Here is a 72,089-nt window from a genome sequence, read left to right on the forward strand (position 1 = left end):
GAGATGAGGTTAAAACCTGAGAAGAAAAATAAGGGTGTAGCCTTCAAGGTTGTAAAAGGAGTAGAAGAAGAAGAAGAAACACTAGATCTTGCTCTACTGACAAAGGAATTCAAAAGATTTCTCAAAAGCAAGAACTCCTCTAGAAATCCCAATGCTCCTAGGAAAAACACCTATAACGGAAGCAGTAGCAGCAGTGACTACAACAACAAGAGTGGAAAAGGAAGCTTCAAGGGGACTCACTCAAGAAAACCTAAATGTTATGAGTGTGGTGGCTATGGTCATATCTCTACTGACTGTGGAAATAGAAAGCATGGAAACAGCAACAACAAGTCTCTTCTTTCAAACTAGAGTGATGATGAGTCTCAAGAAGTTGAAAATCTGGCTCTTGTATCATCACTTCTACCTGATTCAGACAGTAACGAGGCCTTCTCTGATGATGAAACAAATGTCCGCTGCAGACAACTCTACAAAGCTTCAAAGGCAACTCTGCTTAGAAACTTGAATTTGGAAAAAGAAGTAGAATTTCTAAGAACTGAAAAAGAAAAAGTGGAGCATCTATTGGAATCCTCACAATCTGCATGGAAACCAGATTAAAGCAAACATGTGAGTGATCTACAAGATGACCAAGAGTTATTGACATGGAAGACTGAAAAAGATGAGTATCTCAACAGGATCAAATTGCTGGAACTGGATGTTAAGGGACAACAAGCATTGAACTTGGAATTGTTGGCTAAAAATGAGTCTCTGCAAGATGAGTTAAATTTAGGACTGTCACTCGGTCGGTTCGAATCGGTTATAGGTATTACCAACTTCAAAACCAAAGCTTTCGGTTTCAAAACTGAGCTACCAATTACCAACCAAAATTTTCGGTTTTTAATTATATCTACCAAATTCGGTATTTCGGTTTTCGGTATTACCAACTTTAGAACAACTAATTCTTTATAATATAAATTAGAATGAACAAAACTAGGTTTTTGAATTTTATAGTCATAAACTTTGTATTCATCTACTAATTATACATTTCTTTTGTATATATGACATCAAGTTTTAGCAATTTTCAATAAAACTAGGTTATTTAACCATCTTTGACTAGGTTACTTAAAATACATGTACTATTAATGTAGTATATGTAGTAATGTTCATACTATTATAAAAAATTTTATGTTTATTTCTTAATATACATGTATGTGTATTGAAAACTGTAGTATATAAATCTAATATTTAGATAATCGGTAGATTCGGTATTTACCAAAACTAAACCAACTTTTTCGGTAATTTTCGATTTCGGTTTTATTGGTATCGGTTACCAAAAAGTCGGTTTACCAAACCTAAAACATCGGTTGGTATTCGGTCGGTTTGGTAATTACCAAACCAAGTGGCAGCCCTAGTTAAATTTGACTCAAGAAAGATTCACCAAGTTTGATGTCAGCTCTAGCTCCATGTCAAAATTGCTCGGATCAGGAAAAGCTCCTCATGACACTTATGGGTGGGATACACTGGAGAGAATTCCAAAAGTACTAAATTCGTAAGAGCATCAAGACCATCTCTAGAAAAGGAAGAAGTCTCCACTGATGATCATGTTAAGATTGTGAAGGAAGGCAAACAAAACCCAAACTTTCAGGTAAAAATTGACCAAGAGTTCCCCACTAGTCAAAACTGGTACGCAAACTCTAGAACTTTTATTCCTACTTGTCATCACTGTGGTAAGATAGGCCATATCAGACCTAGGTGCAATGAAAGGTTTTCAAACTCACAGTTTTCTCAAGAAAAATATACGGTTGAATCCCTACAGTTTGAACTTAAAGAACAAAAAGAACTCATTAACAGACTAGCTGAAATTGTATCTAAGAAGAACTTTCAAACTGAAAGAAGAAAAGAGGTCTGGACCAAGAAAAATGAAAGTAAATGTCTTCGATCTTATAAAACTAATGATACCTGTTTTTTCGCGTGTGCAAGCAAAGCTCAACAAAGCTCTCACATTGAGGCTACTTGTTTGGTAGCCTTGACTGCATTAGCTAACAAGCGACGAGATTTCTGGTATGTTGACAGTGGTTGCTCTAGACACATGACTGGAGACAAAACCTGGTTTACATCCTTTGAGGATGAAAACACAACTGGATCGGTCACGTTTGGAGATGGAAGGAAAGCAAATATTATGGCTCGAGGCACAGTAAACACTCCAAGTATACCTAACCTTAAAAATGTTTTATTCGTTGAAGGCTTAACTGCAAATCTGATTAGCGTCAGTCATTTGGCTGATGACTATGAAGACATGTGGTTTAACAAACAGAGATGTTTGGTCTTAAATCAGAAAGGAGAAGGTATCATGGGAGGTAAGAGATCTGTTGATAACTGTTATCATATTCAAGCTAATGAATCTTCCAGCTTGCAGTCCTGTTTGTCTGTAAAATCCACAGAGGAGACCTTTGAACTTTGGCACAGGAAGATGGGACATGTAAGCTATCAGGACTTACTGAAATTATCTTCCAAGCAATGTGTCAGAGGCTTGCCCAATTTAAAGGGCAAAACTGATAAGATATGTGGGGACTGCAAAATTGGAAAGCAATCAAAGGCACCTCACAGGGTGATAAACTCTGCAACAACCACAAAGGTATTGGAGCTGCTACACATGGATCTCATGGGACCAACTCAATCTGAAAGTATTGGAGGTAAGAGCTATATGCTAGTAGTTGTAGATGATTTCTCAAGATACACTTGAGTAAATTTCTTAAAAGACAAGACTGAAACGTTTGAGTCTTTTAAAAACTTGAGTCAAAAATTGATCATTGAGAAGCAGTCATCTAATACCAGCATAGTGAGAGTAAGGTCAGATAATGGTACTGAATTTAAAAATGCCGCTTTTTCTAACTATTTTCATAAGCTTGGTGTGTCACATGAATTCTCAGTTCCAATCACTCCACAGCAAAATGGCGTTGTGGAAAGGAAAAATAGGGTATTGCTAGACATGGCTCGAGTGATGTTACATGCTACAGGTCTAAGCACAAACTTTTGGGCTGAGGCTATCAGCACTGCGTGCTATACGATAAATAGAGTCTTTTTAGACCAGGTACTGATCACACAGCTTATGAGCTGTGGAAAGGTAAGAAGCCTAATGTGGGATACTTTCATGTTTTTGGAAGTCCTTGCTACATTTTACGAGATAGAGAGCACCTTGGTAAATTTGATGCTAGAAGTGATGATGGTGTGTTCTTGGGATATTCTCTGAATAGTAGAGCTTATAGGGTTTACAATAAAAGAACTCGAATTGTTATGGAATCCATTAATGTCTCTATTGATGATCAATGTGTGAAACAGGAAGAATCATTTGCAGATCCATCTCCCTCCTCTGTCACACAAACACTGAACACAGAAGCTCCAACTGAGGAAAAGGAAGAGGAAAACCCTGACAGTATTTTTGAACAGGCTCCCAGTCAGAGGAGAGGGTTCAAGCAAGTTCAAAAAGACCACTCCAGTCAAGAAATCATCGGAAATCTAACAGATAGACCGACAACTAGGAGAAAAGCTGCAGCACAGGTAAGTCCTTCTGAGGTAAGTCAAGAGAATGTGTTACTGTATTTTGTTACCAAAAATCTGCTAAGCATGAATGTTATATCCCATTTTGGTTTTGTGTCCATCGTTGAACCAAAAAATATTAAGGAAGCCTTGTTGGATGATAACTGGATTAGTGCTATGCAGGATGAGCTGAATCAGTTTACTAGGAATGATGTGTGGTACTTGGTACCTCGACCTAGTAAGTGCAATGTTATAGGAACAAAGTGGATTTTCATAAACAAAAGTGATGAAAAAGGGAATGTAATTAGAAATAAAGCTAGACTAGTTGCTCAGGGATACTCTCAGGTTGAAGGTCTTGACTTTGACGAGACATTTGCTCCTGTAGCTAGATTAGAATCAGTTAGGTTACTCCTTTCCGTAGCATGTCATCTCAGGTTCAAATTATTTCAAATGGACGTCAAAACTGCTTTTCTGAATGGGATTCTTCAGGAAGAAGTTTATGTGGAACAGCCTCCTGGTTTCAAAGATCCACATAACTTAGATCATGTCTACCGGCTCAAGAAAGCCCCGTATGGACTGAAGCAGGCTCCTCGAGCCTGGTATGAGAGGCTTTCTACTCATCTTATGCAAAAAGGGTATACTAGAGGGTCCATTGATAAAACATTGTTTGTCAAACGAACTAAAAATGACATTATCATTGCACAAGTGTATGTTGACGATATCGTTTTTGGTTCCACATCCAGATACCTTGTCTAAGAGTTTCAATCCGTCATGGAAAGTGAATTTGAAATGAGCATGTGTGGTGAACTAACCTTTTTTCTTGGCTTGCAAGTAAGGCAGATGGATACAGGTCTGTTTCTCTCTCAAACCAAATACGCTGAGAATCTGATAAAGAAATTTGGTCTTGAATCCAAGAAGACAGTGAACAATCCCATAGGTACCACTACTAAGCTGAGCGAAGACCAGGATGGGAAATCAGTTGATCCCACACTCTTTCGCAGTATGATCGGCAGCTTACTCTATCTCACGGCTAGCAGACCTGATATTTCCTATAGTGTGGGAGTGTGTGCTCGATTTCAATCAAATCCCAAAGAATCACACTTGGAAGCTGTCAAAAGAATCATCCGATATATTTCAAGTACAGTTCACTGTGGTATTTTCTATACCTTTGACACTAATGTGGAAATTGCAGGATATTCTGATGCTGACTGGGGCGGAAACTTAAAGGACATAAAGAGTACCTCTGGGGCATGCTTTTTCATTGGCAACAATCTGGTTGCTTGGCACAGTAAGAAACAAAACTGCATCTCTCTATCTACTGCAGAAGCTGAATATGTTGTAGCTGGAAATTGCTGCACACAAATGCTTTGGATGAAGCAAATGCTTCATGATTATGGCATCTCTCAAGGTAAGTTGTCTATCTTCTGTGACAATACTAGTGCCATCAACATCACAAAAAATCCTGTTCAACATTCTCGAACAAAGCACATTGACATTCGATATCACTTTATTCGGGATTTGGTTGAGCAAAATATACTTGAGTTAAGCTTTGTACCCACTACAAGTCAACTTGCTGATTTGTTCACTAAACCACTTCACACTGCTAGGTTTGAGATGTTGAGAAATGCATTAGGCATTTGTTCTAAGCATTAAGGCACATGAATGACTGTCCACTGTTGATTGAGAAAAATTGTGATCCTAGTATCCCTTGACCACAATCACTAGTGAAATGGACATCTATTCAGCTATGTATCCTTTATTGCCATGTCTTATTCTGGACAAATAATTGTGTACTCATGTTTAGTCACTGAATTACGTAACTTTGCTATGCACTTCACTTATAGCATTATGTGGTGGCATGTTTCGTGTTCCTTGTCAAGGGAGAATAGGTGAAGTAGGCGGAATGCCTAATATGCTCAAATGATTCATTCCCTCTTCTCAAAGTAATCAGGTCCTTGTTGTGGTGAACTTTCAAGGATTTGTAAGAAATGAGAATGGATATATGTATCCCTTCACTCAAAGTAATCAAGCATTGGTTGTGGTGAACTTTCCAAGGTTTGCAAGAAACGAGTTGGTAGGTGATTTTTGTACGTAAATTGTGAAAAATTCAAACAACAACTCGATACTCTCTTCTTGGAGCATCCTTGTTATGCTTAGCACCCTAAGATCGTCTGGTCTTGTTACATGAGTTAGTGTTTACAAAATAAAGAAGTCTATGACTCAACTACACTCAGTATCTGGAACAATGTTTCCTACTTCTCCTAGCATATCTCCTGAGCTCAGTCTGTGTGCGAAGTTCTTCCACTTCACTTCTTCTCTCTTTCACTGAACATGTTTCTAAGCCCTATGTACTGCTCATACTCACTTTTTCACTGGTTTACTCTTTCTTGTCTAAATATGTTGATGGAATACATCGTGGTTGATACCTTGACATATGTTCCTTTCATTAATTGATTCATGTTCTTTAGGTTTCAACTATGCTATATTTTCTCTTTTCAATATGACAACTGCATTCATTACCTTGATTCTTAACAAAGGAAACGATTGTGTGATATAATTGCTTATTATGGACATTGGTTTGTCTCTTCGTTTCCTTCCTTTATTGCTATCTGGCTGCACTTAATTTCCTTACTGATTAAGCCTAAGTTGAGGGGGAGACGTTACTTGCATGCATGTATCTCGGTAACCTACATTGTCATAATTGCTCTTCTTGGAAACGATCTCTCCAACCGATATGTCTCTTGATTCTTTCTAACCCTACAGTTTGCTATATATTACCTATGATCTCTCTTTCAGATTTCACTCTGGTTTGTCTCAGTTTCTAGGGTTTTTCACATACTGTTTCTCTCACCATGGTTCGCACAAAGCACACTACTCGCCTTGGTGGACATCGCCGCCTTCCTCCTCCTGAGGAGGGCCTTCAGGCAGCTGCCAGAGCCAACATTCTCCATCCTGGCATGCCCCGTGAACGAAGTCAGAGTCCTCCTCTTCGCCTATCTTCTTTTGGTGTCCCTTCTGCTGTTCCTCATCCTCCTGTTTCTCTGGATAGTCTCCGTGACCAGATCCTGGTGACTGTCTGGCGGATTGCATGCCTCACTACCGACATGGACGACATGCACTCTATTCTTGTTCGTACTCATCATGCCCTGACCAACATCACCAAGGAGATCCGGAACTTGCAGCGCCACCCTCCCGGGTTTGACGCTCCCGGTCCATCCACAGCAGCACAGGAGGCAGGCGCACCGGAGGAGAGCTCGACTTCAATGGACAGCGAGGAGTTTCAGGACACTATCACCAAGCTTATGGAGGAGTTCGTCGGGCCTTCCCATTCAAAGGGGGAGAAGTAAAGTTTTTTTTTTTTATTTTGACATTTATGTTTCTGCATTTTAATTTATGTTGGAAAATATTCTATTTTTTGCTTTTGGGGTTGTAAGTGCATAAGCACAAACTATTTGGGATGCTTATTATTACTATATTATGTGAAATTTACTTTTGGCAACTTGGATATGGAAAAGGATGGAAACTGATTCCTGATCCAAGAAGCACCTTTTTGCTATCTGTTGTGATCCATACAATCTAACATGCAGGGGTTCAAATGTGAAAAAGTCAAGTGTTGAATGGACCCAAAGGGGGAGATTGTAAGTACATTGGACTATCCCTATTCAACACACGACTTTCCCAAAGCAACAAGGAAATCAGAAACTGCAAAGCCTAGGAGAGTATCTCTTCTATTTGTTCGGAGGCTTAAAGAAAATTAAAGAAGTCTGCAAGATCGGATCATCAAGAGAAAATCAAGGAGGATCACTCTCACTGATCTTGAGTATAAGTGGTATTCATTTCATAACATGCTAGATGATTTAAATTGATATGCATGTCGATTAAATTGATTTGGTATACACATCTGCATTAAAGATTTTTGACATGCATGGCTGATAAATAGGAAGTGTAGATTTCAGTTTTAAACATCTTTCCATATTTATCTTATTTGCTAATTAAGAAAAGATTTGATTGAGGGGGAGTTTTCCTCCCTTATAAAAGGTTTCGAAACTGAAATTAGACGTAGGGGGTTTTTGATGCATAAAATTGTCCTCTCTTGAACGACTAAGTTTTTTTGTTCAAATTAGTTTCAGAAAACTCTCTACTTGTTTCATGTATTCTATTGCATAATCTCTCATGTTCATAATTCACTCTTAAGATCAGTGAGACCTTGAGATTGAGGAAGATTGGTTGATTGGCTCTTGTTGATAGAATGATGATTAAGTAAAAAGTTAGATCAGTTGTAAATCAAGTTAGCATTTGTTGCTAAGTGAATGTGTTTGTTATGAACAACACTACTTGTATACTGTAAACTCATTTGATTCATATTGGATTGATTTCTCGTGTTGGCTACGTTAAACGCCACGCAATGAAGTTTCCTCAGTGGAAAGGTTTACACTGCTTCAGCAAAAACTTGTGTTCTTTTTACTTGAGTTGTTTGATTATCTAGTCTTGTTATTTATTCAAGTCTTTGCGTTATTGTTCTATCTGGTGATTTCAATTGGTATCGAAGGTGGAATAACAGCCAGAGGGAGTCCACTTCCCATAGCCATTGAACCAATAGGTTTAGTAGTGGGGGATTTCCAAGTCTCTAAGAACACAGACAGATTAAACCCTGCAAATAAAGTCGCAGGCTGCATGGAATCTTCCATCTCCAAGGTTTGGTTCCGTGGAACATGTAAGATATCTTTATTGGACATATCATGTATTGTAACGATATTAAGGAAACCAATTAGTCAATGATTAAATAGTTGAGAATATAATAATTATTATCCGGTTACGATATATTGTTTATTGTTATAATATATTGGTTGGAGACTTAATAAATAAAGGATTTATGTAATCCTAAAGATATGCTATTAAGGTTACTTGGTCATAAAGTTGTGTCTTATTGTATCCTCAATGGGTTAGGACTTTAAGACATATGACCATATAAATACAGGGTCCCTAGGCTCACAATCAATACGCTAAACATTCTGCCCCATTAAGATATAGCATAAGGAGACTGGAGAGACTAGAAGATCTTGTATTCTATGACGACATCAACCGAAGCAATGGCATCCCGACAAGGTTAGTATGCTATTTGGTTAATCAAAACTTATGGTATAATGTGTTTCTATGTATGCATATATATAAAGATAATTCAGAATAAAGTCTACATGTGGTATCAGAGCAAGTCATATGCATCTAGAAATTGCAAAGGTTGTTTTGATTAAAATCTTAGGTTTTCAAAATTGAACAATTTTTTTTTAATTTTGCTTGATCTTGTTTTAAATTGAAAAGAAGGAAAAAAAAAAAAAAAAAAAAAGGGAAAAGGTTAGAACCCAATAAACAAAACAACGTCGTTTTGTTTTTCTTTGTAAGAGAATTTCTCTCTCTTCCCTGCGCGGACGACAAGCAATGGGAGAAAAGCTTCTTTTTCCTCCATTTTTGCAATTTTCAAGCTTCTTTTCGTGTAATTAGAAACCAAATCGATATGAATCCTTTTGGGTTTTAACTACTCTTTGCATCACGATTCCATTGAGGTATGTTTAGAATCTTATGGTTTAATCTTTTGAGAATTCCCAAAATTTGGAGTTTCTAGAGTTGGTGAGTTTTTCAAATTCGGGTAACCTTGATTCATCTTTTGCTTATGGGTAGTTGTTTATATTGTTTCTTGATGCTTATTGCATGCTTGATTGCAAAGAATTGAGGATTTTGTGCAGATTAAAGAATATATATATATATATATATATATATTTTTTTTTTTTTCGTTTATTCTGGAAGTGATGAACTATTGCCTGCTGTGATTGTACAATTGGTGTGAAGACCTTTATGTCTATACGAACTAAAGAACACTAACCATGCAGGTACATAACAAAAACAGAACTCATAAACAGACCAGTTTAAATTTTCTTACATAATACTGGTTGAGTCTTGTTAGACCATGAGTCCATATCAAGAAAAGAAATTAAACAATTGACCTTGGTCAAAAGTTTAAGTATGCTTGGGACCATAAAGAATTTGGTCGATTTGTGGTTTTAATGATTATGATTGATAAATAGAGCCTTGGATTTTGTTTATTTGATTATACGTTAAAATCCGCATGCTGGGGTACTTTGAGGGTGCAATAAAGCGATGCCTCCTTACATCTTGGTTGTGGGAAAGACATCTTCACAGACATGCATTCTAATAATTCCTGCGGTATGAAAAGAAAATAAAGACATATTTTATGCCATCTTTGAGATCAAATATAATATGTAAACTAAAGAAAAATGGGGTTTTGAACAATTATACTTGTTTTATTGTTCTTGATTTAAGCATGTTTTATATATATTTTCTCTCATGTTGTTTTACATGTTTAAATTCAGTTCCTAGCAATGTTCTCTCTGTTGAACCATTAAGTGGTTCAAATTTTAAGAAGTGGAAGGAGGACATAATTATTTCACTAGGACTAGCCGATTTGGATATAGCACTTAGGACTCCCAAACCAGAGAGCGCACATGCCACCGGGACAAACCAACGACGAGCTGCATATGAAAAATGGGAGAGGTCTAACCGGTTATCTCTACTGGTTATGAAAAGATCCATGACAGAGGCCGTACGTGGTAGCATTGAGGATTGTGAGTATGCTGTTGACTATCTTGATGCTATTGGTAAGAAAGACAAGGAGTCTAAGAAGGCTGAAGGGGTTGCTTTGCTATCTAAGTTTAATTCATCACAGCATGATGGCAATGGAAATATCAGAGAGTACATCATGGGTGTTTTAGAGCTAGGTGCCAAGCTTAATTCTCTAGATTTTGGCATCTCTAAGAAGGTGATGGTGGCCCACATCCTAAATACACTACCACCCTCTTTTAGTCAAATGACTGTTTCCTACAACACCAAAAAAGAAAGCTGGACACCTGATGAGCTTATTTCAAATTGTGTTCAAGAGGAGGAACGTCTTCGTCGGGAGAAGGGAAAATCTGTTAATTTTATGCAAAAAGGGAAACAAGGGCAGCAACAAAAGGGAAAAAAGAAGCAGCCATATCTTGGGCCTCAAGGGGGTGTGCAAAAGAAAATGCCTACTACTTCTTCGAAGCCTAGTTCTTCCAATTCTAAAGGATCTTCCAACCCAAAATCTGAACCTTTTCTCTGATACTTCTGTAAGAAAGATGGACACATGAAGCGAGATTGCTCTAGCTACAAAAAATCGCTTGCAAAACAAGGGTTACAGAACAAAGAGGAAACCAAGAAGGGATGAGCTGCAAGTGTTCATGGGCAATGGAAACAAAGTTCAAGTGGATTTCGTAGGCACTATTAGGATAAAATTAGAGTCAAGATTTTCTTTTGATTTAAAGGATGTTGCTTTTATTCCCTCTTTGAGGAGAAATTTAATTTCAGTTGTCAAACTTCGTAGAGATTCTGGTTTTACTTTTGTCATTGATGATGAAATAAAATTTTATAAAGACAATCATTTATTGGGAACTGCGTATCTTTTATATGATCATTGGTGTTTAAATTGTACTTTTTCTATAGAAACCGTGCTTGTTGAAAATTCAGGTTTTAAATCTCCATCTATTTCAAAAAAAGGGCAGTTTCAACAACCAAAATCTTCATTTCTTTGGCACAAAAGACTTGTTCATATTTCAAAAGAAAGAATTCAGCAACTTCAAAGACAAGACCTTCTTACAGATTTAAATATTTGTCTTGGTTGCATCAAAGGAAAATTTACCAAGTTAAAAAAGAAAGGATCCACTCGGAGTTCTCATCTTTTAGAAATTATTCATACAGATATTTGTGGTCCTTTTTCTGTCAAAACAATTTGTGGAAACCGATATTTTATTACTTTTATTGATGATTTTTCAAGATTTTGTTACCTTTATTTAATTTTGGAAAAATCGCAAGCCCTTGATGTGTTCAAACAATACAAGTTTGAAGTAGAAAATAAGTTGCGCCAGAAAATTAAAGTGGTGAGATCCGATAGAGGAGGAGAATATTATGGCAAATATGATGAAGCAGCACAACATAAAGGGCCATTCGCCCTTTTCTTGTAGGAGCACGGTATTGTTCCTCAATATACTATGCCTGGGACACCGGAACAGAATGGAGTTGCTGAAAGGAGAAATAGAACTTTACTAAATATGGTGAGGAGCATGATGAATACTACGACTCTTCCTACCTTTTTGTGGGGAGAAGCCATGAAAACTGCCAACTTTATCTCTAACTATGTTCCCAACAAAGCAGTAGATTTGACTTCTTATGAGTTGGGAATCCAAGAAGCTTGCATTGCATTTTTTCCGCATTTGGGGATGTCAAGCTGAGGTTAACATCTATAATCCCGATATCAAGAAACTTGATTCCAAAACCGCCACTAGTGGGTTTTTTGTGGGATATCCTCCTCATAGCAAAGGGTTTAGATTTTATTGTCCTACTCATTCTACTCGGATTGTAGAATCTATGAGAGCTACTTTTATTGAAGATCCTCATCTTGCACCAGGAATACCGGCATTTGTGTTGGAGGAAGAGGGAGAAGATATACAAACAAGTGATGTTAATACACAGAATATTGTTACCATACCTTTTGCTACCACACCTACGCAAGAGGAACCCCAAAACATGCAAGAGATGGACATTGGTGATCATGGTCCTGGACCCCAAGCCATGCACGTTGGTGATGTTGTTCCTAATGAACCCTTGCACATTGATCCGCAAGTGGTAGCTACACCACTTGTTCAAGATCTTCCTCCACCACCTCAGTCACCTATTGTTAGACAATCACAAAGAGTCAGGAGGCCAGCTATCAACACCAATGACTATTATGTCTACATGCAAGAAATTGATTTTGATTTCGGAGAAGAGACTGACCCTACTACCTTCAAACAAGCGATTTGTAGTGCCAATTCAAATAAATGGAAAGAAGCTATGGAAGCGGAATTAGAATCGATGAGAAATAATGAAGTGTGGGAGTTAGTAGAGTTGCCTGAAGGAAAAAGAGCTATTGGTTGTAAGTGGGTTTATAAGACCAAGAAAAATTCTGATGGTTCAATTGAACGACATAAGGCGAGACTAGTAGCTAAGGGTTTTACTCAAAAAGAAGGTGTTGACTACAATGATACCTTTTCACCGGTGTCAACGAAGGATGCTTTTAGATATATTATGGCTTTGGTTGCTCATTATGATTTGAAATTACACCAAATGGATGTAAAGACAGCTTTTCTTAATGGGGATTTACAAGAAGACATCTATATGAAGCAGCCGGAAGGTTTTGAAATCGAAGGTGCTGAAAACATGGTATGTAGACTCAAGAAATCAATTTATGGATTAAAGCAAGCTTCTAGGCAATGGTATTAAAATTCGATTCGGTTGTTGTGAAAGATGGTTTTGTGGAGAATGAAGTAGATGAGTGCATATATCTCAAGGTCAATGGGAGGAATTTCTTCTTCTTAGTTCTCTACGTGGATGACATTCTTCTAGCAAGTAATAATCTGGATCTGATTCTTGAAACAAAGAATTTCCTGGAAAGCAGTTTTGAGATGAAAGATTTGGGAGAAGCTTCTTTTGTATTGGGCATAGAAATTAAGAGAGATAGAGCATGGAAGCTTTTGGGACTCTCTCAGTCAAATTACATTGATAGAGTCTTAAAGAGGTTCAATATGGAAGGTTGCGCAAGCATTGATGTTCCTATGGCGAAAGGAGACAGATTAAATAAAGGTCAATGTCCACAGAATAACCTAGAGAAAGAATCAATGGAGGGAAAGCCTTATGCATCGTTGATAGGGAGTGTCATGTATGCACAAGTTTGCACACGTCCAGATTTAGCTTTTGCAATTGGAATGCTCAGTAGATATCAGTCCAATCCTGGAATCATTCATTGGAATGCAGGTAAGCGACTTTTGCGATACTTGAAGAAAACTAGAGATTACATGCTCACTTATAGAATGGTAGACAATCTAGAACTCGTTGGTTATTCGGATTCAGATTTAAGACGTGACAAGGATGAAGGAAAGTCTACATCAGGTTTTATTTTCATGTTAGCTGGAGGTGCTATTTCCTGGAGATCAATCAAGCAAAAGGCGATTTGCACTTCTACTATGCAAGCTGAATTCGCAGCTTTACATGAAGCTACAGTTCATGGCATATGGCTGAAGAACTTTATTTCTCAGACTCATCTAGTGGACTCTATAGAACGCCCTATCACCATTTATTGTGATAATACATCAGCTGTGTTCTTTGCCAAGAATAACAACTGTTCTTCTAGTTCTAAGCAAATACCTTTGAAGCAGCTATTTGTTAGACAGAAGACAAGGAGTGAAGAGATAGTAGTACCTTACATAGAGACTGCAAACATGCTTGCAGATCCTCTTACTAAAGCTTTAGCAAATAAAGATTTTATTAGGCACACTTTCAATATGGGATTAATTGCTAGTTTCGATCTAATTGAATAGTGGGAGCTTGTAAGCAAGCTCTGGGAGGACTGAGGCCATATTGAAAGATCTGGTCTTACTATTCTTTTATGCTTTTATGGATTTTATGACATGTCATTGAGATTTATTTGGATGTATTGAACCCATATTTAAAAGTTACTTGTGCACTTATTCAGACCATTTTTATTGGTTTATATTGTTGCTGCAGCTTATGTTTTAATTGATAGCTATTGAAGGATTAACTTTGCTTGAAGGTTTATTGCGAAGTGAAGTGTATGCTCTTTGTGGCATACATGCTTCTTGGAAGCATCAGGAGATTTGAGGATGCTCAAATCATAAAGTGGACCACCATGAAACGATAAGGTATCACATTAAAGAAAGTTTCATATAATTTTCATTTAAGCATTATCTTATGATAATGTTAATATTGTGCTAGTAATGTGGTTATGGGACTCTTACATTAACAGATTATGTAAGCTGTGGTGTAGCTCTTTACTTGTCACATGTTTGACCGATCATGAGTTGGGTTATTATCATATATGTATTCTCGTGCGAACTAAGGAATTATTTAATCAGTTGAAGATTGGTATTACTGTTATGATACATGAAAGTCCAAGTGGGAGAATGTAAGATATCTTTATTAGACATATCATGTATTGTAACGATATTAAGGAAACCAATTAGTCAATGATTAAATAGTTGAGAATATAATAATTATTATCCGGTTACGATATATTGTTTATGTGATATAATATATTGGTTGGAGACTTAACAAATAAAGGATTTATGTAATCCTAAAGATATGCTATTAAGGTTACTTGGTCGTAAAGTTGTGTCTTATTGTATCCTCGATGGGTTAGGACTTTAAGACATATGACCATATAAATACAGGGTCCCTAGGCTCACAGTCAATACGCTAAACATTCTGCCCCATTAAGATATAGCATAAGGAGACTAGAGAGACTAGAAGATCTTGTATTATACGACGACATCAACCGAAGCAATGGCATCCGGACAAGGTTAGTATGCTATTTGGTTAATCAAAACTTATGGTATAGTGTGTTTCTATGTATGCATATGTATAAAGATAATTTAGAATAAAGTCTACAGAACATCCATCCCCATCGGCCCCTGCCCTCTAGCAATACCCGTCGGATCTGAACCTACCACAGTCAACACTCGCTAGGTAGTTTACTGTTCTTTTCCGGTAGAACTAGGGCTTTGCTAGCTTCTTGTCCATCAAAGACAAACCCGCCATCACCACCGCTTGCAGTTGTGTAAGTATCTCCTCTTTCTCCCTCGTCAACAGAGCATCACACCCTTCTTCACCATGCTCAAAAAGACCACAACTGCGACAGAAACCCCTGATCTTTTCATAAATGAAAGACAGCTCCGGAGTCACAACTGATGAAAACTCAAAAAGCTTTCACACCCTAACCCATCGTAAATTAACAACATTTCCCCAGGGACCGGCTTGGAAAGTAGCGGTACCTCAGCAAGGTATGCTTTGATTCCCAAGAATGCTACCTCGTGCTCAGTTGATGAACTCCACATGCTATGTCTTTAGTAATTTAAATAATGGCACGCCTTGCAACAAATTGTGAAAGAGCCACGATTCTTCCCGTTAAGGATTGAACCTCATTACCAAGATCGGTGAAGTCATATCTAGGATGGCCTGTACCTTCTCTGGGTTGGCCTCGATGCCTCGCTGACTAATCACGTATCCAAGGAACTTCCCAACGCCTCGCTGACTAATCACGTATCCAAGGAACTTCCCAACTTCAACCCCAAAGATGCACTTCTACGGGTTGAGCCGCATCCCGTTCCACAGGATGATGGTGAATACAATAGCTAGGTTGGTTACGTGATCCTCTGCGGTGAGGCTTTTGACTAGCATGTCATCGACGTAAATCTCCATGATTGTACGAATGACGTCTGCAAACATTGAGTTCACCAATCTCTGATAAGTGGCACCATCATTCTTGAGGCCAAAAGGTACCTGGTAGCAATAGAATCCTTTGTTGGTGGTGAAAGCAATGTGCTCACTACTAGAAATTTCCCCATTCCACACCAATATGAATTAGTCTCCTTTGTCCCAATACACACTTAAGAGTGGTTAATCTCATTTCCCACTATACAGCCACTAATGAAGAATCAGTCCCCTCTATAACAGGTGCTGTTGGGGCATTACACACCAATATTTTAACAGTGTCGTACCTTTAACCAAAGCAAAATTGCATCTCAATCAGTGCCAAAGCAACTGATCCAAATATCAGTGGCTTCGGAATTCCACTAATATCAGTGGCAAATTCATTAAATTGGATTAAAAAAATAGGTGCCAAATACTAGCAAATACTAGTATTTGGCACCTCTACATTTCATGTACCATATACTATATTCAAAAATGCATCATACAACAAATTCACCAACTAAAAATTTCCAATACATCCAGAAATAGAAAAATTTCTTCACCACAACCGCAACCCTTCTTTGATATGGGCAAACTCTTTCAAAGCAAATGGCAACGTGCTCACAGTACCTGAAGTTCAAGAAAAGAAGACTTAAATTTTGCACTATGCATTAAATTCTATAAAAAATCCAAACATGACATTTACAAAATAATGTGTAGAAAAATACCTCATCCACAATACCATTTGGCAAATCTTCACGCATCATACGATGTAACCTGACCAAAGCTGCAGGCCTATGCAGATGCGGTTGCAGATACATCTCCTTGATTGTTTTCAAAACCCACAATGGCTGAGACACATCAGAAACAAATTAATTTCAGTGTCATAAAAGAAATATACTGACAATTATTTGAACACATTATCAAGCCAACAAAAAATCATAACAAGACATCCAAATACCATGTTAAAACATTTCAAGTCTCAGACATATATTCCCTAAAAACATTCCAATACTGCACATGATGCTTATTCAAACAAATGCCAAACACAAAATAAAATACAAACAAGAATGGCTTCCAGTTCTCACCACAATGATTTGCTAGAGTGGCCAAAGATATTTACTGCTGGAAGGCCATTCTCCTGTACCACCATCTCAGGGTTGTCTTTCGTAGACCATACATACCTTCCAATGCAATCAAAAACCCAAATTCTGTAAAACCCCCACATAATTCCATCACACATAAACATTCAAAATCTGCAGCATGCAAGCTATAAAGATGAGAGGAGAGAAACAAGATGGATACCGCAAGCGTATTCTGAAAACCGTGGGAGAGCGATTAAGAGAGATAGTAATAGATCCCTGCTCTAGGCCCATGCCCAGGCCCACTCCCCCTACCAAGCTTCTGTTTCAATCACAGAACGCATTCGATGGCTCCAACACCCATAACATCTTCACCGCCCCACTGCCAACAAGGGACCGAGCAGATCCATACCTATAAAAAACTGAGAAGATCCAAACCACTATCATCGTCGGAGAATGACACAACAGATCCAGATCTAGATCCAGATCCGCCACTCCACCACTAACAGACCACCAAAGCCTCGTCGATTTAAACAGACCACTGGTCCGATCTGATGTCGAAGTTTTTCTCTCTGTTGCACGTGGGGAGCGAACAAGAAAAGTATCTTCAAATAGAAAATTACATAGTAGCACATGACCTAATATGTAAACACAGAAAACCCACTTTTGAAAAGATTTATACAAATAAGGACATGAGCCCAGGCCCAAAAATCAAATGATATAAGCCTGATTCCCAATTATAATGAAAAATGACTAAAATATTCGAGTTTTATCATAATTTACGGCATTGCCACTGACCATATATCAAATACCTAAAAACTGAAGACGGCAAAACAGAAACGCAGTAGCAGAAACCCCAACGACGGGGCGAAAGCAGTAGCAAAAACCCCAATAACGAGGCCAAAGCAGTAGCAGAAATCCCAAGAACTAGGCCAAAGCAGTTGCAGAAACCCCAAGAACGGGGCCAAAGCAGTAGCAGCTACGATTAAATCCTTGCTCAGCTCTAATTTGGCTTCGGTGGAGGTCGATAAGGTAAGCTTTTACTCCAATTTGCTGCCTTGGTTTATGTTCTTCAAATTAGGATCGGAAAAGAGTGAGAGGAGGTTGGAGTAGGTTACTTATTGGGCTATGCACACCAAGTGTTTGCGAAAATGCTTGTGTGATTGTTTGTGTGGTGATTTTACTGCATTTCAATTCTTGTACTTTTGTTGATTTATGGGTGCTAGTGTCGCTTTCTTGCTACTTAGCAATGAAGGAAAAAGAAAATCACACAGAACAAAACATAGTGATTCTTATTAGAGCTCTTCTCATTGTTGTGTAACCTTTGGGAAAATTGGTTTTAATCATCAGACTAGTTTCTAGATATTTGGCTCCCCATTCTTTCATGTCTATATATTTTCAGCAGACATTTGATTGGATTCAGTAATGTCGAAGTGAGGAGGGGATGGCATTTTATATTGTTGGAAGCCAAATTCCTAGATTATGATCTTGGTTGCCACTTCAGTTCTCATTTCAGTAGGGGTTTAATTTTGAGTCTCTGACTAATGTTTATATGTTGTTTTGAAGAAGCCATATTTGGGCTTCTATAGTTCTTTTGTCTAATTTCTGTCAGTTCTTTAGAATATGCTTGAATGGTTTTGCTTTGAGGATGGTAGGTAATTTGATTTTTTTGATCAGGTTTGGTGAATTTCATTATAGATATGCATCATTCCACTGTTTGTCTAGCTGTCCATGCAAGGTTATATGCATACTGTGAATTTCGTTTTGAGTAATTGATAAGTTATTTTGAGAATGTTTTTGCATTACGAAGAAGCCAAATTGCTAGTTCAGGGCTTCTGCTGTCACTTTAATGTCAAGTTAGGAGTGCATTCAGTTTATTCTGGACCTGCCATGTTCTTAACATTGTGTTCTCTACTCTACATGTTTCTAGTTCAAGCGTGTTACTTGGGCAGAAGTTGCATAATGAGTGTTTAGTAGCCTAATGTGCTCTTCTTTTAGCTTCTCTGGACAAGAAACGGTGTTGGTTAACTGGTTGGCAGATGTATGAACTTCTTTGTGACTGGGAAATTGATTGTGCAGACATCATCAAGCTATGTTACTTACTCTTGATATCTAGCCATGTCGTAATTACCAAAAGACTTAGGCTTTCATGGCGACTCTTATTGTTGTATCACTTGTATGTGGCGTACAAATCCACCATATAAAATCACTGAGTCCTTTATCAAGCCTGGAGGATAAAATTAAACAAACGAGACACTTAGTAGTGTACACTACATGTTGTAACTAGATATCAATTTGGATTCTGGAAATTTCAAGCAGTAGCAGCTACGTTGTTCCTTGCCATAAATCTCCAAGTTTATGTTTTAAGTTTCATGGAATGGGTTTGATCAATTTGTTATCTTGGTATCCATTACTGCTTTTGATAACGTTAATTTTTTTTAATCAATGTTTCAAGTTGTAGCAATAATAAAACTGTCAATGATATGATCTGCTACTGTTCAAATTTAATTGGTCCGCTACTTTATAGTTTATGGTTTATGTTAATGATATGATATCCATTGTTTATGGTTCAAATTGGCTACTGTGTGTAGGTGCAAAAGGGTGATGGCACAAGAACAAAACTAGCGAGAAGAAAAGCTTCGGCACGTAGGAAAAAGTTTCCAACACAAGAGTAGAGAGACAAAAGCAGAAAGAGTTGTGTGATTAATGGCGGCGATGGCTAGTCAAGGCAGTTCTTCTAAGAGAAGCATGTCTATGACGAACGCATCTTTGTAGGAGAAGAAGAAATCCTCTAAGAATTTTATGTCTCAGCAAATGGCTTTATGTATTTTAGACGAGTGCAGTAGCAGAACGCAAGTACGAGGGCAGTAGTAGAACTGGACAAGTATGAGTGCAGTAGAAGGATTTGATGAGTGCAGTAGCATAATTAGGCGATGACCAGTGCAGTAGCAGAACACGAGTACAAGTGCAGTAGCAGAACTAGACGAGTGCAGTAGCAGGATTAGGCGATGACTAGTGCAGTAGCAGAACACGAGTACAAGTGCAGTAGCAGAACTAGACGAATATGAGTGCAGCGAGTGCAGTAGCGGGATTCGACGAGTGCAGTAGCGGGATTCGACGAGTGCAGTAGCAGGATTAGGCAATGACGAGTGCAGTAGCAAGATTAAGTGATTACGAGTGCAGTAGCAGAACTGGATGAGTATGAGTGCAGTAGCAAGATTAGGCAATGACGAGTGCAGTAGCAGGATTAAGCGATTACGAGTGCAGTAGCAGAACTGGACGAGTATGAGTGCAGTAGCAGGATTGAACGAGTGCAGTAGCAGGATTAGACGATGAGATGAGAGTAGTCAGAGAGTAAGGTTTTGTGAAGTAACATAAACGAATTATTCTTAGAGAAAAAAAAAGTAACATAAATGGATTATTTAAAATAAAAAAGTAACATAAAGAGATTATTCTCAAAAAAAAAAAAAACAAAAAAAAACAACATAAGGGGATTAGAAGTTAAAAGAATCAGTTAAGGGTAAAAAAGTAAATTAACTTATGACATGTGGCAAGTGGAGAGCAGATTGTCCTTATTTGTAAGATTTAATATTTATTTTTTTTTGAAATAAAGATTTAATATTTATAAAGAGACTAAAAGTCAAAAGAAGTAAAGGGTAAAAAAGTAAATTAACTCATGACATATGGCAAATAGAGAGCACATTGTCCTTATTTGTAAGATTTAGTCCTTATATGTTTAATTCAATATTTAGATGATGTATTTGTTAAGTCATCTTTTGTCAATAACTTATATGTAATTTGTTATTTTTTTTTTTATTATGTCAGCATACGGTTCAGCAATTAAATTGGCTATGAAAATCTGAAACATTCTATCTCCAGCCTTGGTAACATTCGATTCAATCTCACAGAAATGGAGCCTCACCAAGTAAGAAAAGTTGGGATCTATACGAAATCCCCAGGTGAGATTGTAGCTGTTGTTGATGGTGTTGTTTCCTCCCATTGTCCGGCCCGTTTGGTTCACCTCTTCGGGCGCTGTGTAGTTAGGGATTCTTGCAAAATTAAGATGAGTAATATTGCTTCGTGATACAGAGCTCAAAGTTTTACTTTGATCATTCAAGTAGAACTTGTCTGTTGGATTCCAGGTGCGGTACGTGCCGGTGTCTTCGTTTGGAGATACTGGGCTGCCACCAACGTTGATTCGGTAGATCATCTCCAGAGCGGTGTTGTTTTCAACATAATATCTGCTATCGCTACTGCCGAGATAACTAGCCTGGCCCCATCGCCTTCGGCTGCCGAGTGGTAAAGATTGGTTGGCATGGACATGATTTCGATCCCGTTGATAAACGCGTATCCATCCTTGCTGGGAGTGAATGCATGTGATGTTCAGACTCTGCTCTTCTGCCTCAAAGTTGAGGCAGAATTCTCTGAGTAGCGTCTCAGAGTCACCGTAAGATGTGGTGTACGGTACTTGGCTTCCCCTGGAGGACGACAGTGGTGCTTTTGCGACTTGGGATGTGCCACCAACTTCTTTGGGGGAAAAACTTTGAGTTGATATCTCCCGTCCAAGTTTGAAAATCATAATCACTTACCGTGTCTTCGGGAGAGCCACAGTCAAGGTTGATATCATCGGTTGGAGAGTAGATAGGTGCGGACTCTCCGGTCACCAGCAGGGTGACGAAGAGTAGAAACAAGCTGGAAGGGTAAAGAGGAGCGAGAATTGGTTCATATTGGGCAATGACTACCGTTTAAAAGGTGTGTATTGACGTAATTGCTGGTTGGGTTCTTCAGGCAGGAGAGTTGTAGAGAGGGATATTATATGTATGGTTGTCTTTCTCTTGAATCTTGATCAGTAGAAGCTGAGTTTTGGCTCTACATGTTAACATCAATCAACTATACCCTGGCACTTTTTTCTTTTTGCTTTGGGAGAGGATCCTCTCCTGAGCACTTATTTAACCTGAGCTTCCTGACCTTTTAATCAGATGAAGACACGTGGATGTGTCAAATCTAATGGCCCAGGATTTCTCTTTTTCTTCACAATGACTTTGTTTCTTTCTTACCTCTCTCTCCTTATCTTCTTTTCCTTCGTTCTTCCTCTCTTCCTTTTCTTCTTTTCCTTCTGTTCTTCACTACTTCTTCCCTCCTTATCAAATTAAGATCTTCTTATTACAAAACATTTCTCTCCTTTCAATCTCTATTTTGCCACATCTAAGCTTTATCATCTCTCTCTTTTATCAATCTCTTATGCACTTAACCAAATTGCCACGCATCCTGTCTCTGCTGCTCTGAACAGTTCTTCTCCCTCTTCTTTCTCGTGAATTTAAGATTCAACAATGTTTTGTGTTCAATTTGAGACTGGGATTCAATTGATGAGTTGAATTTGGGGTTGGGACTTAATTGATGGCTTGAATTTGTGGTTGGAATTGAATTGATGAGTTTAATATGTGTTCCTTCTCTTTAATATTTCATTGCGTTATACTTGATTACTTAATTAGATCTATTCTTTTGTTGATAGGAAACTAACAATGAAAGATAGTTTCATAAGAACGAATGCAATGCCTGGGCAAAAAAAATTTCTCCCAAAGCTTGCTTCTTTTTGTTAAAGACCACATCTTGAGCTCCAAAAAGAAACAATCAATACTCAGTTCCTCTCTGTCCTCAACTTGAATGACTAAATAAACCAAATTCTTTTGCGTTTCTACTTTGTATTTGAGTGATTGTTAGGCTTTTTTGGCATCTAAATGTAGAGATAGAATTATGAGTTTGAAAACCACCATGAAATGTGAATAAGGTTCAGCGAGTTGTGATGGGACCAAAAAGGAAGAACCTTTACCATATTCTGCTTCCAATGAAAGAAATTCGATCCCCGAAATTCAGACCCAGAAGAAACCAACCTATTTTGATTGGGATAAAAGTGAGAGTGCTTTCATGATCGGCAAGCAGTGAAGGAAGAGAAGAACAGTCTGGAGATTAGTCAAGGTTCTTTTTTTTTTTTTTTTTTTTTTTTACCTGAAAACTGAATTCAAGAAATATAGACTATTAGATTTGAAAAGATGAAAAGAAGAAAAGAAGAGAAGAAGAACGAAGGAAAAAGATCAGGAGACAGAGGTAAGAAACAAAGTCATTGTGAAGAAAAAGAGAAATCCTGGGCCATTAGATTTGACACATCCACGTGTCTTCATCTGATTAAAAGGTCAGGAAGCTCAGGTAAAATAAGTGCTCAGGAGAGGATCCTCTCCCTTTTGCTTTTGTTTACGCAATGGACTTGGACTAGTTTATCAGTCTTTGGCATTCAGCGAAAGTCTTTATATGCCATACTTTAATTCAAGAAAACGAATTAGTTAATAGGGGGTGATTAAATATTGTTATCTTATTTTGTAGAAAATCAAGTCTGTTAGACTGTTACCTTGTAGAGCTTTTGAAGTACGTCTTTTCTTCTCTTGTATTGTTTCAAGCTACAATTTCAGTCAGTACTTTTTGCTTTTTTCCTTTCTTTCACCTGAAGTGGAGGACTAGATTTACGTTTTGTTGCCTTTTAGTGCTCCTGTTCTAATCATTTGTACGCTGGCTTACTCTTAATGAAACTTCTCCCATCTTGCGGTTTCATGGGAAAATATGGCCAACATAATGAAAGAGGTCAGACCAAAAAAAAAAAAAAAACACTCGATAAAAAAGGATTCAAGTTCGGGAATGCAGGTTATGCCAATTTAAGTGGAACTTGTCGTCGTTTGATAATATGTGTATCTTCATAGACTAGACTGCATTGTTGAGTTTTGCATTGTTTTGCATATCAGTTTGTAGGTAACTTCTTAAATGATGTTTTACATGAATACATCTGAAGAAGTCGAACCTTTCTTGGGTAGACATGCATCTTTATTTTTTATTTTTATTATTTGTAGCCTAGTAGGTTATTGTAATATATTATACACCTCATAGATGGGTCATTTTCGAACTTACACATGTTTATGAATTTTTAAAATAAACAAAATGATGGGACTCTTTTTAGACAACAGAAAATATATTTTATAAATCTCATAGCCAAAATGGCACATATAATAAGATTCTTGTACTTGCATCCTTAATTAGTGGTCAAGTAGTTTAGGACTGACAAAATTAAAGTCAGAGAGCATGTCTACACAAAATTAAATTTGAATGAGTCTCCATTCGTCAATGCCCCGTAGTGTAGCTCCAGGAGACTTTGTAACTAAATATAAACAAACATCATAGCAAGCAAGCTTAAACGTAGCAAAATTAACAAACTAAATTCTTGTCCTTGCCCGAATGCCCGTGTTTCGAAGGCGAGGAGTATTGGCAGGATAGGTCAAGCGCAATAGACCAATAACTTCTTTGATCCTTTTTGTCCTCAAGAGGATTCTTGTTCTTGCTACCCAATGGTCATCCTCTTTTCTTCTTAGTGGTGTGGAGTAGCACCAGAATCAGCCGGTGGAGGATAATACGGCACCATAACACCTTCTAGTTTTTGACCTATTCCCACAGATTTTCTAGTAAATTTGGAGCTAAACTCTGGAAGCTTTAGCTTTTTTGGTTGCATCATCAGTCCCTTCTGTGCATCAACAAAGTTCAAACCATATAGCAGTTAGCAGCTGTTGTTTAATTATGTTCATTTGGTTACTGCAATAATTTTCTGAAACTTTTTTTTTGCTACAAAGATTTCTAATTAGTCCTCCATCCTTAGATATGTTGAGGTCCATAATCAATAGCTCAAACGAGTTCATGTTGTGGTTTTAGTGCTGAGGTGGCTTTGGATATTTTGTTTCTGAATTCCTTGAAGCTAGAAAGGTAATCTCTCACCATATCAACTCCGTTTTCTCATTTTTATTTCCTTTATTTTGTTTCTCTTCTGAACCTTTTTCCAGTCCTATCAGGACATTATGCTATGATTAGTTGTGCAACTGTAAAGATGGGATTATCCAAGGGTAATGGAAGTAAGCTTAAATCAGGACTACAAATCAGGTACCTAGCACCACCTGTCTAATTTTGTTCAATTGATTAGTCTTGAATCCTGGAGTCATTTTTAGAGGCCCAGCCGTTTCATTCCTAGCCAGGATTTTAATAATTTATCAGTTGATGTTTCATAGTCATGAAGCATGTATACCATCTACTGTCTGTTCCATTGTCAGGTCCCATATTTCTAATGCTGCTAAACCAGTTTTAAATTGGTAACTTTTAACATTATTCGCTCAAGATTTTACTCTCGGACAAAATATATAAGAAGTAGAAACGGAAAACGAAAACGAAAACGAAATTTGAATATCTAATGAAAATTTGAAATGAGAAGTTATCTAATAGACAGTGAATTCAGCTGTTTTAATTTCTTCACCTTTGCATCTCGGTGTATCTTCTTCAGCTAAGACATGTTCATATCCACATTGAATAAGAAGCGTTCTTTTCACCATTAGATGGGGGATATGTGAGAAAACAAATGAAGATAAAGGTCTATGTATTCCTGCTAAGACTTCTGAAAGACTCTAAAGAAATGCATTTACACAATGGAATCGCGGTTCTAACTATTTGGTTATCTTAACTGATCATTGTAAACTGTGTATTGACAAAAGACAATTCAATCTCACAACAGAAAATTTGAACCTGACAAGTTGTGAAGTTGTAGTCAATCATGTATCATATATTTGTCAAAAACAGAACAGCCACCTTTAGAAGACTATCCAAATTCACTATTCTTATGTAAGATTTTGAACAACCGGTTAACCAATCAGACAAGCTACGTTGACACCATTTCCAATGTTTGCAGATAGAAGTTTGAGACATGAGATGGTGAATATGTAATTGCAGATGGAATACATTATCCCATGTTTGGAGGTCAAACCAACTTTCATTGGGAATCATGATCTTCAAGTTTGGAAAGATAGTGTATCATGGATATAAACATAGCTGTTTCATCCATGGTAAATGACTTCCTCGTTGCACATCTGTAAGGGTCTGTGTAGATTAATTCAAAGTTTTAAAAAGCACGTGTCAGGCGCGCCTTCAAGCTTAAAAGGCATGAGGCGTGAAGAAAATTGCCTTTGTTTTGCAGATGAGGCGCAGAGGCGCAGGAGGCGGAGATGGAGGCTTTGAAGGCGGCGAAATCGCACCTTAAGGCGTCTTGAGCATACGCCTGGGATTTTTTTTTTTTTTTAACAAACCAAAACGACGTCGTTTTGGTATTGAGAGGGTTTTGATTTATTTAGGTCGTGTATTATACCCGAGCCAAGCCCCAAATCACTCAAACAACTTCCTCCCCGACTCTCACTCTCAAGAGCAACCAATCTCAATCCCTTACTCGAAAAGTTGATAAAATCATGAAGATCCCATAAGTTTTTTCAAGAATTTGGTTCTAAAGGAGGCTATTTGCAGAATTGGAGCAAGAAATAAGTTCGATTTGAAGAGAATTGGAGAGTTGTAGTTCGATTTGAAGAAAAGGAGTTTAAGGTATGATCTTGCTTTTCTCTCAACTTTCCTTGTTTTTTTGGATGGTTTTGTGTTTCTTTGTTATGTGCAATTGGTATTGGAATTTGGATACCTTGTGATTGTTTGCCGTTGTTGCCCATCTCTATTTAATTGGATAAATGTTAGCAAGTTACAGAGGATGAGTGTGGTTTTACAGTTTTTGTGGAATTGTGTTTATGGTAATCATTTTGTAATCAAAACGAAAGAGTGGTGTTTCATTATGGCCAAAGTTGCTGGCTTTACTTCTAGGAGAATTGCTTTCTCAATTTAAGGTTTGGCTTGGGAATTGCTGTTGAGACTTCCCTCCGTTGATGAAAACAAAGCGAAGGCTTCCCGTCACATCGTACTTGGATGTTGACGGAGTGGAGACCTCCCTCCGTTGATGATCACTGAGTGAAGGCTTCCATTCGCTTTGTACTTGGCCGATGACAGTGGAGACCTCTCTCCATTGATGATAATGGAGCGAAGGCTTCCCTTTATGGCTTCCCTTCGCTTCATACTTGGACGATGATGGAGCGGAGACTTCTTTTAGTAGCTGATTCGAGAAGGAGGCGTACTTGCAAAAGGCTCTCTGATGCCTAATTCAGTATATTTTTGAGTTGAGTGTAGTAGATTCAATTAGAATTCGATGTCATACCCGATTGTTTTACCCCCTATTTATAGGTGCATTACGGCTAGGGCTGCAAGTAAACTTGCATGGCAAGGTGTCAGTGACTTAGGCGGCAAATCACAATAAATATTGTATTTATTCCTATAATTATCGCCACTTATGACTGTAATCATTGTCGTACTAAATACTACAATGATTACCACACTTACTGTAGTAATGATTGCCGCACTTAATATTGCAATCATTTCCACATTTATATTTTGGGTCCTTGACCCAAAGCACCAAAATAGGTAAAAATCATCCCACTTACCCCAACAAGAGATTTTTATTCCCACCAACCCGTTTTAAAATAAAATGATGATATTACCCTCAACCCAATTAAAAAACTACCATCTACCACTCATCATCCTTCTCCCTCTCTCTCTCTCCTCCCTCTCTCTGTGCAGACCATTGACAGTTCTCTCTCTCTCTGCAGACCGGCGGCAGCAGGAAGCGGAGTCCACCTAAAGCGACTTGCAAGAACGGGAAACCGGAACTCGTCATTGTCTCCGTTGCTCATCGCATGCACAGATTTGCCTCTGTCATCCTAAAGCTGTTTTGGTGTTTCCGAGTAGCGCACGAAGCACATGAAGCTGTCCCCAGCATGATCCAATCGCCAGAGCTTCCAACTGGCAGAGATGGTGTAGTCAAGGAGGAGGACAAGGTAGCACAATCAAATCGGGTTTCGAGAAGGCTTTGGGCTCGAGCTCCCGGAGGACGTCAGCAACATCATCCATAACCCTACCTCGCCGGAAGACTATTTCCGGTCTCGGGTCTGCAGCCGGAAAGATGGGAGAAGAGGACATGGGTGCCCAAATTAGATTTTTTTTTGTTAAGTAACGGGATAGAAGGAAAGGAAAAAAAAGTTTTAAATGTATATTAGGGGCCAATAGACTTCTATTGGAGGGCAATAGACCTTTTTTTTGAAAGGGGGCTGGTGCGGCTGCTCTCAAGCCTTGATTAATGAAATAGCAGAATACAAGGGGGGGGGGGGCGTAGAGCCTGAACCCCAGATTACAAGAAGCATAGAGGAAACATCTTGAAATAATACCAGAAGTCCCTACAAAGTCTATGTATTCTAACAAGCACCAATTAGCAAAGAGTGCACTAATGGCTACTCTATTTGCTTTGACATAGCGGTGACATACCAGAAAGATAACTCTATCATGAAGAAGCATCATTACAAATAACACAGCTTTCCCACTATGTTCCTGCACGGAAAAAAATCCGGCAACACTCCATTTCATCCTGCCACTAGGAGGTTGCGTCCATTTAATCAAGTAAATAGCTCACCGCCTCGCTAGGCCAAACAAGGGACACTGAGTGCGCATACCGGGACAATGCCCACGTCACCCTACCAAATAATGGTAGGGACATCTATGCCAGAGCGCTGCGCCTTCTCCAATATCTTATAAAGAAGTGCCAATAGACGTTTTTAAATTGATATAATCTCTTCGTTTTTTTTTTAATCAAAGTTTTTTTTGTCTAATTTTAGGAAAATTAGTTCCCATTCCGGCTACCGAAAATACTATTTGAGGGCAATAGACTGCTATTGGGGGGCAACAGACGTTTTGAATTGATGTAATCTCTTTTTTTTTTCTTTTTTTTTCTGTAATTAAAGTTTTATTTGTTTAAATTTAGGGAGATTAGTTCCAATTCTGGCGACTGAAAGTCCTATTAGGGGGCAATACATGGCTGATAGTCGTCTATTAGGGGGCAATACATGGCTGATAGTTGTCTATTAAGGTGCAATAGACGTTTATTAGGGGGCAATAGATGTCTATTGGGGGGCAATAGACCTCTATTACCCCTCTATTAGGGAGCAATAGATATCTATTGGGGGCAAAAAAACATTTTCGGTGAGATTTTCAGCAAATTCCGGTGGGCGATAGCCGGTGATCGGATTCTGGCTGCCTGTGACCAGACTCCGGCGACCTATGACTGGGCTCCGGCGAAGTCTCCTATGGTTTCTCTCTCTTCCATTTTCTCTCTCTCTAAATAACAAAGGGGTGAGGGTAAAATAAAAAAAATTTATGTCAAGAAATTTTGACATGAAAGATCTTAGTGAAGCTTCATATGTTCTGGGAATTGAGATAAAAAGAGATGCTTGCTTCGTTTATCTTAATATTTCCAAAGTATTGAAGAGGTTTGAAATGCAAAATTGTTCAGGAGGTGATGTTCCAATGGCCAACATGACAAGCTAAGTAAATTGCAATGTCAATTAAGTGAGTTTGAAAGATAAGAGATGAAGACAAGCCTTACTCTAGACTTGTTGGCAACCTGAAGTATGCACAAGTGTGCACTAGGTCAGACCTTGCTTTTGTAGTTGGCATGCTTGCAAGATTTTAGTCCAACCATGAGAATGCTCATTGGATAGCTGGGAAGAAAGTTCTTATACATTTGCAGAAAACTAAGCATCACACGCTTATTTACAGGAAGGTTGAAGATTTAGAAATGACAAGTTACATTGACTCAGACTTTGCTGGAAATTTTCCATCCTCTAAGAAGTCTACTTCTGGATACATTTTTGTCCTTTATGGTGGAGCTTGTGAAATAGACACTCATAGCCACATCAACTATGCAAGCTGAATTCATTGCCATTTATGAAGGTGTGTGTCAAGGTCTGTGGTTGAAAAATTTTCTATTGTAGACCAAAGTAGTGGATTCCATTGTTGCTAGGCCTTTGAGAATTTTTTTGTGATAATATAGCTGTTGTGTATTTCACAAAGAACAATAAGAGATCCACAAACTCCAAACACATTGACTTGAAGTACTGTAAGGAAAGTGATCTGCCATAATATTGCAGATCTGTCATAATCTGTCCTATTATTGCAGATTGCTCTATCATACGATTTGTACAATAGCTGTAACCTTCCTTGTATGTATTTTAGGTAGTTAATAGATTCCAGACTTGTAGGGATATTTTGTAATCACACTTGTATAAAGGACACGATTCTGAGTTAATGAAATCATCTCTTCAGTCAATTGTTTTCTCCTTCTTTCATGGTATCAGAGCAGGACTAGATCCTGACTCTTCTTCTTCCCTGCTGCACTCTATCTTCTCGTGCAGCTTGCTCTCTAGCCTCTCATCAATACAACCAACATGGTTAAAGATGATCCTCCACCTTCAAAAGACCACGGCAAGTCACATGCCGATTCCTCTAATCCTCCTATATCCGAAATGTCAAAATCAGAACTTTCTAATCCTTATTACACCCATCATTCAGATCATCCAGGGCTAGTCCTAGTCTCTAAACCTCTGAATGGAGACAATTATGCAGGATGGAAGAGGGCTATGACTTTAGCTCTGAATTCCAAGAACAAGCTGGGTTTTGTGAATGGTACAATAACGGCCCCTTCAGAAGAGACCGATCCAGAAGGCTATGCTGCTTGGTCACGCTGCAATGATATGGTCCACTCATGGATCATTAACACAGTAGATCCAAAAATCAGTGACAGTGTCATCTACTATCCTACCGCACACGAAGTATGGGAAGACCTTCGTGAACGGTTCTCTCAAGGTAACGCCCCACGAATCTTTGAAATTCAGCGAGAGATCGCCTGTCTCCGACAAGAACAGCTGTCAATCTCAGCCTATTATACAAAATTGAAAAGCCTATGGGATGAACTAGCTACCTATTCTGAGATATCTCGTGGACCACAGGCAGAACAACAAAGACTCATGCAATTTCTGATGGGGCTAAATGATACTTACAGTTCAGTACGCGGACAAATCCTTTTGATGGTTCCTTTGCCAACAGTCCGTAAAGCATATGCAGCGGTCGCTCAAGATGAGAAGCAACGTTCTCTTTGTGCTTCTCATCCCACTGCAGAATCCTCTAGCGCCGCGATGGCTGTGCGCAATCCAGGAAGATCCAATTACAATTCAGGAAGAGGGGGACGTTTTGAGAGGAGTGATCGCCAAAACCAACGTCCAGATCGTAGTTTTGGGTCCCAGGAAGGACGCCGTGTTGACACCGAACGGCTTCAAGGATCCGGCAGGGGGAGACCGCATTGTACCTATTGTGGAGATCAGGGTCATTGGGTATAGACTTGTTATCAATTAATTGGGTATCCCCCAGGTCATCCTAAAGCAAAGCAGGGCACCGGTTTTTCGAAGCAATCAAGAGCGATAATGCCTTCAGCAAATCAGGTTAGTGAAGCAGGTGAAGATGGTAATGGGCCGACGGTGACTCTCACTGAAACTCAGTTTAAACAGTTTATGGCTGCCCTTAGTAATCCGACTTTGAAGCCCGATTCAAATGCCAGCTCAGGTTCCAAAGCTAATGTTGTGGCAAAACCAGGTTTGTCTAAAGTTGTTTCCCGCAATTGGATCATTGACAGCGGTGCAACTGATCATATTACTTCTTCTACGCAATTATTGCATAAAAATAATAAATGCCCATTACCACCAGTTTTATTGCCTAGTGGAGATAAAGTTGACATTGTTGCAAAAGGATCAATACCACTGAGTACCATGTTTTATCTGCATGATGTGCTTTCTGTGCCTAAATTTAAAGTCGATTTATTATCGGTTAGTCGATTGACGAGGGGATTGAATTGTTCAGTGACTTTCTACCCATATTGGTGTGTTTTGCAGGATCTGGCTACGAGGAGGACGATTGGTTTGGGTGAACAACGCAACGGATTATATTATTTGATGGCATTAGCGACGGAGAATTCCAAAAACAATCCTTCCTTTTCCACCGCACGCCCAGCTTGTCATCTTACCGTCACCTCCACCGATTTATGGCACAACCGCTTAGGGCATGTGTCATCATCTTGTTTAGGCTTCATTGCTAAGAACTTTTTGCATGTTTCCATTCCGTCTAATAATGCTTGCCATATATGTCCTTTGGCCAAGCAGAGTCGCCTACCTTTTAATACTAGTACCATATCTTCAGTCAAACCATTTGAAATTATTCATTGTGATATTTGGGGTCGATATCGATTTCCTTCTATTTCTAGTGCTCATTATTTTCTTACCATTGTTGATGACTATACACGTTTTACTTGGATATTTTTAATGCGCCATAAAGATGAAGTCCAATCACTCATTAAACATTTTTTTAGCTATGCTCTCACTCAATTTGATTCTCACATTAAAACTTTCCGTAGTGATAATGGTAGTGAATTCTTATCCCTTCGCTCCTTTTTTAATGATAATGGTGTCGTTTTCCAACATTCTTGTGTTTACACGCCCCAACAAAATGGGGTTGTGGAACGTAAACATCGACACATTCTTCAAGTGGCTCGTGCACTCAAATTTCAAGCACACCTCCCTTCTCAATTTTGGGGGGAGTGTGCCCTTACCGCAGTCCACATCATCAACCGCTTACCTTCTCCCATTCTTTCTTTCAAAACTCCTTTCGAACTTCTTTATTCGAAACCTCCTTCTTTCTCCCACCTCCGTGTTTTTGGTTGTTTAGCTTATGCCACTAACGTTCATCCCATTCATAAATTCTATCAACGTGCCATTCAGTCCATTTTCATCGGGTATCCCATCGGTCAAAAGGCCTACAAGTTATTTGATTTATCCCGCAAGAAGGTCTTTACTAGTCGCGATGTAAAATTTCATGAGCATATTTTCCCTTATTCCACTCAGCCCAGTTCTATTGTCTCTTCATTGGGCCACCAATCTAGCCCTATTCCCTTGCCCTCTGACGTTGACTTCTCTTTTTCTCTTCCCCGTCCTTCGTCTCCTTCGTCTCTATCTTCTTCCACTTCCGTCTCTCCTTCTGACCCCGTTTCTTCTCCGCTGTCGCCACCACCCTCATCACCTCCACCACCGCCATCATCACCCTCTTTGCCATCGCCCCCATCACCTCCACCACCACCTTCTTTCCGTACCTACTCCCGTCGTCGTCCGACCCATCCTCCGGCCGGCGACGCTGTCCTTAATCCTCCGGCCATCCTTCCTGATCCTCCTCTCTCTCCAGCACCGCTTTCTCCTCCTCCTTCCTCCTCTCTTCCCACCGGTCCTATTCCCAATCCGGATCTGCCTATTCCCAATCCGGATCGTGCTCCTCTCCGTCGCTCCAGTCGTCACGCTCGCCCACCGGACCGCCTCACTTACCATGTTTGCTCCGCTCCCTCCGACCAATCGCCCTCCTTGCTGCCCGGTCTGGTCCACGGTACTCACTACCCCTTGGCCCATTATGTTTCCTATCATCGGTATCTGCCGCAACACCTTGCTTACACGGCCAACATCAGCAACGTTTCCGAGCCCCGCTCCTATTCTGAGGCTGTCGTTCATCCTGCGTGGCAGGCTGCCATGCTTTCTGAATTACAGGCTCTTCAAGCTAACAGCACTTGGACCCTGACTCCTCTTCCGGCCGGTAAGGTCCCTATTGGTTGTCGTTGGGTTTATAAGGTGAAACTCAAGGCTGATGGTTCTGTGGAGCGGTATAAAGCCCGCTTGGTTGCTAAGGGTTTTACTCAGTTAGAAGGGGTCGATTATCAAGAAACTTTTTCTCCTACTGCCAAAATCATTACTGTTCGATGTTTGTTGGCTTTGGCTGCAGCTCGTGGTTGGACGTTACATCAATTGGATGTGAATAATGCATTCCTCCATGGCGATTTGTCGGAGGAAATTTACATGTCTCCTCCGCCTGGTCTTCGGCGACAGGGGGAGGAGAATCCGGTATGCAGATTACATAAATCCTTATATGGTTTAAAGCAAGCTTCACGGCAGTGGTTTGAGAAGTTTTCTGATGCTGTACGGTCAGCCGGGTACGTCCAATCTAAAGCTGATTATTCATTATTCACTAGAAAGCATGGGAATTCATTTACTGCACTTTTGATCTACGTTGATGATATATTGATTACCGGAAATGATTTGGAGATTATTGCTGCACTTAAAGCTTTCTTACATAGTCAATTTCGTCTCAAAGATCTTGGAGACTTAAAGTACTTTCTTGGTATTGAAGTTTCGACTTCCAAACGGGGAATTTTTATATGTCAACGTAAGTATGCTCTACAGATTATTGAAGATGCAGGGTTACTTGGAGCTGCACCTGTGGATACTCCCATGGAAAAGGGTTTAAAATTGTCTGATCATAGTGATTTACTCAAAGACCCTGGAAAGTACAGGAGGTTAATTGGCAGGCTTATATATCTCACTGTTTCCCGCCCTGACATCACTTATGCAGTCCATGTCCTCAGCAGATTCATGAATCAACCAAGGAAAATGCATTGGGAGGCAGCTTTGAGAGTAGTACGCTATCTAAAAGGCGCTCCTGGACAAGGTCTGTTTTTCTCTTCCACCAATGATCTGAAATTGAGGGCTTATTGTGACTCTGATTGGGCGGGATGCCCTGTCACTAGAAGGTCTACCACCGGATACTTTGTTTTTCTTGGACCTTCCTTAATTTCTTGGAGGTCAAAACGTCAAAAGACAGTATCTTTGTCTTCAGCAGAGGCAGAATATTGTGCTATGACAGGAACGTGTTGTGAGCTGACTTGGTTGCGTTATTTGCTTAGAGATCTAAATCTATCTCTCTCTGAACCGGCTCTGCTGTTTTGTGATAACAAGGCTGCACTGCATATTGCTGCCAACCCTGTATTCCATGAGCGAACTAGGCATATTGAGATGGATTGCCACTACATTAGAGACAAAATTCTAGATGGTACTGTGGCCACGAGGTATGTGAATTCAGCTTATCAACTTGCTGATGTTCTTACTAAACCTTTGGGGAAAGATGTCTTTGTCCCTATATATGATTCGCAAGTTGGGAGTGCAAGATATCCACTCTCCAACTTGAGGGGGAGTGTAAGGAAAGTGATCTGCCATAATATTGCAGATCTGTCATAATCTGTCCTATTATTGCAGATTGCTCTATCATACGATTTGTACATGTTTGCCTCAAAATCGTCTCGGCTGAAATGAGGGCCGAGGGACCTGTGGTTGAATCGTCCTTCTAAATTGCGCGGGCGTACCAACTCGCGGCCGAATGGCCGACTGAGGTTCAGATCTGATTTGCGCTTGTGTCTGACTTCTTATCAAATGATTGTTGGCCGAGGAAGGAACCCTCTCGGCCGTTAGGTTTTAATGCCTCTGTTGCAAGGACTTCGGTTAGGCGTCAATCCTGACCGGGATCTTCTATCATTTTCGCTTCCTCAAAGGTTCTGGTGACAAGCGAGAGATCTATTGGGTGAAGGTACTCGCAAATCACGGTGAAGACGAAGGTGAAGTGAACTCAGTTGTCAAAACGTTGTGAGATGATATGTGTGTGAACGGCGAATCGCATCAATCTAATCCGGACTGGCCGAAAGAGATCAATGGATGATAATTCTACGTTACGAACTACTCCTAAGTGCGAAAAGTAAAGTGCATATAAAGTAAATGAACAAGAAAGTAAAGTGCTTGAATGTAACGACTGAAATAAAAGTAAGAAACTAAAAATGAAAACAAGTTATGAAAGTTGAATAGAAGGCAAAGTACCTATGAAAGAGTAAGAGAAAAGTTTGAGTAAAAGTTGTATATTGATTTGTTTGTGTGGTGCAGGACCTTTTACAATGAGTTACAATGTGCTATATATACAAGTCAAAACCCTAGCTAACTTGTCCTCCAAGACATGGAATTGAAGTAGGATTCTCCTTCCTTCTAGGATTGATTCGTCTCATAAAATCCTGACTTGGCTGATATCTGAAATCTTCACAATCGAAATCCATAATTGATTTGAACTCCTTCCTTGCGAGGATTCCTTTCTTGAATGAACTCTTCAGCCGACGTTGCTACTTGGGTTCGGCCGAACTACCCCACTCTGCCTCGCAGCCCAATTGTATAGTTACTCATGTGGACTCGGGCCGTCTAACTTTATGTCTTTGAGATCCGTTTTTCTTCATATTTTGGGTCAATTGACCCAAAATCTCAAACCTCCATCGGTGTATCCATCTCAACCATACATCTCGAAAACTTCTAATCTCGGCCGAATAATCGAACACTACTTTTATTCCGGTCGAATGACTCAATGCCTCTCTGATCAACCCTCAAATCAACACACATGGGAGTTACTAAAATCAGGTCCAAACAGTACAATAGCTGTAACCTTCCTTGTATGTATTTTAGGTAGTTAATAGATTCCAGACTTGTAGGGATATTTTGTAATCACACTTGTATAAAGGACACGATTCTGAGTTAATGAAATCATCTCTTCAGTCAATTGTTTTCTCCTTCTTTCAAGTACTACAATGTTAGAGAAAGAATAAAGCACAAGGTAATTGAGATTGCCAGTATTGGCACTTTATCTCAACTGGCAGATCCTTTTAATGAAGCCTTGCCAAGCATTACTTTCCAGAAACATGCTAGTAGCATAGGGATCCTGGCCACTTTTGATAGCTGAGAACAGTAGGAGTTGACCTTGTTCTTTATTATGTATTTTCATACATGTCTTGTCTTTTTAACATTTTCTTTGGTTATAGTGAAATTCTGAACTTCAAATGATGAAGACCGTGGCATTCAGTTCATCTAGAATAAAATTTAGTTTATATCCAGTTTATTTTTGTCTTCTCTGCTGCAGTTCCATTAGCTCATTTGAACCTTCATTGAAATTTCAATTGAGTGGCAGGTTGCATATACATATTTTGCATACATGTGAAATAGCTGCTTATCTGGTTGTTGTTTGGACTTGGTAAAACAACATGAGGTACTTCTACAGACGTTGAAAACACCTTCAGTTTGCAGTTTTATTAAAGGCAGCTGTGTTTCTTAAGGACCACAACATTAGTGACTATATTGATACATTATAGAACTCTAATGCATTTGCAGTGACCTAGATCTTCATATTAATTTCTTTTTTTCTCTGAAAATTAATAAAGGTCCCACTTGGTACAAATTATTGTTTTAGTTCCTTGTTCTTATGTTAATTAGGAAATAGAAATTATTTCGGACAATTATTTGCTTCGAATGCTTCGATTCAAGGGTTGACTTTTTTAAGTTACGATTATGTAAAAACTTCATTTACAGAAATCATAGAGTGCGTTGATACGAGTTCGTGGACATGCAAAACTCCAAAATTGGAGCTCATATGAAGAAGTTATGGTCAACAGAAGAAGTTTTCAATTTTAGAAATTTTGTATAAATAGAAAAAAATCAGAAATTTCAGGAAAAAAAAAACCTAGGTTTCTATTTTTGGAAACCTCAAGTTCTCTCTCTCTCCCCCAGCCGCCAACCCGACCCAGTTTTGGTTTTCTGCCCATAATTCGGTCATCCGGCCACCAATCCGTCTGCTACTGGTCTCATTCGAACCGTTTCTTCTTTCTCCTCCGATCTGTGGTGGTGGTGCAAGGCGAATCTCTACCTGGACAACGCAGCAAGGCGGCGGCTCTATTTCCCATCAGTTGTGATTTCTCCGTGTTCTGACCACCTCTGGCTGCTCTACCAGTCATGTTTTGAAGACCATGAAACACTGATCAATCCTTCCAAGTGGCTTGAACCAATTTGCAGCGAGGACGTAGAATCGAATGAAATCGGATTTTGAGGTTTTTCTGATTTCTTGATTTTTCGAGGTAAGTTCTAGCAAATCCTTTCGTTTATGGACTTCATTGTAGTTATGAAAGTTGTTGGTAAGGTTTTGGCATAGGTTTCACGACTCAATTTGGGGGTTGCCGGCGGAGCGTGGAGCCCATGTGCAGCCACTGCGGCAACTCAAGGCTGCCCATCAGGCCAGTTTTTGGGTTTTTGTTTTCGTTGTTATCTTCTACTCATTGATACAAGTATGTTGATATATTATGGGGTCATGTTGTGATCATAATAAAAAAATAAATAAAAAAAGGTTTAACGTAGTTTCGATTTTCTCGATTTGCGATCTGGGAGGATCCGACCGTTGAATCATCGTATAAATTTGATAAATTGATCCTAGAAGTGTTCTACAGACTTTGAGAGGTCTCGGAGAAAACTTTTTCTTGATTGGCGAAATCTTTGGTTTTTGGTTCAAATGCTCGGTTCGGACCGTAACTGCTTTTGTTTTAATCACGTACTAAGTTGAAACCTTATTATAAAAATGATTCTCTCGAGTTTTGCTATTGTGGACTATAGTTGGTATTAGTGGCATTCATGAGTGGATGACTGCGTGTGTGTGTGTGTGTGTGTGTATTTACGTGAAATGTATATCTTGATGATGTAACATTGTGAAAAGTATGATAATTATGATTTTTTTTTCTTCAGGTAATTGTTTTGAGAGTTTACTCTTTTCGGGAAAGCAATATATCATGCTATTATTGATTTTATTATGTTGAAGGAGTACTTTGAGTTGTGGGGCAACATTTTAAGTCACATTGGACTTTTTAAATGTTTTCAGTTTGAGGATCTGGTGTCACAGTCACTACTACAAAAAGGTCATCAGACGACGGTGGATTTCTGTTGTCTGATGACCAAGCTCACCGTGGTCTAAGTGAGTGTTGTGTGATTGAAAAATCAGACAACGGTGATTTCACCGTTGTGTGATAATAGTTTGCTCAACAGAAATACTTATTTCCGTTGTGTGAGTTCTGCGCAGCATGTGCCTGGCATGGCATGCGCGGCGATGCCTCGACACATTCAGACAACAGAAGAAAGAATTCACTGTTGTGTGAGATTCATAACACACAACAGATATAACTCATTCTTTGTTGTCTGAGATTCATAACACACAACAGATATTACTCATTCTTTGTTGTCTGAGATATGTAACACACAACAGATATTACTCATTCTTTGTTGTCTGAGATTAATAACACACAACTGAAGTGAAATTATATCCCTTGTCTGTTGATTACTCAGACAACGGAGATGATTTCATTTCTGTTGTGTGTTATGAATCTCACACAACAGAACTTTATTTTCTTTTGTTGTTGGTTGTTACTTCACACAACTACTCTATTTGGTTTTTGTTGTGTGTTATGAATCTCACACAACAGAACTTCGTTTCTTTTGTTGTTGGTTGTTTGTTCACACAACTATTCTATTTGGTTTCTGTTGTGTGTTATGAATCTCACACAACAGAACTTCGTTTCTTTTGTTGTTGGTTGTTAGTTCACACAACTACTCTATTTGGTTAGCTGTAGTGTGAATATTGTAATCAAATTGAGTAACAAACCAGTGACTATTGGACAGTATTTACCACATCAAAAGTACTCAAATCCATATCATTCCATTACCATTTTTCAAACATCCATACATTCAAGTGACTAGGTAATGTACCAAACAAGAAAGCATTCCTAGCTAGCTACACATGAATCAAAAGCTGATATAATATCTTTTCGCATCAACAAAACCTTCTTGTGCCATTTGCAAATGTCTTTCTCCATCTATGTTACTTGATACCAATAGAAAGTTCATACCATACAATTGAGTTTGTAAGGAGCCATTCTGCATCATTTCATACACAAGAAACCTTGTTTTTCCATGAACACAGTAACCCAAAAGTTTTATGATGTTTTGATGCCGAATTTTTCCCAACCAGTTCACCTCATTCTGCAAAGCAAAACAAGGTTTCATAAAACACAGGACCTCAACAAGAGAATCAGATTCAAGAAAGTGAATCCAGAACCAGTTTTGGATGGAATTACCTCAAATTCTCTTTCAGCATCCTGTCTTATGCCGTTTACTTTCTTAACAGCCACTACTACAAAAAGCAACCCTCCTCCAATTCTCATCTTCTCTTCCATTATGACGTGTTCTGAACCAAAAACAAACAATCAATACTAGTAATGCAGTTCTTTTACAACTGACCAATTTCTGAGAATCCTATAAAACAAACAATCCAATCCAAACCAAATCTAACAACACAATGCAGCAGGGGAAGGACACAATAAGCAATGATGTGAAATGATACCAGTAATGATGTGAAAAAACAAATATTTGAAATGTTTACATCTGCAAGGGGATTAGGATACAGTACCTTTGTGGTTGGTTTTTTGTTTGGATGCCTTTCATACTTAAGCTGGTAATAGTCTAGCCAGTTTTGGATCCGATCTCGCTGTCTCACAAGTCTGGCAAATTTGTTTGCATTGTAGACTGCCTGAATAAATATAAGTTACCCTTATGAAACCAACAGTGAATTATGATATGCTGACCAAAATAAAACTATAATTATTATTGTATTTGTATATATATTTCACCCATCAAACTACATTCTACTATCCATAAATTTTATCATAACAGTCTTACCTGGTGACAAAGATACTCATTCGGGTGGTTTCTTTTGAAGTATTGGTCCACAGTGTCTGATATTGAACGACCAGAGACATATGGTATGTTTCTAACCACTACCTGAAGAAAAACAAATGATAAAATGTGGACCAAAAAAAGGAAAAAAAAAACAAATTAAATCTAACAGTAATCTTATAGAGCTTTCAAAGAAAAGAATATACAATAGACACAACTACAATCATGAGTATGACAACCTCTATTCAACTTCATAAGAAATTGATCAGAATGTGAATCATGTGAACAAATTAATAGTCATGCCTATCACACTTGGTAATCTATGACTGAAGATCATATTTGTTTTTAACCCACCTTTAGAAATAATTTGAAAGACTAGGAGACTTCTATCACACTAGTTAGAACAAAAACAGGAAAAAACTTAACGAGGGTGATTTGCATTTCCTTGTGAATTTTAATAGTTTCTGCCTCATGCTATGTTTATCTTCTTGGACTAGAATTCCTACTTCTATAGCTATCTAGACCATATATTTTATGAAGATTCAAGCAAGATGAGTAATACACTGATAGATATAATTTCATGTTTTTCTGTAGTTATTTGCACCATTAACATGCGTAATGTTTATACATCAGCATGAAGATGTACAAGATTGAATCAATTATCTATAGCATAGAGTGTCATGAGTCATGACTGCTTCTCCTTAACTAATAACATTAGTATGTTTAATAGTTTTCCAAAATAGATGATTCACTCACCGTGAACTGTTCTGCACGCCTGCGCTGTGAAGCTAAGAATTTCAACCTCATTGATGCTACATAGTTATACTCCTTGTGAAGGTATGAAATCAACGGCACACCTCAGAACGCAGATATGGAACAGATACAGCTGAAAAAACAAATCCACCGATGATATAATAGGAGGGAGGTTTGCCGTTGATGTGTGCCGGGATCAGACGCTTGTGTGTTCCAAGTTTTATGTTGAATTCAAGAATCTGTGAGTTACGAAGAACTTTTACTACAGCACTATCGCCAGTATATTTCTGGGAGACGAGGTAACTGAAACCTATGCGCTCCCCATGCCTGAATGGAACTGGAAAATTGATATCAAAGAGAGTGTGTTACTATTAAATCTACAGCAGGTTATGCTAAATTAGAATATGCATGTAGGGTAAACCCAAAAAAAAAATGATAATAACAAGATTCTGTCCTAAGTTCTTAAAAGAACTGCTATAAATAACAAGAACCAAATGTCACCCTTCATTCTATGAAAAATTCTGTGGTACTACTTGTGACAAAGCTGAATGTAGAAGTTACTTCAAAAGAGAAGAATCTTTAGTGAAGAAAGATGAAGAGGTTTACCTGTGCCATCATTTGCAATATTAACTCCATCAAAGCTAAGAATGACATCAGATGGTTGCAGAAGATGAGAATCTGGAGCTGTAGGTTCGATCCTTCTAATACGCACACCCTTTTGATCAGCTTTCATCCCCATTGACGTGCGTAGATCAGGATTTTCCATCTTTTGCCACTCAATTCCAATAATTGGGAACCCTGTACCACAGTTAACAAATAGAACTAATGTAAGAAGAGGAAGAGAAGAATAATTTGGACCAATCAAAACATGATCACAGAATGTTGTCCATAGTGGACTGCCAGTTATACACGTGTTGCAAGGACCATATGCAAATAACAACAACTACAGTTATGATTGGGCTTCTTTCTTTCTATAATTCCTAATTTTTTTTCTTTCGTCTTACTAGAAGTACACACTAAGTTACTAGCTAACCTGTATATGCCCCATTCTTCTCGTAATCTGTAATGAAGTGCTTGATAACAGGTGTTGGAATAACGTAGCCTATATTTTCTGCATCTTCATGTTTAAGAGACTGAAAAGCAATGCCCACACAGGTCCCCTTGTCATTGAAGGCAGGCCCACCAGAGTTTCCAGAGTTTATGGCAGCATCTATCTGCAAAAGAATCCAAAGGAGAAAGAAAACCAGGAAACAAGAACAAGTCAAAAATTGAGGTCTCTATGGTGTATATAGAAAACAATGTCAAGAAGATAACAACCTGCAGTCCCAGAAGCTCAGTTGATCCATGAACATATGAATCCCATCTTAAGTCAAGCTACTACCCTTAATTCTTTACTAGTAAAGCAACTGTTAAAAAAGTTAATAACTTTCTGCATTCATTTCAATTTACAAACTTCATCTTCCAAACTCACCAATATCACATTCAGTCCCAATGGCCAACACAGTAGCCAAGTACTTGGTCTCGGAGCCACGCTTCTTGAGCTTGACCTGTGTATGGTGCTCCACAGAGTGCGCATTGGTCAAGACCCTTCTTCCCCCAATCACAAACCCACTACTACTCGAGCTGTACTGCCTCTTCCTCTGCCACGGCAACGAGAAATTCGGCTCCGTGTGGACGCAAAACACCTTCACCACCGACTACTCACAATACATGCTAAATGAAACAAACTCAAAATTACAAAGCTCAATCAAAATCAAGAAAAGAAAGAACCAGAAGATTCGTGTTCTGATCGATTGGCTGTTGGCATGAAACTCGACATCGGAGAAGCTAGCTGCTGCTTACTGCTCTGAAACAAAGATTATAGTGGTAATTGGTTAAAGGAGAAACACACAGACGAACAAAGACAGTAGCGATTTAAATCAATTTCAGGGTTGCTGTTTTATAGAGAAAGAGATAAGCAACTTACAGAAGCCGGTAGCGGAAGTGAAGAGCAAAACCTAGAGAAAGAGAGAGGGAGAACTAGTTTTGCTTTAGAGATGGCTATGCTTTCGTCACGAACCCAACGAACCCAGTCCTTGATGGCCTAGACCCAAAACACCAAACATCATGATTCACAAATCTGGACAACCCATTCCCAATTATCAAACATCATCAGCATGGGTACTGGGTAATCGATGTTTACCTAAGATTCAGGGATTGAAGCCTTGAAGGAGTCGCAGAGATCAGAGATATAGACTTGCAGTGAAGGTGACTCGGTGGCAGAGGAGGTGGCTCAGGCAGACTGAAAGGGGAGGTGGCTCGGTGGCTGGAGCTTGGAACTCTGGAAGGCGGAACCAAAATGGATCCGAACGGGGAGAGAAATCGCGACCGGTGGCAGATCGAGAGAGAGAAATCGCGAACGGTGGCAGATTCGGGACCGGCAGCAGCAAAGCACGATAGCAACAAGCCAGATTGAGAGAGAGAGAGCTAAGTGCAAGGGATATGCAGTCGAGAGAGAGAGAGAGAGAGAGCTGAGTGTCGATGTAGTCGAGAGAGAGCTGAGTGTCGAGAGAGAGAGAGAGAGAGCTGAGTGTCGATGTAGTCGAGAGAGAGCTAAGTTCTTTCTTTCTTTTAGACACGATGTGGGAATCAAAACCTAGCTAAAAATTTTCTTAAGTTATTCACACAACGGAAATACATCTCACTGTCGTCTGAATGTATAAAATGTGAAATCATGGAGGGAAACATGGCGCCTTCAACATTTTTGGTTAAAATGTTACCACCAGTTGCATGTTCACACAACGGAAAACCTTAAATCTGTTGTATGATTATTGTAGCTTGCACTAGCCCTATCTCGGTGAAGACATTCAAGCAAGCATCCTTCAACTTTGGTGCTTAGTTTTTCAATCACACAACGGCAATAATAAAACCCGTTGTCCTAGTAGCCCAGATTTCAGCTTTTCAACATCCATCCGAAACTCCGAAGTGGAGGGAAATCTCCCGCTAAATTTTTAAGGCTCAGACGACGGACCATGCTTAATTTCCGTTGTGCAATGTAGTTCCTATAAAAAAGTTATCACTTTGTTGGCATTCACACAACAGAATTCAACCAGCACCGTTGTATGATTAAACTGACTTCAACACACAACAGATGATTTGTGTTCCGTTGTGTGATTAGTGTTGTGTGATTAACTTTTTGTACTAGTGCAGTAGTGACAGAGGCAAGAATATCGGGATACCAAGCCTTTGGCCAGGTGATTGGTTACAATTCAGTTAGAACTCTAGTCTGTCATCCATCGCATGTCATGGAGGTAACTAAGGTGTTAGTTGCGACTCATGAGTACACATTTTTAAGAGAGAGTTTCGGGTGTTTTCTTTCTTTTATTATCCATGAGGGGCTTAGGTTCTTACAAATTTGTGGAGTTGATTTTGCTTTAATCTATTCTTGATTTGAGAAGTTGTTAAGCATGTGTTGTTTGAGGCATTTTGTTTTTGTTTACTCATACGAGCTTAAAATGATTACCAAGTTTGCTGTTGTCATGCAACTCGGTGCACTATTCCATGGTGTAGGGGTTATTCCTGCAGGTTAGGACAACCAGAGTTGAGACCATGGCATGTAGTTGCAGCAATGTTAGGTTCAAAACCTATTTTGTTATCATACTTCTGTTTGTAGTATGTTGTTAGTGAGTGTTTACATTTTACTTTGATGCTTTCGAGTTTATGTAAACACTTGGTGATGTAATATTTGACTCCAGTGATTGAGTCTGTATTGACATTTGCGGACTCAGTTTATTTTGTTGCTTAGTTTAAATGAAAAATAATTCTAAACATTTGGGCGATTTGTTGAGTTATTGCGCTTCGGATTTGAATTTCATTTATTCGAAATTTGAGGCGTGACAACATTTACATGTATATTGTTGTTGGTGGTTCATGTGATCTGTAACTATTGTATTAGTAGTTATGCAAGTCTTCTATTCTGTTGAATATGAAGTTCTTTCATAGCTCTGTGTTTTGGTTGTGGATTGACAAAACCCTGTATCAGACTGCTGAGCACTTGATTTCAAAATGTGCACTAAGGAACTAATTGCTATATCTAAAATTTTTGGCATTCTTGTTGAATGAGCTTCATGATATGTCCAAGTAGGAGAATGAAAGACTGAAATGGACATTATCATTTAGTTCAATAAGGCATTCAACAACTTACCATTTACTTGCAGAATAAGTAATGGGAAATTTAATGACTTAATTCCGGATTACTTATTCATTGTGTATCAAAATGCTTGAGGCATGGAATATGATATAACTTGTTTACTGAGCCAAATGTTAATGATATACACCTAAGAATATGTATTTCTGTACTGAATAGCTTGCTTTATGGGATGAGGCTGAATTATATATAAACTTGGTCCCTGCACTCTCACTATCACCAGACATGCACATACTCATCTCATAGAGAGATTAAATAGTGAGCAATGCAGAAGATCAGTGTTTCATATCAGTGGCCTCTTCAGGTTTGTTGACTCTCTAATAACACTTCACTTACACATGTTGCTGCAATTGTGTTTATGTACTTTTTGTGATTGTATCTATGATTGTGTCAATTCTTTGTAATAATAGTATTACAGATTACTAGAGTGAGACCTATTTCTACAAGATGTGTAGTTCGCTACTTATTGTAACAAGAACAAGGTACATGTTCTCATACACAAGCCCCTAACAAGCACAAAACTAATGTAGCTTGGTCTCTATGCATGTGTGTTTATTGTCATTCCTTTTTCTTTTTCTATGTAATTCAGGCATTTTTACTCGTTATAGAATCGTTTGGTTTTGAGACAGACTTGAGGAACCATACTTAAGGACAAGCTTTTTGCCTCTCAGTCTTCGATCATTGGACTATAGTTCTTGGGGATCCTCTTGACAAGAGTATTCTTCTATGACCACTTGAACTAGCATCGATTCAGCACCTGGCCCGTGAATTTATGGTCAAGACAAGGCATAGAAAGGTATAAGCATCCTGTTGGTGATGAAAATTTCTGTTTAGGAATTTGACCCAACAATTAATGTTGACTGGAGCGGGAGTTGAACTGGGAACAATTAAGAAGGTTCTATTTGTCGTTGACTTGATGGTGACGAAGGGAAGGCTTCTCTCCATTGCTGACTTTGGGGCTGACGAACCGGAGGCATTCTTTCGCTAATGATAAGGAGGCGAATGGTTCCCTTTGCTCCGTACTTGGACAATGACGGAGCGGAGACTTCCCTCCGTTGATGATAACAAAGCGAAGAATTCCCTTTGCATCGTACTTGGATGTCGACGGAGTAGAGACCTCCCTCCGTTGATGATCACGGAGTGAAGGTTTCCCTTTGTTTTGTACTTGGATGATGACGGTGTGGAGACCTCCCTCCATCAATGATAATGGAGTGAAGGCTTCCCTTCGCGATTTCCCTTTGCTTTGTACTTAGGCGATGATGGAGCGGAGGCTTCTCTTCGTAGCTAGTTCTAGGAGGGCGGGTGCCTGCAAAAAGCTCTCTAATGCCTAAGTCAGTATAATTCTGACTTGAGTGTAGTAGACTCAATTAGAATTTGATGTCATACCTGGTCCTTTTGCCCCCTATTTATATGTGCATTCAACTTGCATGGTAAGGCATAGGTGACTTGGGTGGCAAATCACAATTAATATCATATTTATTTTTGTACTTATCACCACTTATAACTGTAATCATTGCCATGCCGCAATGATTACCACATTTACTGTTTTAATGATTGCAGTATTAAGTGTTGCAATCATTTCCACATTTATATTTTTCTTGTTTGGAAGGGATAAATTGGTTTACCACCCCCACACATCCCCGTCTTTTCTCTTTCACAGTGACTCATGTCTCTATTGTTTTTTCTTCTTCTTTTGGTCAATACTGTTTTCTCTTTCATCTAGTAAAAAAGATGCATCAAATAGATTTGTTTCTTTTTCTGTACCTCCACAAAACTTGGGTCTTATGGTTCTTCACAGTGACGCATGTCTACTGTTTTTTTTTTCCTACTTCATTTGGTCAATATTGTTTTCTTTTACATCTGGTCAAAAAGATGCATCAAATGGACATGTTTCTTTTTCTGTACCTCCACAAAACTTAAGGGGTAAAGTTATGGTATGTTAAAATTTCTCATACATCAAGTATTTTTATCCCTTTAAGGACTCATGTTACCACTTTGAGGACTAATATTACTATTTTGAGAACTCATATGGTAAACTAAGAAAATTTGCCACTTTAAGGACTCATGTTACCACTTTGAGGACTAATATTACTATTTTGAGGACTCATGTAGTAACTAAGAAAATTTACCACTTTAAGGACTCATGTTACTACTTTAAGGACTAATATTACTATTTTGATGACTCATTTTACCACTTTTAAGGCAATTGTATGCATGTCATACGTTAACACATTGTAGAATTTTTCAAACTTAAGAACATAAGTTTCTTCACAGCGGCTCATGTCTCTATTGTCTTTTTTTTTTCCTTCTTTTGGTCTATACTGTTTTCTTTTACGTATGGTCAGAAAGATCCATCAAATAAGACTTTTTCCTTTTTCCGGTACCTCCACAAAACTTAAGTGCCAAGTTACTTCCGAATGCATTGGAACTATTGATAATTCGCAAACTGTGGAAGAAATGCCATATCCAGGCATAATGGGTTTTATGTTGAATTTGCAGGGAATGAGCGAGGATGTGCATCAGCAAATTTTTCGATGAGGCCCTGATGGTGGAACTGGCTCAGCATGAAGCTGATATTCACCAGCAAATGATATGACTAGCTTCATGATATGATGTCCACAAATCCATAGTCGAGAGAGGTTGTAGGCAATTTTAATATGATGGAACAGAAACATTGAGGTTGTATGCCAAAAGTGAAATTATACAGTTGTAACTTCCGGCTGTCGCAGCGCTTTCTAATTTTGTTGAGAAAAATGATGTGACCTATTAATGCAAAGATGCTGTATTGTGATATTTGCTACTATTTACTACAGATCCGTGAAAATCATTATTGTTTTTTGTGCAGACCCTATTTCATTATTATCTTTCATTTATTTTCAGATATTGGACAAAGAAGGATCAGTTGAACACAGCTTTTTGTTTCGACCTGATGATAACAAGTAGGAGTGAACCATGATGAATGACATCATAATTTCATATACTACGAAATTAGGGTATTATTTGTGTGCTTCAAGCTTAGAATTTCATGCACGTCAGGCACTTTTTTTTAAGGAAATAATACATTGAAATAATAGCGCTCAAAATCGCACAAGAGGGCATTTTAGATAAAAGTGGAAGCATAAATAAGTCGAGAAGGGCTTGACTCTAAAGCTAAAGTAAAACAAACCAGAAGGTGTACTACACCAATGCTTTGTGCTTGTACAAAACAGCTCTGAAACACCGATATAAAAACTAGTAAAAATTGAGGATAAACTCTCAGCCTCCCCAAAATAATTACTAGAAATAAAACCATTGTCATGCCTTTCGTAATCAATTGCTAACCAAGTAATTAAAAATGATGCCTTTCGTAATCAATTGCTAACCAAGAAATTAAAAATGAAGCCACTCCGAAGACTCTTTTAGTGGACCTATTTGTTTAGATTAGCAAATTTAGCACTCAGTGAGGCTTTGGCCGCCTAGGTGGGTTCTTCTAAACAATCGTTCCCAAGTACTCACTTGAGTACTGAGCATTACATATTATCTTATTTCATGAACACTATCAAAACTTAAATGAAGAAAGATTCCTTGAAGAAACTTAAGCTGCATCAAAATTAAAGCAAATCCACTCTACTGATTGCCACAAATAGATAGTTCATACAACATGATAAACAAGCCCATTATTTTTAGTACTAGCTAGAAAGAGACCATTAGGTAGCAACACCATCCAGTATCTTAGCAACAATCTCTTTGGAATCCTTGAGCTTTTTGATGCTCTTAATCAGCTTCTCGCGCTTGGTGGCAACTGCTGGAGATTCCACCAGCATTTTCTCAATCCCACCACCACAATTTGGTCCCATCAACTCATTCACAATCTCAATCTCCATGTCTTGGTTCACAAGTTTTGAAACACTCAACTGCAAATGCAAAGCCATACAATCAACAAGCCTTCTTAGAACAACTTTCCAATAGGCAGTGATCCTCATTTTCAAGTCGAAAGCCTGAGAGAGAAGTACTTGAGGATACTGCCGAAGGTCTCCAACTTCAACTTCCCCAATACCCTCTATAGAGATCGTAGATTCATTTTTAGATAACACCGCATGTACAAATGCGTCTTGTTGACCCATCAGCCTGCTCCATTCGGATATATATTCTGGATTACCTGTATAATCAGTCTGCTTCTCCATTTCCACCATCTCCATCGTCCACTCAACTGACCTTTCTTTCATCCTTGTTATAAGATTATGGCCAGCTCTTCTGGTGCATACCTGAAGCTGATAATAGTTTTCTGTATTATGCATTAACACAGACATAACCACTTCTTCAATATAACTCCAAACCTTCTCAACAAATCCAACAGGTATGCTCGAGATTCCCTTCACTTTTCCCTGCAAGATAACAAGAAAAGCATTTCGGGGAACAAAATTCGGAAGACTAATACCATTTGCTTCCTCCAAAATCTTGATCTCCTCTACTAAGAAGTTACTTTTTGGGTCACTTTCTTCACACTTGTGAAGTTGATCTGAGTACTGATTGAGCATCTTATAGAGCCGAGCAGTGCAATGCATGTGCTTGTCATCAGGAAATTCATCAAATTCTCCTCTCATCAGAATTTTCCTAAGAGATTCTTTTGATAATCCGATGATCTGCATAAACGCGGTCATGGCTTCAGCAACAGATGACAGACTCTTTGGCATTTTGTTCAACTCTGAAAGACAAGAACTCAGCCTGTCATTTATCTTCTTGACAATGTCTGGCAAGTTTCTAGCTATGCTAGAAGCTTGAATCTGCACCAACTTTTGAGCCAGAACTGGAATTCCAACCATAGATTTGTCAATCTTGGACAGCAAAGGATGAGTTTGAAAAAGTTGTTGAGATTTAGCCCTTGCCTCCTCATAAGTTTCATCTCCAATCCGGTTCCTCACACATACATAACCAAGACCAATGCCAACATCATCTGCTGTAACCTTCTCTAATAGTCCTTCGGGCGCCTTATCAACCTTTGTGACCACAGCCAGGGTCCTATCACCAGCTTTATCCACACTCTGTGACATCCTGATGGATTCACAAGTTGTAAAATCAACAGTAGCAGACAACACATTGAGAATGATGCTCTCTTCAGGCTTGATATACAGCATGATCATGTTTTTGATTTGATCATAGATATCCTCGGGCTGACCATGAACAGGAACTCTAGTGATTCCAGGGAGATCAACCATAGTCAAATCCGGAACACCATTCTTTTTCACCAACAAAGTCAATGGGGTGTTAGAAATTCCCTTACCTCCACCAGCAATAACATTGGTGGCATTGACAATATCATCAGCAATTTTGACCTCATCAGTGTGCTCAACTTTGCCATTGTACTCCAACCGGAACTCAGGTTCAGGTCTAGAGTGGTGTTGAAGCCTCATTATAAGGGGTACCCTGGTGCAGATACCTTGTCCACGTGGCAGGCTGATGCCGGCCAGGGATTCAAGGACGCTTGACTTGCCAGATGATTGGTCACCTACAACAACAATGGTGGGGAGCTGAATGCCTTCCTCCATAACCATGAGGCTCCTGAGCTTGTCAATGGCGTCAAGGAGAGGACGGATTTTGTCATTGTAGGATGACACAATTGGTGCTGCTTCAATGACGGCATGTTGCTCTACACATGATGATCCTTCACCTTCTGAAATGCATGCTGAATCTGTTTGCTTTGATGCTCCCATCTTCTTGATAATCTGATGTATTGACTGAAAGAAGACTAGAAGAGTGAGATGGAGAAAGAGATGGGATGAGTTAACAATAACAGAATACAAAGTAATGCATAACCATGATCAGGCTCCTGAGCTTGTCAAAGGCGCCAAGGAGAGGACGGATTTTGTCATTGTAGGATGATACAATCGGTGCTGCTTCAATGATGGCATGTTGTTCTACACATGATGATCTTTCACCTTCTGAAATGCATGCTAAATCTGTTTGCTCTGCTGCTCCCATCTTCTTGATAATCTGATGTATTGACTGAAATTGACTAGAAGAGTGAGATGGAGAAAGAGATGGGATGAGTTAATAAATAACAAAATACGTACAAAGTAATGTGTAAACAAAGTAGACACCTTTGGATTACCCCAAAAAAAAAAAGTGGGCACCTTTAGATTCTATTCTTTGTTTCGAAAAGTTATAAAGATGACTAGGAACAGTAGGGAGATGATTGAAGCTCATAGAAGCCCCGCCAATCCATGTGAATTGTTGAATCTGTTCTGCTACGAAAAAGTGAAAGGTATACAAACAAAATGTTAAAGCAACATAGTACAAGAAAGTAAAATTGAAAGTAAATGATAAAGCAAAAGAATCGGACCTGTCAGCTGGTTTGGATTTCACGATCTTCGATCTTTTACATTGTAGAATTTCCTGCAAAATTTGTTATTTCATGCATCCTAGTCCTATAAGTTATGACTTGAATAAAACTCCTGATACTTATATGATACGTCTTGTGATATTGAATCGTGATGTGCAGGTAACAAAATGATCCATATGAAGGCCTTCCTATAATGAGGAGGACAAGAATCAATGGAAGTATGAAGAGGTAGCTGATTATGAAACAAACGTATACTAACACTCCAATCTTTTTATTTATTTTTTTGTTGTGATAAGAAAAAACTTAAATTAAGTTAAAAGATGGAAGCCCCTAAGGCAACCAGAGGTTACAGAATCAAAGAGTTATTTTTTGCAGATACACCATCTTTGAATTGATAAAGTTGACCTGACAAGTAATGAAATCAAGCATGCACAAGAACAAGCACAGAACTACTGTGGCTCGGCCTCTTGTGAGACCTACGTCCGCAAGAAGAGTAGCTTGATGCTTACTGCAACAAGAACAGGGTATATGTTCTCATACACAAGTATCCACCTCATTTCTATCTAGTCTCTATAACCCACAAGTGACTGGGAGAAAAAGAAATTAATCAGAATAAAAGATGAGAGTGGTCCAAAAGCCTCTCCTTTTTTGAGCCTCTGAGGTGCGTCTCCATTCAGATAGAACTCAATTCCAAAGGTAATGTCGTCATGACCCTATCGTCTGTCTTTGTCAACCGATAACCCATTGTCTTAAAGCAATTAATGACGCAATGACTTCATCAGGGTAACCTTTAAAGATGATGCCATCAATCAAAAACTCCGTATCATGCAAGGTCTCTCTTTTTCCACTTGAACAAGAGCTACAAAAGAAAAATATTGACTGAATGAGAAGTTTAATTAAAGATGACTAGCGTGCTTACCTATCTGTAGAGCATTTGACATCATCAAATAGTTGCAAGTTGCAACTTAATTGCCACTTATAAGAAGCATCAGTTAATTTCCAACATCCAACAGAAACATGGTGTACATATCTCTACCTAGACCAGATGATGAATTTTCTGTTGCAGCAAAGATATTAATCTATAGCTAGATTTCTGATAAATTAAGATTTAAATTTGCCTACGACCTCTCTCGACTATGGATTTGTGGACACCATATCATGAAGCCAATCATATCGATCATTTGCTGGTGAATATCAGCTTCCTGCTGAACCAGTTCCACCATCATGGCCTCATCGAAAAATTTGCTGATGCTCACATTCTCGCTCATTCCCTGCAAATTCAACATAAAACCCATTATGCCTAGAGTTGGCATTTCTTCCACAGTATGCGAATTATCAATAGTAGTAATGCATTCGGAAGAAACTTAGTATTTAAGTTTTGTGGAGGTACAGGAAAAGAAAAAAGTCTTATTTGATGTTTCTTTCTGACCAGATGCAAAAGAAAACAGTATTGACCAAAAGAAGAAGAAGAAAAAAGACAGTAGAGACATGAGCCGCTGCATGTGAAGAAACTTAAGACTTAAGTTCTTAAGTTTTGTGGAGGTACAGGAAAAGAAACATGTCCATTTGATGCATCTTTTTGATCAGATGTAAAAGAAAACAGTACTGATCAAAAGAAGAAGAAGAAGAGGAAAAAAAAAACCGTAGACATGCGTCACTGTGAAGAAACTTGAGACCTAAGTTTTGTGGTGGTACAGAAAAAGAAACAAGTTTTGCGGGATTGCAATTCTTATATGTTGATAGTTATTGTGCTGCACTATCTGTTAATTGTAAAGTCTAAAGTAACTTATTGTTATATAGGTTTGTATATGTTCCATGTCCACGTGATGCAGATACGCTTCATAGGGTATTGATGGAGTGTTTATATAGTTGGAATATCCCAGCCTTTAATAGGTTGAAGGCCTTATGTTATAAATAAATAAATAAATAAATAAAAAATAAAACAAAAAAACTGCCCATATTAAAAACGGGTAAATTGGTGGATGCTGAACACTACAGTAGAAATATTCATATTAAAGAAAAACAATAAAATAGTAATAAGTATTTGTCAAGAAAAAATAGTAGCAAGTATTTTAAAAAAAGGGGAAATGATCATTTACCCGATTTTAGGCTAAAAATTACCCACTTGCTCCACAAACTGTTTTTTAACCCCATTTACCCAAAACACTCTAAGGGATTATTTCCCCTTTACCCAATTAATTTTTTTTAATTTTTTTTTGAGACTTTTTTGCCCTCTCCTTCTTTTTCACTTAGAGGGAGAAGTCATCCTCCACCTTGCCGGCCTCCGGTGACCAATGGCAGGGCGCCGGCAACCGGTGACCGGAATCCGGCTAACGGTGACCGGAATCCGGCGACCGGTCCCTAATAATATCCAGTAACCATATTATTGCCCCCCAGTAATCATATTATTGCCCCCCAAAAATCATATTATTGCCTCCCAAAAATCATATTATTGCCGTCCAATGAATTGTATGAACTCCCAAAACCAAAATGAATACACTACATGCACAATTGATCAATTTATAATCATATTATTGCCTCCCAATAATCATATTATTGCCCCCCAATACAAAGTCCAATGTCTCTACTGCCCCCCAATAGACCACCAAAAATGCACAATTTTGTAGGATTCACAGATAATTTGACTTTAATACACAGAAAACAACAGGTAACTTATCAATACACCACACTATAGTGATCCCTGTCCCTCATTTCAAAGTCTACTGGGGGCCAATAATGTATCTACTGCCTCATCTTCGTTACCAACAGACCCAACGTTTTGCTCATTATCCATAACCATCTCCACAACACTGTTCTTCAATTCGTCTTCGGTGACCTTCGACTCCGCCACATCGTTTCTAGGCTCGTCGTCGCTCATTAGATCCACCACATCGCTCACCGGAAGCTCATTCTGAGCCTTCCTGGCCCGGGTCCGGCCCAACAAACAGGTGACCTCCGCCTGAGCCAAATCAAGGTCAATTCGTGCTTCAGCCCCGGTCGTTCACCGGCGGGAAGCTCTACATGCAGAATGACCTCAACATGTCCGCCGCGTTCGTCACCAACCAGCTCTGCGACCTCGACTTGCTGCTCAGATCTGGCGTGCTCCACCAGTCATACGCCACCTCCGCTATCTCGCCCCTCGCCGCTGCAAACGATGAGTCACGCAATCACCGTCGAGGCCTCATCGCCGACCCGGAAAACACCTCCTCTGTTTCGGTCTTCATCGGCGCCTTCTCCGGCGACGCAGAACCACTCGATCGGCGCCTCCTCCATTTGCCGCTGCTTCTGGAAATATTACGCCATGCCGGAGTCGAGAGAGAGAGAGAGAGAGAGAGAGAGAGAGAGAGAGAGAGAGAGAGAGAGAGAGAGAGAGAGAGAGAGAATATGATAGGAGAGTAATTTTTTAATTAAAATAAGGTATTACTGTCAAATACTGTTAGATTGAGTAAAAGGGGTTAAAAAACTCTTAGTGGAGTAAGTGGGCAATTTCTAAGCTGAAATTGGGTAAGTGGTCACAGCCCAAAAAAAAAAAAAATCCTAGCATTTAATAGGCTGAAGCCTCTAAAAAAAAAAAAAAACCCCATATTAAAAAGGGTTTTTGTCCATTTACCCTATTTCTATGGATTTTTTTCCACTAACCCCATTAAGTTTTTTTAATTCTCTCTTACCCCAATGTAGTCTTGCCGGATTTCGGCTAACTTTTGCCTGATTCCGGCCAACTTTCGCTTGATTCCGGTCACCGGTCGCCGGATTCCTGTCACACCGGATTTTTCTAAAAATCTCTATTACCCTCCAATAGAGGGGCAATAGGCATCTATTGGGGTCTATTGCCCCCCAATAAAGTGGCAATAGACGTCTATTGCCCCCCAATAGATGTCTATTATCCCCAATAAAACTTTCGGTTGCCAGAATATGAACTAATCTCCCTAAATTTAGACAAATAAAACTTTATTCAAAGAAAAAAACGAAGAGATTATATCAATTTAAAAACATCTATTGTCCTCCAATAGACGTCTATTGCACCCCAATAGACATTCAAGACTTTTTTCTTCTTCTTTCCTTCTGCTCCAAAATAATCCGATCTTTGCCTTCCCTCATTTCAAAGTTGAAAGCCTTAATTGACACCCCAAACCAGAAAATTCCAAATAAGAACAAATGCAAAGAAAAAAAGAATACAGAGAAAAATTGAATATGCACAATCATGAGGATTGTGTAACGGAAGTAGATGGCTATGGGAAGGTAGAGGCAGATGTTAGAGCGAAGTCCTAGCCCATCTTACGTGGGACCCGGCATCCTTTCATTACTTTTCACCACTTTTTTCATGCAATGCTAGCAGTCTCCTCCACCATAACCCACTCCTCTCTCTCTCTCTCTATCTATCTATCTTTAGGCCTCAGACTCTCTCCCTATTAATACGTCCTCTTCCTCCTCTCCATTTTTCATCCCCGTAAAAACGTATCCAACATTTTTCATGACCCTTTTTGTTCTAATCGTTCCACTACTAACTTTTCTCTTATTCTCTTCTGCGGCTTATTACAAGCTTCTTAATCTCCCAATCATGATGAGCTTCTATAGAAAACCCAATCATGATGAGCTTCTATAGAAAAATCACCCCTCACTCTCTTCTTGGCCTCACCGCCACCACCACGACCACCACAACTCCTTCCACTACAAAAAAAAAAAAACTGCTTTGGGCACCCAAACTAAGCACCCATGTCTTCACCGGCCATTCTGCAACGACTCTGGGACCGCTTTCCTCTCTCTCCGTCCACAAACCTCCGTCCACAGACCTCCGTCCACAGGTCCCCGTCGCTATCCTCGTCGTTATCCTCGTCCTTGATCACAAACCTCCCACCACGGGTCACCCAGAAAATAGTCGTCGCTATCCTTGTCGTCTACCACAAACCTCCGTCCCCAGTCATTAGCCGGCGGACCTCCTCGACGACGTCATCTTCCTCCGAATCGTTCTTGATTTCCACTCAATCGCCGTCCTAATCATCCTTAACCTCAACGCAACGTTGTCGGAATGGGAGATAGGGGGGGGGGGGCAATGTTTGTAATTGTAACGCCCCAAACCGCACCTCACCAGCTTTGGGCACGTCACAGTGCCGCGGGGCTCTAAAACATAAACCGAAAGCTCGATTCACATTCTAGAGGACCGCTAGGCATTTTGTTAGAAAACTTTTTGCAAAACACAGCGGAAGCTACCAATATTTTTGAGGTGAAAATCCTTGAATCGCCAGGTTCAATTTGTTCGTCTAGACTTGAAATGAATGCTCACTCAAGAGGTACAAAATTTAAGGAATAAGAATTTAGCTAGGTTTGACCCAAGAATAGTTTCACACAAGTTCCGGGACACAAAGTTCGAGAAATGGAAATCAGAATAAAGCCCAGAAGGTGGTTTACCAAACTTGTTCCACACACCCAGCTCCATCTGCCATTGTCCCGTCACTAGTGCACAGTACCTGCATCCATATTGTTGTAGGGGGTGAGTTTTCGTCCTCGCTGCTCAACAGGAACTCTACCTCAACCAGACTTAAAACCAATAAACAAATATTTGGGCTGCCCAGTATGAAAACATATTTAAACCACATATTTAAAGGAACGACAAACTTTAATGTTTTTCAACTTGAAAACTGATGCATGATGCTTAAATAAATACGGCGCCAAAACCAAGTATTACCTGATGGCCGGTCCCATAGACCCACTACACAACCTTACCTCAAATTAATTTATCACCAGGTAAGCGTAGCGAGAACATCCACTACCTAGCTACACACACGTACTGAGTCCGTGATTGCGGATACTCGGACGACTAGCATAGCTAACCCTCCGGAGGTTTAGGGAATCGAACCCAAGGAAGTCAGTGCCCCCTTCGCTCTCAAGCCATCACATTCTCACAATTTGGTTAGTATGCATTGCATTTTAACATAACCAAATCATACCACCAACCATGCATCATTTTAACACAATATATAAGAAAACAACTAAGCGAGGAGAGTCTTGAATCCCTACCTGGATTCCAATGCTTCCTCTCACATACTCCGAGAGTCGCGAACCTTCTGTTCCTCGAGTAACTGAAGTCCTAGATTCTGACAATTTGACCGTTAATAATCTATTGAACAATTATATGAGATCTTAACGATTAACAAATCGTCCAAACCAACTTTTCCTGGTTTGACCAGGAGTTGACCAACTTTGACCATTATTTGACTGACATTGACCAATGTTTGACCAACCAATTGCAAGCTCGATAACTAACCCAACTTACCGAACATGTGCTTGAAATTATGATGTGGACCAAATATATTAGGTGCACCCAAATTTACTAAGGTCACCCAACATATTAATTCCTTTTCTTTACTTGTTATCATTTCACATCATGCAAACCAACGTTATAACAATTCTCAATTTCGTCAACAATTAAGTTGGAGTATACTTAGCAATTTCGTCACATAGTAATCAGAATTACTATCGACACCCAACCAACCTCGTTCCATTCTGACTAAGGTGTGCCCCAAAATACTAAGGACACCCCAGGTCAGACTTGACCATTTTCACTCTTCACAACCATTTCATTAATCATAACAAAACTCAATCCACAATTGCTAAAGCAGCAACAGATTCCACAACTTAGTCAAACTTACTTCCTAATTCAAACATAAACTCCAAACACCCAGATCAGGACAAACTGACAAAATCGATAACCAGAGGAGTTCAATTTCAACCGAGCTAAACCAACCTCATTTCAATAGCTTCTGATCAACACAACAAGAACAAAGCTCTGATTCAAGGTTCATAATTACCTTTGAAAATGATTCCAGCCATACTCAAGTTTCCCAAAACACAGCTAGAACTGGTTTGAGGGTGGACTGATGAGTTTGATGTCCCATAAGTGCAGTCGAGCGAGAAACAAAGCCCAGCAATGCCGGAAAAGCTACCGGTGTCGAAGAATTTCGACGGAGCCAAAGTCACCCAAGAACGAAAAACATCAAAACTTAATCCAATTCGTACACTATGTACACAAACGTGTAGAGCATGACGAGGGGATAGTTTTTCATACCACTTGCAGCTCCGACAGTGGCCGGAAATTGCAGAAGTCGCCGGAGAGACTCAGACCTTCTCACTGACGTTTCTCCCTCCTCGTCCGGTGCATGGGCAATCGAAGACCACAAGCGTGACGGCGACGACAAGAGGAAGAGGTCGGTGGTCGTGAGTCGTCGATCGGTGGCCGTACGGCGTCACTCCGGTCGGTCGCTGGCTGGTTCGCGCTGTGTCCGGGTCAGAGAGCAAGCTCTCTCTCTCTCTCTCTCTCGAATTCTCCCAGGTCTTCCACTGTTCACAAACTGATATTGATGTGTCCAATTAATGATGGAAGGCTAGGATCAAGCGGTGGAGACGGTGGATTTAACGATGGCTAGGATTGCACCGTAGCAAATTTCTATTTCTCTAAATTATTTTCTAGGATCCCACAACTTCGGAAAATCATAACGAATACATCGGGTATCCCAAAAACTCCCCAAAAATTACCACGAACTTGTCGTATTGTGTACTTTATTATCTACCTCCTAAATTGAGGATTTCACTTTGTCAAAATGTCTGCAAATATTCTCGAGCATCTTGACATTTATCGAGATCGTTGAGCAATTTCTCGTACGATCTCCGCTAAGCTCGATATATTTTTCCGGGGCTCACAGTAATTGTCTAATTGGGTTGAGGGTAAAATCATCTTTTTTGTTAAATTTTGTATGTGGGAATAAAATTTTTTTGCTGGGGTAAGTGGGATAACATTGACTCATTTTGGTGCTTTTGGTCAAGAACCCTATTAAAAATGGGTAAATGGATGGGTATGAGTTTACCTATTTAGAAATGGGTTTGATAAATACCCGTGCCCGTGAATTATTTGATGGGTATTACCCAATAGGTATTACCCGCAAACTATTATTGGATGGGTATTACCTAATGGGTACAAATGCCAACTTGAAGTCTGTTTGATGCATCTTTTTGACCAGATGTAAGACAAAACAGTATTGGCCAAAAGAAGAAGTAAAAACAGCTGAGACATGGGTCACTGTGAAAGTGAAAAGACGGGGATGTGCGGGGGTGGTAAACTTATTTAACCCTACACTTAAGAAAATATAAGGGTTTTTGTCAATTTACCCCATTTTTAGAGATTTTTTTCTCACTTACCCCATTAAGTTTTTTTAATTCTATCTTACCCAAAACACTCTAAGGAGGTCTTCCCTAATACTTCATTAAGATTTTTTTTTTTTCATTTTTTTTAATATCATTTTACCCTCACTCCTTTGTTACTTAGAGAGAGAGAAAATGGAAGAGAGAGAAACTATAGGAGACTTCGCCGGAGCCGGGTCACAGGTCGCCGGAGTCTGGTCACCGGCGGCCGGAATCTGGTCACCGCCCACCACCCACCGAAAGTTGCTGAAAATCTCACCGGAAAGGTTTTTTTGCCCTTAATAGATATCTATTGCTCCCTAATAGAGGGGTAATAGAAGTCTATTGCCCCCAATAGACATCTATTGCCCCCTAATAAACGTCTATTGCCCCTTAATAGATGACTATCAGTCATGTATTGCCCTCTAATAGGACTTCCAGTCGCTAGAATGGGAACTAATCTCCATAAATTTAAACAAATAAAACTTTGATTACAGAATAAACGTCTATTGCCCCTTAATAGACGACTATCAGTCATGTATTGCCCCTAATAGGACTTTCAGTCGCTAGAATGGGAAATAATCTCCATAAATTTAAACAAATAAAACTTTGATTACAGAAAAAAAAAAAAGAAAAAAAAAAGAGGAGATTACATCAATTCAAAACGTTTATTGCCCCCCAATAACCGTCTATTGCCCTCCTATAGAATTTTCGGTAGCCAGATTGGGAACTAATTTTCCTAAAATTAGACAAAAAAAACTTTGATTAAAAAAAGAAGAAGATTATATCAATTTAAAAAAGTCTATTGGCACTTCGTTATAAGATATTGGAGAAGGCGCAGCGCTATGGCATAGATGTCCCTACCATTATTTGGTAGGGCGACGTGGGCATTATCCCAGTATGCGCACTTAGTGTCCCTTGTTTGGCCTAGCGAGGCGGTGAGCTATTTACTTGATTAAATGGACGCAACCTCCTAGTGGCAGGATGAAATGGAGTGTCGCTGGATTTTTTTCCGTGCGGTAACATAGTTGGAAAGCTGTGTTATTTGTAATGATGGTTCTTCGTGATAGAGTTATCTTTCTGGTATGTCACCGCTATGTCAAAGCAAATAGAGTAGCCATTAGTGCACTCTTTGCTAATTGGTGCTTGTTAGAATACATAGACTTTGTAGGGACTTCTGGTATTATTTCAGGATGTTTCCTCTATGCTTCTTGTAATCTGGGGTTTAGGCTCTACGTCACCCCCTTGTATTCTGCTATTTGATAGGAGCATAAAATGCGACGTTAATAATGTTTAAACCCTATATTTTGCTAAGTTATTTCCTTTAACTTGATCAATCTAACTTAGTTAGTGTTTTTCAGGTAAAATGGAGTCTCAAAGTCCAAAAATGGCTAAGGAAGGCACAAGTGGCACAGAAATGGAAAGAAATGAAGAAATGGAAGTTCTCCCAGTCTGACTAGGAAAAGGAATCTCAGTTGGAGTAGGAATCAGAAGCTGACTTGGACTCAAACTCTTAAGTTGCAGAAATTAGAAGTTCTACTTGAACAAGGAAACCCAATTCTACTCAGATAAGGAATTCTAGTGTGACAAGGAGTCCCTTTTGGATAAGGATTACTCAAGAAGGTTCCGGAAGAGTGTGGAAGAATCGCAGAAAAGAAGTTTGTATTCAACTAGGAAACCTACTTGCATATGGAGTTCTACTCGTACTAGGAGAGCCTTGGAACGTTCTTGAAGCATCTAGAAGTCTCAAGAAGATCATATGCCGTGCACATGAGGATGAAGTCTCAAGGAATTCGGATTTCAAAGCAATATGGAGTTAGAATTCGAAGTGGAAAAGGATTGAGGAATTTCCGTGAGGTTCTTGAAGGTTCTAGGGGGTTCTTGACGTTTCATTCTTCAATAAGGCGTGGAAGATATGTGAAAGGCATGTGATGGCAAAGAAAACCGAATTGGACTCAAGTTATGCTTTAAAAGTCAAATCCATTACAGATTCGGAAAACTACCTGTGCAGATCAGTCAACTTCAAAGGAGTGTCATAAATCTCTCAGAGCTCAAAAAATTATGATCTTTATATGGTTCGAAAGCTACAGATGTCTAGTTTCCATAACTTTTTACAGCTCATCAATATATATTTTCTAGAAGAAGTTATGGCTGTTTTAGTGCACTGAGGTCAATTCTGCCGAAAATCTGTTTTGTGTCAAAGAAGTCCTACATCAACACAAACTAAGAGAAGTCAAGTAGAAACGAATTGAGAGTTCTTTGAGACGTTCTCCTATATATAACTAGTGTATTTGATGTCTCAAAGTGACACTTTTCTCCACAATTTCGATTTCTCACTTGGGTGCTCTTGAGTTTCAGGTTTTCGCTACTTCAAGTTCCTAGCCGTGCCATCCTCCATCCTTGCCGTGATCTTCACCTTGAGCCACCACCTTGGAGCTGCTTTGGACCTTGGGACGTAGTCAAGGGTTGTTCATACCATCTTCTTCATGTTTTCTTCTCGGTTTTGTAACTTGTTAGTTAAATTTTCTGTTTTGATTTCCTTTTGTGTAAAACCGAAACCATGAGTTAACTTTCTGATTTTTGGATGCAATTTTGATGTTCTCTTCTATGTTTAATTCGTTTATGTGTCTTTGATTCTTGTTGGTTACCAAATATATGGAATAATAATCTGATTTTGTTTTATAGAAAACTCTTATGTGTTTTTGTTCTTTGGTTCGAAACATAGGATGATTGCATGTAATTGGAGCTAGTAATTAAGTTTATGCATTGTAACCCTAATTCACTTAAGTAGTAAAGGCTTTGGACAAAGGTCGAAATCAGATTATGCATGTAATGAAGAGACTTGCGTTGAGTACTTGAATTTGCATGTTTATTGACTAAACTTTCACTTGCTCTTATTGATTCGAATGCATGAGATTGTGAGTCGCTTCGATTGTGTGATACCTGCGTTTGAAATATGTTGGATTAAGTGCATTGCTTGATCAACTGTGTAAAGGGAAGTAAAATAAGGGACATTGGTTGCGTTGATCTTTGTTTCTTGGTTGATAATGTTCCATGGTAACTAATAAGATAAAAGATTGCATGAATGGATTGATCTTGAATGGTTCTTGATAAATTGTTTTCCGAAAATCCTTCTTTTCCCACCTATGTATATAAAACGTTTTTGTTCTTTATTATTTTCTGAAAATTTATATTTTAATCTTCAAAACCCCCTACCTTTTACGTTTTCTTGTTTGTGTATATGTGTAAATTGATTTAGGATTTAGTATGCATGTAAATAGTAAATAACATGTTAATAATTTGAAAATATATTTTAATTTCGTGAATAGTATTCATGAATAGTGTTTCTTAGGATTTGTTTTGGTGTTTTTAAGGAGTTTGTTATGTGTTTGTTAGGGTTTCCTAATTTTTAGGGATGTCTTCCTATTTTTTAGGGTGTGCTCCTATTTTTTAGGGATTGGTTCCTAAATTTTAGGGATTTTGTTTCCTACTTGTATTTGGATTCCTAATTAGTGTATGACTATAATTCCTTATTGTATATGGATTCCTAACTTGACTATGACTTGTAAAATGTATTCTAGTAGGAGTAGGATTCCTAATTTAACTCTAACTTGGATTCTTTGTAAATTTCGAATTGTTGTCTATATATACTTGTTATTTTCGTTTGTCTTGTAAATTCTTTCTCTTTATTTTTGTTTAACATGTAAGTACCCTCAATCCCCTGCTTGAACGATCCCTGCTTATTTTATACTAACAACTACATTTTTCAGGGTTTAAATTGGAGATTGCTTTTGCACGTATCAATTTTTGGCGCCGTTGCCGGGGATTGAAAAATCTTCATGTGATGAAAATGCCACTAAGGTATGATTTTGGTAAGGGATTATGAATTATGATGGACTATGTGAAGTCTCTTTTGTTTATATTAGCCTTAACCCCTTATTAGTACCAGATTCAGGTCTCTTAAGGTTGAGGGCGGCTTTTATTAATACTTAAAAAATGTCTTGCACTTAGGACTTTTCTTATCTAAGTAAGTATAGCCTATGTGGGATGGTGTCTAGGACGGGGACAACGTTCATGACCGTTTTTTTTTCCACAAGTGCATTCAAATGAGCCTAAACCACTATGTGGGAGTAGCTCATGCCAAAATGGATTCTACCTCTCTTGTTCGTCCTCCTCCACCTGGCCATTTCAGTATGGTTGCCCAAAAGATTTGAAAGGAAGTTTGTGTGTAGACAAGGACTTGGGCCGCATGTCCAAAGCTTGATTCATGATGTCTTGTTCAAGTCGATGCCTTAGACAATTTTTGAAAATAGTTGGGTTTGGTAAGAAGTTGTGAGTCATAATGGACTAGGTGAAATATTCTCTTGTTAATACTTGTCAAAGTTTTCTTTATAAAGTAGGCACACTTTATTAGCACAGGGTATCTAGGTTGATTGGATACGAGAAGTGCTAGCAAAGGGTCTCGTCCCCTGCTAATCAAGTGAGCTGAGCTCCGCCAAAATCGTTCCTCTACTACCTGGCTCTGTGTGAAAAGAGTTACCAAAAGATAAAGGTAAGGGAGACATCTATTAATATTAGAATTTTTGGGCCGTGTGTCTAAACCTTGATTCACGATTCCTTATTGAAGTTAACTACGTAAAGCTTGTAAAATATATACATAAAATTTCGTTGGTCTTGTATATATTCATACTTGTGATGTTTTATTGTGTGTATATATTGGAATAAATGGAGGTGCAAGTCTAGGCTGAAAGACTTTAAACATTAAGCGCTGCATGGGAGGCAACCCATTTCAACCGTAGCTGTGGAGGAGCCATCAACACAGATTTGCTTTCTTGAACTCTTCCCTCTATTTTATTTTTCGTAAATTTTTATTTGTTTTAGGATTTCTTGCGTTATCTCTTATTCCATGCTTGATTTATGCTTTGCATGCTTTATACTTGTTTATACATTGAGGACAATGCATGATTTAAGTGTGGGGTAAGGGTTTAAAGTTTCACTTTGTTTTGAGATAGCTAGTTTTGTGGTTAAAAAAAAAAAAAAACAAAAACAGAAAACCTAAATAATAATTAAAATATTTTCGTCACTTTAATAATAAAAAAAAAAAATCGTCACTATTCGCAAAAAAAATTATTTCTTATGGTTTTTGTTTTGTTGTGTGATTGAGTCTTAGAATGCCCTTTTAACTGTCTAGGATGAGCTTATATCTCTGAAATTAAGGCTAAAAGAGGATCACAAGATTGAGATAATGTTTGATGATATTCTTTGGTTAATTATGATTTATGAAAAGCATATGTATGTGTAGTAGATATGGTGTATGCGTAACTTTGGTACAAAATATGAACATGTGGAAAATAAGTTATGATTCATAATAAACCCTTGTGAGAATTTGAGCCATGTGCCCTTTCTTTGTTGAGTGATTAATGGAAAAATGAATTATACTCTTATTTTCTTGGCGATGATTTTGTTGATCTCATTATTCTTTCATTTTGATTGATTACTTGCCATAGCTCTTTAATGAACTAGAGAATGCTAGAATTCACTTTTATGCTTGTTGAAACTTTTATCAATACATGTCCCTGATTTCAGAAAGGATAAAGACACTTCGAATTTTTACCACTATAGCCAAATATAGCCTGTGTCCCTATTTGTGCCCGTCATGGGACCCCCCTAGTTTAATCACTTTGAGCCTACATTAAGCCTTTTATTTCATCACCCTCAAAATTCCTTAACCCTTAACCCTAGTATAGTTATATCCTTACCCTTTGTTCTAAAGGCTTAGTGGAGCATATTTTTGAAACTTTGCTTGGAGTTTTGGCGTCAAGGATGATTTTTGAAGACATGAAGAAGTTCAAGTGTAGGGATAGACTTGTCCATAAGAAAAGTTATATGTAATTGCCGAAAAAGAAAGAAGAAAAAAAAAAGGAAGAAAAAAATCTTTAAAAAAATGAAATAATATTTCGGCAATTAAAGAAAAAAAAAGTGTATTGTTTTATGTTTATGGATTTTAGTCCCCTATACTTAGTGGATTTTGAGTTTGCTTTGAAGTAAAGGCCCATTGTTGAAGAATTTGGTCTTTGTCCTATTCACACTTGTTCAAAAGAAGGTTAGAATGAAGTTTGAGCCTAATATGATGGCACTTGGCCCTTTTATAAAGCTTTGGAGGACATGACGTTTTGCTATGCTTGGTGGATTTAGAAAGTGGTATCTCTACATCTACAAGTGCTCTCTGCTAGGTTTTTAGGATACTTTGTGATTCTCCTATCCCTTTGCTTCTTTAAACCTTAAGCCTTGGCCCCATTACAACCTTAATTGTAAGACCTCTTTGATCCTTAAGATGGGACAGCCTTTGATTTGTGCAGATGAGTCATGACTGTTGAACTTATGGCTTGGGTTCATTCGTGCAAGTAGTTGATATATTTCATGAGATCTTTGAGAAAAAAAATGATGTATATATATGTGCTTTCGTTTCTTATACATATGTGATTTACTTGCTATTCTTTCACATATACTTGAGTGAATAAGCTTTTAAGCATGAGCCTTGAATCTGAGAGAAGAAAGAGTGATACATCCATGTGAGGTTTGAATCATGACTTGTTCGAAATATGTTGAGCTCAACCATCACCATTATTTACCCCCAAGTCTTACATGCTTATATGTGGATTATATTTTGTAATTAGCTCTTGAATATCTTGAAGATGTGATTCTTGGTTAAGTGTTAATCTTGGTGACTTAAAAGTATGAGATTTCTGAGACAATATGTTAAAGGGCATAGTAGTCATTGTGTGAGTCAATGTTTTAGAGTCTTGGTCTTTGAATTTTGAATTTTCAACGTTTTCTTGGTTTTGTGTCCTTGTGTTTTTTGTTTTTCATACTTAGTGTTTTCATTAGTTTCTTTGTTTTTGTTTCTTAGTCTTTTGGTTTGTTATGTTGATTTTGCTAAAGGACTAGTAAAAGTTAAGTGTGGGGGAATATTTCATTAATCAAGGCTTGAGGGCAGCCGCACCAGCCCCTTTTAAAAAAAAACGTTTATTGCCCTCCAATAAGCGTCTATTGGCCCCTAATATACATTTAAAACTTTTTTTCCTTTCCTTCTGTCCAGTTACTTAACAAAAAAAAAAATCTAATTTGGGCACCCATGTCCTATTCTCCTATCTTTTCGGTTGCAGACCCGGGACCGAAAGTAGTCTTCCGGCGAGGTAGGGGTCATGGATGATGTTGCTGACATCCTCCGGGAGCTCGAGCCCAAAGCCTTCTCGAAACCCGATCTGATTGTGCTACCTTGTCCTCCTCCTCGACGACACCATCTCCGCCGGTTGGAAGCTCTGGCGATTGGATCATGCTGGGGACAGCTTCATGTGCTACTCGGAAACACCAAAATAACTTTTGGAGGACAGAGGCAAATATGTGGATGTGATGAGCAACAGAGACGATGACGAGTTCCGGTTTGCCGTTCTTGCAAGTCACCACCATGGCTGGATGTTTGGATCGGAGATGACCGGACTCCTCTTCCAGCAGCACTGGCCGCGAGAGAGAGAGAGAGAGAGAGAGAGAGAGAGAGAGAGAGAATTGTCACCGGTCTACATAGAGAGAGGGAGAAGGATGATGAGTGGTAGATGGTAGTTTTTTAATTGGGTTGAGGGGAATATAGTCATTTTATTTTAAAACTGGTTGGTGGGAATAAAAATCTCTTGCTGGGGTAAGTGAGATGATTTTTGTCTATTTTGGTGCTTTGGGTCAAGGACCCAAAATATATAAATGTGGAAATGATTGCAATATTAAGTGCGGCAATCATTACTGCAGTAAGTGCGGTAATCATTGCAGTATTTAGTACGACAATGATTATAATCATAAGTGGCGATAATTATAGGAATAAATACAATATTTATTGTGATTTGCCGCCTAAGTCACTAACACCTTGCCATGCAAGTTTACTTGCAGCCCTAACTGTAATGCACCTATAAATAGGGGGTAAAACGATCGGGTATGACATCGAATTCTAATTGAGTCTACTACACTCAACTTAGAAATATACTGAATTAGGCATCGGAGAGCCTTTTGCAGGTACGCCCCCTTCTCGAACCTGCTACTAAAAGAATTCTCCGCTCCATCATCGTCCAAGTATGAAGCGAAGGGAAGCCTTCACTCCGTGATCATCAACGGAGGGAAGTCTCCACTCCGTCGATATCCAAGTACGATGTGAAGGGAAGCCTTCGCTTTGTTTTCATCAACGGAGGGAAGTCTCCTCTCTGTTATCGTCCAAGTACAGAGCGAAAGGAACCCTTCACCTCGTTATCATTAGTGAAGGGAAGCCTCCAGTTCGTCAACCCCAAAGTCAGCAACGCCATCGAGTCAACGACAAATAAAAGCTTCTTAATTGTTCCCAGTTCAACTCCCACTCCAGTCCATATTAATTGTTGGGTCAAATTCCTAAATGGAATTTTTCATCACCAACAGGATGCCTATACCTTTCTACACCTTTCTTAGCCATAAATTCACGAGCTGGGAGCTGAATGGGTGCTGGTTCAAGCGGTCACTAAACAATACTCTTGTCAAGAGGATCCCCAGGAACTATAGCCCAATGATCAAAGACTGAGAGGCAAAAGGCTTGTCCTTGAGTATGGTTCCTCAAGTCTGTCTCAAAACCAAACAATTCTATGATGGGTATAAATGATTGAATTACATGGAAATAGAAAAAGGAATGACAATAATCACACATGCATAGAGACCAAGCCACATTAGTTCTGTGCTTGTTGGGGGCTTGTGTATAAGAACATGTACCTTGTTCTTGTTACAGTATGTAGCAAATTACTCTTCTTGTGGAAGTAGGCCTCTCACTCTAGTAATCTGTAATACTATTATTACAAAGAATCGACACACAAGGATCATAGATACAATCACAAAAAGTACATAAACACAATTGCAACAACATGTGTAAGTGAACTGTTCTTAGAGAGTCAACAAACCTGAAGAGGCCATTGATCTCAAACACTGATCTTCTGCATTACTCACTATTTAATCTCTCTATGGTACGAGTGTATGAATGTCTGGTGATAGTGAGAGCGCAGGGACCAGGTTTATATATGATTCAACCTCCTCCCATAAAGCAAGCTATTAAGTACAGAATTACATATTCTTAGGTGTATATCATTAACACTTAGCTTAATAAACAGATTCTCTGCCTCAACCATTTTGATACACAATGAATAAGTAATCCGGAAATAAGTCACTAGATTTCTCATTGCTTATTCTGCAAGTAAATGGTAAGTTGTTGAATGCCTTATTGAACTAAATGATAATGTTCATTTCAGTCTTTCATTCTCCCACTTGAACATATCATGAAGCTCATTCAATAAGAATGCCAAAAATTTTAGATATAGCAATCAGTTCCTTAGTGCCCATTTTGAAATCAAGTGCTCAACAGTCAGATACAAGGTTTTGTTAATGCACAACCAAAACACAAAGCTACGAAAGAACTTCATATTCAACATAATAGAAGACTTGCATAACTACTAATGCAGTAGTTGCAGATCACATGAACCACCAACAATCATATACTTGTAAATGCTATCATGGCCCAAATTTTGAATAAAGGAAATTCAAATCTGAAGCGCAATAACTCAACAAATAGTCCAAATGCTTAGAATTTTCTTTCATTTAAACTAAGCAACAATATAAATTGAGTCCACAAATGTCAATACAGACTCAACCACTAGAGTCATACATTACATCACCAAGTGTTTATATAAACTCGAAACCATAAAAGTAAAATGTAAACGTTCACTAAAAGCATACTACAAACAGCAGTATGATAACAAAATAGGTTCTGAACCTAACACTGCTACAACTACACACTGCGGTCTCAATCTTGGTTGTCCTGACCTGCAAGATTAACCCCTACACCATGGAATAGTGCACCGGATTGCAACAACAAACCTGGTAAGCATTTTACGCTCGTATGAGTAAACTCAAATAAAATGACTCAAACAACACATGCTTAACAACTTCTCAAATCAAGAATAAATTAAAGCAATCAAAATCAACTCGACAAATTTGTAAAACAAGTCCCTCATGGACAATAAGAGAAAGAAAACACCCTAAACTCTCTCTTAAAAACATGTACTGATGAGTCGCAAGTAACACGCTGGTTACCCCCATGACATACGATGATAGACTGACTAGAGCTCTAACTGAATTATAACCAATCACCTGGCCAAAGGCTTGGTATCCCGATATTCTTGTCTCTCTGTCACTATTGTGACACCAGATCCTCATACTAAAAATATTTAAAAAGTCCCACATGACTTAAAATGTTGCCCCACAACTCAAGGTACTCCTTTAACACAATAAAATCAACAATTGCATGATATATTGCTTTCCCGAAAAAAGTAAATGTTCAAAACAATAACTTGAATAAAATCACAATTATCATACTTTTCACAATATCACACCATCAAGATATATATATTTCACGTATATATATATTAGGCAGGATCAAGAGAGGACGTCCTTAAACTATTAAAGTGAGGATGTTTTTATTTTTAAGATGTTTTTTAATAATCACAACCACTCATTGTTTAGTTACCTACACACATATGAATCCCACAAAAAATTAGCCAAATCGGAAAACGTTTAACCATTTGATTAGCACAATGTTCGTTTTAATTTTATCTAACGGACTACATTTGTTTACACAATTTTGAGTGACCAAATGATTATGGATTTGGTTGATTTTTTGCAGACACAATTCTTTCATAGGAATCTAAAGGATCAACGGTTAAAAATATTGAATTATGTCATATACTAGTATAAATTGTAAAAATCCTCAAATTCATTAAGTAAGAATGTCCTCTCTTGATCCTCCCTACACACACACACAGAGATCCTATCTAGAGTAAGGCCTCACTCTAAAATTAAAGTGTGAGGTTGGAGTTTAGGGTCACTTTTCGGTCTCATATCTATATCTCAACCGTTCAGTTTTTAGATACTAATGTATAGATCATCTCTGCAAAGTTTCAACCAAATTGATGATCTTTAAGGTATCTAACTCACTTAAACCAATGGACAAACTGAATCTGTCCACACTGAACCATACTAATGTATAGATCATATCCATATCTCAACCGTTCAGTTTTAGGTACTAATGTATAGATCATCTCTGCAAAGTTACAACCAAATTGATGATTTTTAAGGTATCTAACTCACTTAAACCTATGGACAAACTGAATCTGTCCACACTAAACCTTACTAGCTTTAAGGCAACAATGCCTTAACGACCATCAATTTGGCTGAAATTTTGCAGAGATGATCTATACATTAGTACCTAAAAACTGAACGGTCGAGATGTGGATATGAGACCAAAATGTGACTCTAAACTCCAACTTCACACGTTAATTTCAGAGTGTGGCCTCACTCTGGATAAGATATATATATATATATATATATATATATATATCCTATCCAGAGAGGAGCTCCGCTTTGAAATTAATGTGTGAAGTTCGAGTTTTCAGTCACTTTTCGGTCGCATATCCACATCTCGACCATTTAGTTTTTAGGTACTACTGTATAGATCATCTCTGCAAATTCTCGCTTAAACTAATAGACAAACTGAATCTGTCAACCTGAACCGTACTAGCTTTAAAACAGTTATCAATGCCTTAACGATCATCAATTTGACTGAAAATTTGCAGAGATGATCTGTACACTAATACCTAAAAACTGAACGGTCGAGATGTGGATATGCGACCGAAAAGTGACCAAAAACTCGAACTTCACAAGTTAATTTCAAAGCGGAGCTCCGCTCTGAATCTGTATATATATATATATATATATATATATACAGTCCGGCTACGGTGCAGACGGTATGGATTTCCCTTTTTCCCCCACTTTTCAATCACATTTTTACATCTTAACCGTTCAGTTTTTAGGTCCTAATGTATAGATCACCTCTGAAAAATTTCAGCCAATTTGGTGATCGTTAAGGCATCCAAAACTGCAAATTACAACACTATACACAAACGGTTCAATGTCGACAAAAGTAGCTGTTATGTGACTTTTATTCAGACAACGGGAAGATCTTTGAGATAGATTTGCCTTGGGTAACGCTCTGTACATATTCCAGGTCCTGCGAGACATATACAGAATTAAGCAAGGGCAGATGTTTATTGCTACTTATTATACAAAGTTGAAGGAACTTTGGGATGAACTTGCCTTACACAACACTTCAGTGACTTGCACTTGCGGAGATCATAATGATCGCACCAAGCTCATGCAATTTCTTATGGGATTAAATGAGTCCTATGCAAGTACGCGTGGTCAAATTTTTTAATGAATTCATTGCCCATTATGTGACAAGCTTATGCCTCTGTCACCCAAGAATAAAAACATCGTGAACATACATCTTCTACACTGTATCATCCGACACTACAGCCATGTCCGTGAGTAACAATAATGCTTCCAAGCCGCAATAACAG

General features: G+C 38.7%; 3 protein-coding genes and 2 long non-coding RNA genes across 8 annotated transcripts; 2 read left to right on the forward strand and 3 right to left on the reverse strand.

Annotated features, from left to right (window-relative positions):
* The first annotated feature begins 8,603 nt into the window (after window positions 1-8,603).
* LOC112202132 lies at window positions 8,604-10,669 on the forward strand. The gene is made up of 2 exons (XM_024343052.1): window positions 8,604-8,619; window positions 9,900-10,669. The coding sequence occupies exons 1-2, from the start codon at window positions 8,604-8,606 to the stop codon at window positions 10,667-10,669; spliced, it is 786 nt and encodes a 261-aa protein (XP_024198820.1).
* A 5,513-nt stretch (window positions 10,670-16,182) lies between these two features.
* On the reverse strand, window positions 16,183-17,451 carry LOC112195971. Its single transcript, XR_002934869.2, has 4 exons — window positions 17,152-17,451; window positions 16,935-17,030; window positions 16,575-16,697; window positions 16,183-16,476 (listed from the first exon to the last, which is right to left on the reverse strand). It is a non-coding gene; the product is annotated as an uncharacterized LOC112195971 (long non-coding RNA).
* Window positions 17,452-24,159: 6,708 nt separating this feature from the next.
* Window positions 24,160-27,922, forward strand: LOC121051381. Of its 3 annotated transcripts, XR_005805544.1 has the most exons (5): window positions 24,160-24,725; window positions 24,812-24,899; window positions 25,696-25,881; window positions 25,981-26,375; window positions 27,479-27,922. It is a non-coding gene; the product is annotated as an uncharacterized LOC121051381 (long non-coding RNA). The 3 variants fall into 3 exon arrangements; XR_005805541.1 differs by having other exon boundaries at window positions 24,160-24,899; XR_005805542.1 differs by having other exon boundaries at window positions 24,160-24,899; window positions 25,696-25,875.
* An 11,505-nt stretch (window positions 27,923-39,427) lies between these two features.
* On the reverse strand, window positions 39,428-46,326 carry LOC112202162 (protease Do-like 9). The gene is given in 10 exon segments (XM_024343090.2): window positions 39,428-39,496; window positions 39,592-39,701; window positions 39,924-40,043; window positions 40,193-40,294; window positions 40,946-41,279; window positions 41,549-41,740; window positions 41,976-42,156; window positions 42,260-42,348; window positions 42,414-42,639; window positions 46,081-46,326. Coding segments are annotated over 6 exon segments (1,179 nt in total). The 3' UTR covers window positions 39,428-39,496; window positions 39,592-39,701; window positions 39,924-40,043; window positions 40,193-40,294; window positions 40,946-41,034.
* A 2,366-nt stretch (window positions 46,327-48,692) lies between these two features.
* Window positions 48,693-51,332, reverse strand: LOC112193207 (dynamin-related protein 4C). 2 transcript variants are annotated; one of them, XM_040513661.1, is made up of 3 exons: window positions 51,239-51,332; window positions 50,922-51,110; window positions 48,693-50,842 (listed from the first exon to the last, which is right to left on the reverse strand). In XM_040513661.1, the coding sequence occupies exons 2-3, from the start codon at window positions 51,084-51,086 to the stop codon at window positions 48,815-48,817; spliced, it is 2,193 nt and encodes a 730-aa protein (XP_040369595.1). In that variant the 5' UTR covers window positions 51,087-51,110; window positions 51,239-51,332; the 3' UTR covers window positions 48,693-48,814. The 2 variants fall into 2 exon arrangements, with proteins under 2 accessions (XP_040369595.1, XP_024189052.1); XM_024333284.2 differs by lacking the exon at window positions 51,239-51,332 and having other exon boundaries at window positions 50,922-51,160.
* Window positions 51,333-72,089: the final 20,757 nt, after the last annotated feature.

Source organism: Rosa chinensis, chromosome 1, assembly GCF_002994745.2.
Source record: "Rosa chinensis cultivar Old Blush chromosome 1, RchiOBHm-V2, whole genome shotgun sequence".
Taxonomy (NCBI): domain Eukaryota; kingdom Viridiplantae; phylum Streptophyta; class Magnoliopsida; order Rosales; family Rosaceae; genus Rosa; species Rosa chinensis.

What these genes read in the sequence shown, in the direction of transcription:
- LOC112193207 (XM_040513661.1), bottom strand. Translation starts at nt 51,086, where the DNA reads ATGGGAGCAGCAGAGCAAACAGATTTAGCATGCATTTCAGAAGGTGAA. An exon ending in AGCTCAGGAGCCTGATCATG is followed by an intron (nt 50,843 to 50,921) that starts GTTATGCATTAC and finishes GTCTTCTTTCAG; the next exon opens with TCAATACATCAGATTATCAA.